This window comes from Apium graveolens, chromosome 4, assembly GCF_009905375.1.
Source record: "Apium graveolens cultivar Ventura chromosome 4, ASM990537v1, whole genome shotgun sequence".
In the NCBI taxonomy this organism is placed as follows: domain Eukaryota; kingdom Viridiplantae; phylum Streptophyta; class Magnoliopsida; order Apiales; family Apiaceae; genus Apium; species Apium graveolens.
In genome coordinates, this window is record NC_133650.1 from 313556763 (window position 1) to 313622672 (window position 65910).

General features: G+C 35.8%; 5 protein-coding genes across 5 annotated transcripts; all 5 read right to left on the minus strand.

The window, feature by feature from the left end:
* Window positions 1-17398: 17398 nt before the first annotated feature.
* On the minus strand, window positions 17399-21254 carry LOC141717359 (uncharacterized). Its single transcript, XM_074519427.1, has 6 exons — window positions 21038-21254; window positions 20669-20795; window positions 20248-20571; window positions 19991-20083; window positions 19187-19684; window positions 17399-17808 (listed from the first exon to the last, which is right to left on the minus strand). Exons 3-6 carry the CDS (start codon window positions 20269-20271, stop codon window positions 17710-17712), a joined length of 714 nt encoding a protein of 237 aa, XP_074375528.1. The 5' UTR covers window positions 20272-20571; window positions 20669-20795; window positions 21038-21254; the 3' UTR covers window positions 17399-17709.
* Window positions 21255-32733: 11479 nt separating this feature from the next.
* On the minus strand, window positions 32734-33203 carry LOC141720212 (putative F-box protein At3g47150). The gene is made up of 2 exons (XM_074522561.1): window positions 32887-33203; window positions 32734-32743 (listed from the first exon to the last, which is right to left on the minus strand). Exons 1-2 carry the CDS (start codon window positions 33201-33203, stop codon window positions 32734-32736), a joined length of 327 nt encoding a protein of 108 aa, XP_074378662.1.
* Window positions 33204-42497: 9294 nt separating this feature from the next.
* On the minus strand, window positions 42498-51586 carry LOC141720213 (F-box/kelch-repeat protein At3g06240-like). The gene is made up of 2 exons (XM_074522562.1): window positions 51375-51586; window positions 42498-43347 (listed from the first exon to the last, which is right to left on the minus strand). The coding sequence occupies exons 1-2, from the start codon at window positions 51584-51586 to the stop codon at window positions 42498-42500; spliced, it is 1062 nt and encodes a 353-aa protein (XP_074378663.1).
* Window positions 51587-57297: 5711 nt separating this feature from the next.
* Window positions 57298-58744, minus strand: LOC141720214 (uncharacterized). The gene is made up of 4 exons (XM_074522563.1): window positions 58466-58744; window positions 57994-58085; window positions 57598-57846; window positions 57298-57508 (listed from the first exon to the last, which is right to left on the minus strand). The coding sequence occupies exons 1-4, from the start codon at window positions 58742-58744 to the stop codon at window positions 57298-57300; spliced, it is 831 nt and encodes a 276-aa protein (XP_074378664.1).
* A 4841-nt stretch (window positions 58745-63585) lies between these two features.
* LOC141720215 (F-box protein CPR1-like) lies at window positions 63586-64767 on the minus strand. Its single transcript, XM_074522564.1, has one exon. The coding sequence runs from the start codon at window positions 64765-64767 to the stop codon at window positions 63586-63588; it is 1182 nt and encodes a 393-aa protein (XP_074378665.1).
* Window positions 64768-65910: the final 1143 nt, after the last annotated feature.

Consider the following 65910-nt stretch of genomic DNA (forward strand, 5'->3'; position numbering starts at 1 on the left):
CTACTTAAGAATTGAGAATCTCTATTATTTTGTTTAGTTTCTCCTGCTCAGGTCGCCCTTTTCTTTACTGACTCAATTTTGTATCTCTTTTCAAGTCTCTTAAATTCAACATATTGATTATCTAACTCTTTCAAGGTAAGCTCATATTGAAGTAACCAACGTTCGTGACAACAAATATAAATTTCCTAGTAGTATTCATCACGTTCATGTTTAAGAAAACAAATATTATCTTTGACAATATCAATTTGACGCTTGAAGCGAGCCAGCATGCTTAAATAAGGATTAAAAGGACTGATCATAATGAGGTCTCGAGTTTAAAGAACTGAAACATCAAAGTCTAGAAGTAAGAAGGACTAAAATGTCAAAAATCAAAAATTGTTGGGGTTAAATTATGAAATTCTGAAGGTATGGGGCATGATTTGAAGAACCTGTGAATTTCAGGAACCGTTTTGTATTTTCTGGAACTTATATGGTCAGATTTATAATTTTCAGAAAATCAACTGACCAGATTTGAAATTTCATTAAGTATGAGGTATAGAACTGTAATTTCTTCGGATGTTAACCACCAGCATCCGGTATGAATAGGCCTATTTAAAGTTGAAGTGGGATGTTGACTGAAATTTTAAAACAGAACAATATTCATAGAATTATAGCTACGATAACATCCTTGTTAGCATTGCAACAACCCCGAATTTGTTTTCAATCAATAGTAATTCTGATTTGAATAGTGCTTCGGCATGAACAGTGCTCCGATAAGAACATTGCTCATGTATGAACAGTACTTTTCTGGTTGTACATAGTAGTCGTGTGGCGCCCTCCAAACCCGGGTCAGAAGTTTGGGGTCAACAACACAACACAATATATCAACCTGTATATGAAATATTAATTGCAATGACCCTGCTCTATGTAACCACGGATCGCAACAGGTTTAAGTATGAAAACAAGCCACAACCTTAATTTTTATTACATCGTACCAAATCCCAACTAATTTAACTTACAACTGATAATAAAATTATTCTTACAATCTTACTATCCCACTACCTCCATAAGCTTCTGTTAGCTCGATCCAACTCAATCTGGAATCCTAGCTCGTACATTGAACTGGGAAATCTCGCTATCAACCGTATTCGTTTTTAACTGTAGAATACATAAAAAGATTCGCAAGAGTGAGCTAACTAGCTCAGGAAGTCATAATAACAATAACTGAAGTTAAACAATGATCAGGTGAGATGATTCAGATGAATGAAGTTTCTTTTTAACTAATCATTAGAATTGGATATTCATTTTAAGTTTTAAAAACCAAGGTTAGGCTGTTGATCAGTCACGCACTAACCCCGAGCAAGCACACAACACTTCTCTAATTACTGGATCCAAGGCACACATTGACCTAACTTGACCATTGGTATGGTCTGACCACGAATCTGGTCCACATATATAAAAATTATCCAATCCTAAAGCAGTTCAATATGATAACCATATGATTCAATAAAACAAGATCATAATCGATGATGGTTAAACATTTGCAAAAAAATGTAAGAAAACTCATGGATATCTCAAGGGTATACCAGGGTATGTATAAGAAACGATTTTCAGTTTGTACAAGGGTCAAGTATCAAACCAGTAATGATTTTTCAGGATATGGTTCTTTGATGTTACTAAGAATGATTTGAGTATAAAAGTTTCTGTGTTTTCAAACCATTTTCTTCTGGTGTTTGGTAGTTAAACATTTGGGAAATAGTATCATATTTGTGTGGTTTGGTGTCTGAGGATCAACAAAGGATGGTTTACAAAGAACAAGGTTTACGGCTCAAGATCAAGAAAAATCAAGGATTCAAGGGTAAATAGTTTAATGCACTTGCAATGTAAACAAGAGTTATTTTGAATAATAGCGACATGTTATGAAATAATTCGAAAACATTGGTAATATATCTTGAAGAAAAGTTCAGAAATACTTTCCTCACAGGGCTTTACAACTGTTACTGACCAACTCTGAGCCGATTCTTCCGCTCAGACTTTAACGTCCAACCACTAGACCACATTAGATTTGACTTTGATACTCAAGTCTTTATGTTGAAACTCTACTGATTTCGTCAACTGACCACTAGGTCATCTCTAGTCCATTGGCCACTTTCAGGTTCCCGATTATAACCTACAGGGTCGAAATATCCTACGTTAGACGTCTAGGTACGCTTGACATATCCTCAATACTAATTTTTACCCAACGATATTCAAACCCGACTCGTAATTATTCATATTAGAATAACATAGAAAACAATTAAGGTTCACATTCTTGAAATCGATCCATTGTTTATTTTCAGAAAATACGCACACTCGTCATTTTACGAAATTAGGGTTACTGTGTTTTGGTCAAAACATACAACACAACATACAATCAGGTTCTGTATAAAACAAACGTATATGTATTTACTTATATTCGCTCGACGTCCCGATAATCTTCGGATACGCTCCCGTATTTCCGTAGTTTGATTTTCCCGGAAATCGGGCAGCGTTCCTTTTATTTATCGGACTACCCGTCGAAACATTAATCGACGTAAAACCAGTAATAACCAAATTCACAACTATAATTCCAACCACCAGTTCAATTCAAAAATCAATCCAATCCCAATTCGTCAACTAATTTATGTACTCGATTTTAATATAAAATCAAATTCTCGTTTCAACGATAATCTCACGAACTAATTTATTTATTTTAAAATATTAGGACTCAGAATATAATCATCACGGTCCACCGTCAGCTCACCGATGTTCATCGCTAACAGCGGTAAAATTCGCGGGTACCCGATTAATTTCGGGTTTCCGTCGCGAATTCCACCAATTATAAATTTTGGAACAATCGAACATAAAATTCGAAAATCAAGAATAATTCATTCGAATTTTATCAAGAAATCATCAAGCAAATCAAATAATCCCCGAACAGGACAAATCTAATTTACACGGCCATATACAGAGACCATACCCAGATGAGCATCCCCACGCGCCACCGCCCTCGCCGGAGAATGGAGAGGGGCGGCGGTGGAAAAAGAAGAAAGCAAATCTAACATATGCACATACAATATACATACAACCCGCAGCAAACCCAAAGTATAACCAAAGGAAACGTAGCAACACAAACCGAAGCAACAAGGTCAGGCACGCGACAAATGCATGTGCACGCGCTCAGGGGAGGGAAATCCAGCGACAAAGTCACCGGGAAAGGACAGAAGCGGCAGTAAATACCGGAAAAGAAGGACCCCGACAAACAAATCCCGCAAGACTGCATACATATAAGTGTATTTATTAGTTTTTTTTAAGAAAGAGGGTGAAGATTAGTGAGATTGGAGAGACTGAGACGGGATTGATGCTTTGTAATATAAATAAAATTTGTCACTCTTCTGCTCAGCTAATGCAAAGCCACGTGTCCAAGGATTTACAGGGGTATGACACGTGTCCCGTTTCTGACTGTAGGCCCAATTTTTTTTAATTCGCGTTTCGCAATTTATCGAACCAGGTGGCACATAAAACAATTTCAGAAAATTACGAGAATAGTTATAAAATATTATAAATATCCCGAAGTTAATAAAAATGTAAATTTCGGAATTTTTAAATAAATTTTGAAACGCAACTTATACCTGCATATACAGTTAACGAACCGAGATGCACTTAAAATAAATTCAGAAAATCACGAAAATAGTCTTAAAATGTTAGAAATATCCCGAAATTTATAAAAACGTAACTTTTGAATTTTTAAAACAATTCTTAAAACGCACTTTATACCCGCTTTTATCAATTAAACGAATCGACGCGCGTGTGAAACAAACTCCGAAAATTGCTGAAATAATTTTAAAATTCTCGGAATATTCCCAACTTAAATAAATATGAGTTTCATAATTTTTGAGGAATTCTGGAATTAAATAAAGATTTTACTAGTAAATAAAAACAGAAAATCACACAGGGTTAAATAATTAATGAAATATTGATTTCTAAATTTTATAAAATCCAAAAAATAAATATTGTAATTGTAAAATCAAAAAAACAATTTTAGAGACATTCCAAATATTTATGCAAATAAATTTGCACTAAATTCACTTTTAAAAGTGCAAATAATTCAATATAGTCAATAATTAACTACACGGACCACCTTGTACACCATAAATCACACATAAATAATAATAAAATAACATCGAGCTGACAAAAACTATACACATACTTTATTTATTTAACACTTCCACAATTACATATTTAAATAATTTTAAAAAAAATACACGGGTCGTTATATCCTTCCCCCCTTAAAAACATTTTGTCCTCAGAATCTGGTCTAATTGCACAAGTGAGGATATTTGTCAAGCATATCTGACTCTAGTTTCCAAGTAGATTCTTCTACTTGAGTATTCAAACGTACTTACTATATATATATGCTCATTTGCAAGGACTTGCCTTTAACGATCAAGAGTTTAGATCGATCACTATATACAGAATAAATTTGTACAAGAGGCCCTTTGGCTCCTAATTCATTACTTAATTTGAATCAAATATTTATCACCTTAACCCTGACACACAGACTACATTATATGTATATACTGTTGTAACGGTAATATCAACTCATAAGCAACTCTATCTATATTTATCAATACCTTTGAATGGTTCACTAATTTAGGACTTAACCTGTCCCTTCTTCTCAAACTCATCCATCCTCTTTCAAGGTGAAACTTGTACTAACACTACTTGTCCTATTTCTATACTCATATGTTCTCTCGATACCATTTCGCATTCTTTCTTTGTTTACTCCGAGCTGCTGCAATCAACATCATTACATTCTTGGTGTGCCAATTTAACTTAGAATTTGACAACTTTCTTTCTCCCACTTTATCTTAATAGAAATGGGAACCTACACTTGCGTCCACATGAAGCTTGAAACAGGGGCATTCCAAAGCTGACATTGCTGATAAATGATCGTTCCAGTGTTTCTTTAAAACTTCACCTCTCAACATATCTTACATTTCCTAAATCATTTCCGTACTTTGACTCTCCGCATAAGGATGTTAGACGGTGCTCGTTTTCCACTTGGTTTCTAAATATTTAAGCATCTCTTATCATTTTTCATCAGTTAAGGCTGAAAAGTAGTCTTATATATTCACGTATTATCACCTTTAAGTATTTAAGCTTCAGATTCCACTCTTTCCCATTCATTTATTAACTCCTCGGTAGTCTTAATTACATCCAATCCTTTCTGTTGGCCTAAAACATTCGTTACCATACGGTTTTGCTTAGGTGGTTATTAATGGATTAACTCAGAATCTGTTGTTAACATTAGTCAAAATTTCATTCTTGAAAACTCAACGCAGAGTTGTTTTCCTCCTGATCCTTGGAGAAAAATCCTTGGGCATCCCACGTAGACTTTCTTATTCCTTGAGTAGCTGAGAATGTTATCAATAAATACAGTTTGCTTATCCAAGTACTCCTTATATACCACGTTCCTATATTCCTTATACCCACCTGATACACTCGTCATTCCACATAATATCATCAGAGCTTGTAATGCTCTTAACTCACTTTAATCGTAATCTTTGATACTTTCTCAGGTAGGATCTTAAGTTAATCCTTGAGATATAATATATTGCTTGAATTAGGTCTCGCAGGAAATTAATTCTTTATAGGGGTCACTTATTCTTCTTCGTTGTTTTGCTAAACTCTCACTTCACGATTCGTCTCTTGTAAAGTCACTTCCTGGGTCTGCCTTATCCACTAGGCTTTCTAATACTTCGTCTTAACTCTTTGACATGTCCAACACCTCCTGATCTATCTTGAAATTTCCTTCTTATACTTGGTTATCACTATTTTTCTTTAAATCTCCATATATCTTGACATCTCTTCAATAACTTAAATACTTAATATTGTGAATTCCCTGTGGGATCTCATTTCTTAATTCTTCTACTTGTAGCATCCAAGTGCTGGAAGAAAATCTGGGGACATCGTGATCGTTCTCCTGGGCGCATAAGTTTCCTTTTTCTAACTACTAACATCGTGATTCATTATCTTCCCTTGACATCTTATCTTTCCTTTCCTTTTTGCTTATCGCTTGTCACTAAATTTGCTTTTCCTCGTGAATACATACTTCAACCTCTTATGGCCCGTATAGATCTTACACCTTTCTCCATACATATTATGTTTCCCAAATCTTTCAAAACGAATATTATTACTGTTAATCCCAAATTATGGGTAGGATACTTTTACTCATAAGGTTTCGGTTGTCTGGATGCATATACAATAACTCTATTGTGCTGCATCAACACACATCCTATTCCCTAATGAGAAGCATCACTATAAACTACAAACCTCCTTGATACTTTTAAACAGGTGCTGAAACCATTCTTTCATTTAACTCCGCAAAACTTTCCCTTCATCTTTCTCCATTTTACAAAACTTCTTGCTTTTCCTGGTTAGCTTCGTTCAAGATATGGCAATTTCCAAGAAATCTTGCACAAATTTTCGATAGTAACCGGCTTATGATAACACTTCTTACTTTTGTCGGTGTTTTTGGTTTCTTTTCATTTATAGTAACTTTAATTTCTACTGAATCTCTTTTAATCTTTTCTACATTGACTATTTATACTAAGAAGTATATTTCATACAACTTCTTTCTTCTCCAACTTCCCAGTCATCATTAAATGCTTTGCATGGTCCTCTGTTGACTTTAAGTATCACAACTATAGTTTACTCGGATATTCCTTATAGTTGCTGTCCATCCAGTTCAAATATTACTAGTATATTGGTTAATCCAATTGATGATATGAGAACAGTACTTAGTTCTGAAAATTATCTTTGATATATCCATAAGTTTAATCTTCAGTTGGTGAAATACCAAGTCTTAAATCAATCTCATGATAGTACTTTGCTTCTTTCGTTTGATCAGACAAATCATTGACTTTGTTGAGCTCTCGCTAGTCGATGCACAATCACATACTTCCATCTTTCTTATTAACATTTAATACCGGTGCATCTTATGGGGTACACTAGGTCTAATCGCTTCTTCTTCTAGCATTTCTTGCATTTACTTTGCTAACTCCTTTACTTTAACTGGTGCCATTATGTGCGGGGCCTTGGACACTGGCTTCATTTCAGGTGCTAAGTCAGTCACGAACTCAATTTCTATATCCGAAGGAAATGTTAATAACTCATCCAAAGACATATCTTGAAACTCCATAATTACTATAAAATCTTCAAACTTTATTTGCTTCCAACTTTTATGTATTCCATAATCACCATAATGCTCATATCTTGATCACCGTAATCATCATTAAGAACTTTGTTACCTTCTTTCATCTTCTGAACCTTCTCACCTTCTCATTTGGCATCCTCAGAATTATCTTTTCGTCATGATGGTCTGTCTGGACATCATGCCTTAGTAGTCCATCCATTCCTTAGAATAATATCAAATCCTCTTATCTTCCAGGATATCAATTCTACACAACTTATTGTCAGGAATCTCAATTTCACTATTGGTACTCACTTATTTAACAACTACACGTTCTTGACTTGCTAATCCTTTAATCACAATCTTATTAATTCAATAGGGTAATTCATCTTATCAACAAAACTTTGAGAGATAAACAATTAAGTTTCTCTCACATCTTTTAATACTTTAACGCTTAAGGTATTCACCATAATCATTCACGTCATCGCATACGTATTCTGAATAACCTATTTCACAGATAATTCATAAACTATCGTTCTTGGAGACGTATTCCTTATTGGAGTAGATTCCCTTGAATCTTAGTAGATCCTTGACAGGATTAGTGATTTGTAATCCTCGTCATGTGCCCGTGTTTCCTTTCCATGCATAAGAGGTAGATGAAACTTCGTCCGCTTGACTCAGGATACATTGATTTCTACTTGAAAACCTCTTGCAAAGAACAACAGTACAATGAAACGACTAGAAGGATTCAAAATTCAGAGAAATTAGGGTTGAAAAGAAAGAAGAAGTAAGGATTTGAATATGAATGAAACAACCACATTGGTACTTAAGATGGCCAGTCTTTCGTACCATATGGCACACAGCACATCATTAGGTGGCGTCCAACCCGACTCTTCGTCATTCTGATAAAGTGTCTCACCATAACACTGCTTGTCCCAATCAGAAAGAAAAACTTGAGGAAAATAATTAAATTTGAAAGAAATGGAATATCCTCCTTTTCGATATCATAGAAAAGAGTTTATTTGAGAAAAAAAGTTCATACATTTTTAGGAATTTAGAAGGAATATACGCTGTAATATTGAAAACTAGAACGATACCATTGGTCACCATCCACATTTCACTTGTATTCATCTTTCGAGCTTGTTCGATCACATCCCAATTGTATCATATAGCCACTTTAGAGGGTACACTGAATTGCTTTTACAAATTAAGCATTATGGTAGATTCCTACTTGTCACGTCTTGAGTCTTTAATATCGCACCCACACGGATAATACTTTAACAATTTGATCATAATGGTGTTCCTTACCAGGTAACTTCAAGATTCCTCTTTTAATTTAGAATAACCAAATACCATTCGACATAACGATCCTTTTGTTAATAATACTCTGCTTTTAGGGAGGTCTGGAAAATTTTTCCAATCTTCTGCGATCACGCTCCGGCTACTGCTAAATTAATGAATTCTTCGAACTCTGATAGTCCTAGTAATTGAATGTATAGTTACTCCGTACGCTGATTCTGTTGTAAATTTTCTCAAACAATACTTGCACTTTACTGTTAAAAATAATCAACTTCTTCATAATTATAGGTTACTTCGTTCTCGAAATTAGCAATATTAAGTCTGAAATAGCATCCTTTCAGGTAATCCAGGATTTCTAACAAACAAGAAACTCAAATAGTAACTTGACAACCAATGTTTTAAAAAGAAACATTTTATTCGAAAAGGCCTTTAGAAATTTGTAAAGAAAATTCTTTTTCGAAAACTTGTTTAAAAAGGTTTGGAAAATCACAAACCTGGTTGTTCTTACCATATGAGTTGGTTGTTGTCCTTCCGACCTATAACAAGGTACCATAGTAAAGAAACAATTACATAAAAGTTCGTTCACTCCAACCTACCCTTTTCTCCTTTATCGGGTCCATTTGCCTTCCTTAATTAACGAAAATTTCAATTATCGTTGCATGTTATCTTATTCGTAGCTTCACGTCAAAGCTTCCATACTGGTAATACTCCCGACATTACCGTTGCAGTGGTTATGTAAAATAGGCTATCCAATGGTCAACAAGTCTATTTCATAGAACAAAGTTTGCTCGTATCACATCACATCACTACTTTACATATCGCATTTATCATAGCACCATCACTTAATTCCACCCGAAAAATTCCAGATTTTTTTTACCTTTCTTTCTAACTCTTTCAAAATTCATCTAATTCATCCCGTAATTATTGACGGGTGGCTTAGTCACTAATGACTTCTTTTAACCCGATAACAGCTATCCTTTGAAACACTTAAATCTTCTCTCTAAACTTCTTCTCACCTTTATTTATCTCTAAAGCGCTCCCCATTTACTATAACTCTCGAATCCATCCTCGTAGATACAATCGCTTCATAGGACAAGTTCTAAACTGGGGGTATAGAACAGGATGTAGGGTAAATTGAAGGGATACACTCACATCCGAATGTCCAGTAAGGCAAGAATAAACATATGTAAATTCTTGAATAGGTAATCTCACATCAAGAGGCGGAAAAATTAGCGTAGAATAGCTTGAAGAAGTGCAGCCGCTATAACAGAATATAGTGCCATTAATACTGGTGGAGGAACAAGGTGCAATTAAATCTGAGAGAAGATGACGATCCTCGAACGGAAAGCTCCAAACGATCGAATGACATCAGGAAATCAGGATCTGCTATTGCCGTTGTCTGGAAATCACGTCGCAAGCTGAGGATCCCGAATCGCAATACGAACTGTGTCGGAGACCTACTATACCATCGCAATCAACCTCACAACGTCTTATCTTTCTATCTCCTACTCCTCATCCTAACCCTCTACCCAATCCCGACAATCTAGGCTTGTTTCAGTGACTTATAACCTGTGGCTCTGATACCAACCTGTGGCGCCCTCTAAACCCGGATCAGAAGTTTGGGGTCCACAACACAACACAATATATCAACCTGTATATGAAATATTAATTGCAATGACCCTACTCTATGTAACCATGGATCGCAACAGGTTTAAGTATGAAAACAAGCCACACCCTTAATTTTTATTACATCGTACCAAATCCCAACTAATTTAACTTACAACTGATAATAAAATTATTCTTACAATCTTACTATCCCACTACCTCAATAAGCTTCTGTTAGCTCGATCCAACTCAATCTGGAATCCTAGCTCGTACATTGAACTGGGAAACCTCGCTATCAACCGTATTCTTTTTTAACTGTAGAATACATAAAATGATTCATAAGAGTGAGCTAACTAGCTCAGCAAGTCATAATAACAATAACTGAAGTTAAACAATGATCAGGTGAGATGATTCATATGAATGAAGTTTCTTTTTAACTAATCATTAGAATTGGATATTCATTTTAAGTTTTAAAAACCAAGGTTAGGCTGCTGATCAGTCACGCACTAACCCCGAGCAAGCACACAACACTGCTCTAATTACTGGATCCAAGGCACACATTGGCCTAACTTGACCATTGGTATGGTCTAACCACGAATCTGGTCCACATATATAAAAACTATCCAATCCTAAAGCAGTTCAATATGATAACCATATGATTAAATAAAACAAGATCATAATCGATGATGGTTAAACATTTGCATAAAAACGTAAGAAAACTCATGGATATCTCAAGGGTATACCAGGGTATGTATAAGAAACGGTTTTCAGTTTGTACAAGGGTCAGGTATCAAACCAGTAATGATTTTTCAGGATATGGTTCTTTGATGTTACTAAGAATGATTTGAGTATAAAAGTTTCTGTGTTTTCAAACCATTTTCTTCTGGTATTTGGTGTTTGGTAGTTAAACATTTGGGAAATAGTATCATATTTATGTGGTGTGGTGTCTGAGGATCAACAAAGGATGGTTTACAAAGAACAAGGCTTACGGCTCAAGATCAAGAAAAATCAAGGATTCAAGGGTAAATAGTTTAATGCACTTGCAATGTAAACAAGAGTTATTTTGAATAATAGCGACATGTTATGAAACAATTCGAAAACATTGGTAATATATCTTGAAGAAAAGTTAAGAAATACTTGCCTCACAGGGCTTTACAACTGTTATTGACCAACTCTGAGCCGATTCTGCCGCTCAGGCTTTAACGTCCAACCACTAGACCACATTAGATTTGACTTTGATACTCAAGTCTTTCTGTTGAAACTCTACTGAGTTCGTCAACTGACCACTAGGTCATCTCTAGTCCATTGGCCACTTTCAGGTTCCCGATTATAACCTACAGGGTTGAAATATCCTACGTTAGACGTCTAGGTACGCTTGACATATCCTCAATACTAATTTTTACCCAACAATATTCAAACCCTACTCGTAATTATTCATATTAGAATAACACAGAAAACAATTAAGGTTTACATTCTCGAAATCGATCCAGTGTTTATTTTCAGAAAATACGTACACTCGTCATTTTACGAAATTAGGGTTACTATGTTTTGGTCAAAATATACAACACAACATACAATCAGGTTATGTATAAAACAAACGTATATGTATTTACTTATATTTGCTCGACGTCCCGATAATCTTTGGATACGCTCCCGTATTTCCGTAGTTTGATTTTCTCGGAAATCGGGCAGCGTTCCTTTTGTTTATCGGACTACCCATCGAAACATTAATCGACGTCAAACCAACAATAACCAAATTCACAACTATAATTCCAACCACCAGTTCAATTCAACAATCAATCCAATCCCAATTCGTCAACTAATTTACGTACTCGATTTTAATGTAAAATCAAATTCTCGTTTAAACGATAATCTCACGAACTAATTTATTTATTTTAAAATATTAGGACTCAGAATATAATCATCACGGTCCATCGTCAGCTCATCGATGTTCATCGCTAACGGCGGTAAAATTCGCGGGTACCCGCGAATTCCACCAATTATAAATTTTGGAACAATCGAAAATAAAATTCGAAAATCAAGAATAATTCATTCGAATTTTATCAAGAAATCATCAAGCAAATCAAATAATCCCCAAACAGGACAAATCTAATTTACACGGCCATATACAGAGACCATACCCAGATGAGCATCCCCACGCGCCACCGCCCTCGCCGGAGAATTGAGAGGGGCGGCGGTGGAAAAAGAAGAAAGCAAATAAGGACATATGCACATACAATATACATACAACCCGCAGCAAACCCAAAGTATAACCAAAGGAAACGTAGCAACACAAACCGAAACAACAGGGTCAGGCACCCGACAAATTCATGTGCACGCGCTCAGGGGAGGGAAATTCGACGACAAAGTCACCGGGAAAGGACAGAAGCGACAGTAAATACCGGAAAAGAAGAACCCCGACAAACAAATCCCGCAAGACTGCATACATATACGTGTATTTATCTGTTTTTTTTTTAAGAAAGAGGGTGAAGATTAGTGAGATTGGAGAGACTGAGATGGGATTGATGCTTTGTAATATAAATAAAATTTGTCACTCTTCTGCTCAGCTAATGCAAAGCCACGTGTCCAAGGATTTACAGGGGTGGGACACGTGTCCCGTTTCTGACTGTAGGCCCAATTTTTTTTAATTCGCGTTTCGCAATTTATCGAACCAGGTGGCACATAAAACAATTTCAGAAAATTACGAGAATAGTTATAAAATATTATAAATATCCCGAAGTTAATAAAAATGTAAATTTCAGAATTTTTAAATAAATTTTGAAACGCAACTTATACCTGCATATACAATTAACGAACCGAGATGCACTTAAAATAAATTCAGAAAATCACTGAAACAGTCTTAAAATGTTAGAAATATCCCGAAATTTATAAAAACGTAACTTTTGAATTTTTAAAATAATTCCTAAAATGCACTTTATACCCGCTTTTATCAATTAAAGGAATCGACGCGCGTGTGAAACTAACTCCGAAAATTCCCAAAATAATTTTAAAATTCTCGGAATATTCCCAACTTACATAAATATGAGTTTCATAATTTTTGAGGAATTCTGGAATTAAATAAAGATTTTACAAGTAAATAAAATCAGAAAATCACACAGGGTTAAATAATTAAGGAAATATTGATTTCTAAATTTTATAAAATCCCAAAAATAATATTGTAATTGTAAAATCACAAAAACAATTTTAGAGACATTCCAACTATTTATGCAAATAAATTTACACTAAATTCACTTTTAAAAGTGCAAATAATTCAATATACTCAATAATTAACTACACTGACCACCTTGTACACCATAAATCACACAAAAATAATAATAAAATAACATCGAGCTGACAAAAACTATACACATACTTTATTTATTTAACACTTACACAATTACATATTTAAATAATTTTAAAAAAAAATACACGGGTCGTTATAAGTCGATCAATTTCTTTCCTTCACAAAACCAAGATCTCCCAACAACTAAGAAATTGTTGGAGAAACCTAAACTTTTGATACCAATTAATGCAGGATAGAATATGAAAACAAATTACAAAATAATGATTTATTAAGTAAAAACGATTAGAAAATCTTAAGTGATAAATTATATGATTTCCAAGAATAATAAATCAACATTATTCCCATGAAAGCGTATAATCAAAACTTAGTACTATTTGAAGAATTTCAATGCTTATATAGGAAAATAAAAACCCTAATAAATAATCTAATGGACTACAGCCTGTATAATTAGCCATTATTAAAAACAACCATCTGAAAATAAACTAATAGCCCACATATAAATAAATACCTTATTTATCTTTAAACTTAATAAAGATAAACTATTTAATAACATATATATCAGTTCTTTATCCTCGTTCCTCATTAACATGAGATTAATGTCCTATTAACTTATAAATAAATAAAATGTACCAAAGCTAACATGATGATGAACGAGAGAGAAATTTCAGAATTATAGACCACACAAATAACAACTCATTTTGTACCTTCTCCTTTTGTTTGTATTCTTCTTTTGATTGTCTTTCAATGGTTTCTTCTGCAGGGACTCAACCTCGGTGAGTTGTAAGAGACTCTCGGTGTATAGAAATGAAGATAAATGGATAGGAAGCCAATGAATTTTAAAATTATTAATGTATTGTATTTGGGTATAAGGGATCTCACACATGTAAGAGTAGATCCTTGATATTTGTGGAAAAACATAATAAGTTCATTAGACGTTCGAGTTCTGAGCATTTCCTCTTGCTCCATTGAAAGTGATTTCTACCAAGTACTTTTAATCTCAGGATAGTTCATCAACCACACGTCCATACCAGAATGAGTAGTCGAGAATACAAAGATTTTCTCCTACATCATCTATTAGTCTCCTTCTGAAATTGTCATGGGTCACCTCAATAGGAGGAAAATGGACCTTCTTGAACTGTTGAAGTTCGAGATCGAAGCCAACAATAAAATCCTTGGAATTGATTTTATTCTTAATTTCAATCCAATAGAAAGATCCATTAGCAAATATGCCCATATTTCCAGTAAAACAAATGTTACTTGGAATGTTTTGAATCTGTGTCCAAGCGTTGGTTTTGAAGCCGTAAACAATGACTATTAAGCCACCAAAAATGAGTACAACAGTCTACAATCATGACCAACTTATATTCATCATAACAAAATCCAAATAAGCATATATCATTCCATCTAGACGAACTTGGAAACTCAGGTGGTGCTGAAGCTACCTTTTTGAACTTCCTAAGTACCTGATTCAACACAAAACATCTTTCCCGTTATTTTTCAACACACACATCAAACCATTACAAGCACACACATATTCGGCACCATAGAGAAACGTCTTGAGCGGATCACGTATTTTGACAAAAGCAACAGAATCCTCATCCAAAGAATTGAAACTAGCCAGTTAAAATTTTCTCTCACCACCAAGTTTCATTATCATAAGACCAGCACCAACATTGCGACCACAACTAGTCTTAAGATGTTTCTTGACAAAAGGAGTGCTATCAATAAGAGAGCGCCATTTTTTACACACTTTGACAACAAAGAACATACTTAACGGGTACTCGACAAAATCCCTCATCACTCATCTCGCAAGGAAGGGCTATTTTTAAAAATGTAGCACTAGGGTTTGACAAATGAAAGTTAAGCTAGCAGAGTTGGAAACTAATAAATGATAAAAAAGAATCTGTAATAAGTAGGTAAATAGGTTAAACATACATGAAATTTTCTTATCATATTGGAGACCTTTAGCATTATACGATATATTTTATACAATAAAATCTTTCTAATTTCGATTTAAAAGATATTTAATTATGAAAATGATCAAAAATGATCCATAACCGCATATCCTACAGTACTCATACAATACTTAAAATGATGAACCCCTTCATGCAAAAATATAATACTGGTGTATGATATGATGGTCAACAAATACTGGTCAAGAACAAAAGTAAGATTGTAAAAATATGCAGATCAGACTATCATTTACCTTCACCCTGTCGTAAATTCGAATGATGCCAATCTAACACGGAGTGGATCTTTACTCATTTTTGTATATCAGGTGGATACCTTGTATGAGTCGTAAAGAGTCATAATTAGGCAGATAAAAAAGTTATAAGGTAGACAATTTATCACTAAAAATTGTATATAGGACTATTAGATGCAAAATTAGCTAATTCGTACTGAGCCTGTTCAAACTAAGCTTGTTTTGGAAAAAATAAAAAATAAAATACTATTTTAACATAAATATAATAAATCCAAGACTTCAAACTAAGTATTTTACAGCAAGGGCAGGGTATTTTTTTAGGATTTTTATAATTTTCTTGAGCGTAAATCAAAAACTTTTTAACCCCGACTTCATATTCCAACGAATCCCTCTCTTTTGAAATCCAATCTTTCTCCATATTCGTAGGATAACCTATTTCCTACCTAATTTTCATATCAAATATTTCAAAAAAACAACAACGTACAATTAGTAATATATATGTATTACTATGTATAATTACCGGCAAAGCAGAACACGACACTGATTGATTAAAATGATGAAACGAAACACAGAACAAAGCTGAGCACGCCACTAGACAATAACATAGCAAATTAATATAATTTATAATGAGCAGAATCAACCACCACCCGACGCCGATGCTCATAAAGAATTAGCCTCCATAGGCCACGAAAACTCCATTCACATGCTAACTATCATTTCTCAAACAAGAATCAGAACTTTTAGTGGGTTTATTAAGTACTTGCTCAAAGATTACATTCCCAAACCAACCACTTCTCCTTTTCTAACTCCTCCCAGGTGACCCATCTTCTCTACCAGGTAATTATTTTCTTTATAAGCACCATATGTAGGGGTGTACACGGTTTGGCCAACCCGACCAATCCAAACCGAACCGACCCTATTTCGGCCGAACCAAACCGATTTTTTTCAACCCGATATATAGTTGGGTTGAAAAAATGTCAACCCGATTTAATTGGGTTGGATATGGTTTTCGATAATTTTAAACCAATCCAACCCAACCCGATTAAAATTTATATGTACATGCTAATAAGTTAATCCAAAATTATGTTTAGGCCATTTACATAGATCCATATATCTCTAACTCTAAATGTAACTTAAAACCTCCGTGTTCATAGTTTATTTCGTAACAACCACTACAAGAAAAACGGCTAAATATGACCGAAATTTTCCAGTCATATTTAATCAAATTTGACCGCTGGCGGTCGTATTTAGCTAAATACGACCGAAATGTGTCGGTCTTTTTTAGGCTGGTCAAATTTAGTGAAATCGGTCAAAATTAATTAAATTTGACCGGCCAAATATGACCGCTCAAATATGACCCACTAAATTTGACCGCCTAAAATCGACTTCAATCGGTCAGTTTTATATTTTGACCTTTGACTTCAAAATTTTCGTAAAAATTGAATTTCCCGCCTCTGGTCACAAAATACCACGGGTATCGGTCAAATTTATAAATTTGACCGGGTTATTTTTTGGTCAAAATTGTAAATATGACTCCGTTTGTGTTAGTCGAATTTATAAAAATGACTGATTTTGATCAAATTTAAAGAGCAAATGTGACTAATATTAGTCAGATATAATTATTGTATGAGATATTGGTATGTTAAATGTGACAAAAAGCGGACAAATTTAACATACAATTATTTAAAAAAAAACCGGCCCTGTGAACCAGTATATCCATAACCTGTATATCCCATCCACAATCTCCAAAAATAAACAAAAACTCAAACAATATAAAGATAAGTTTAAATTGTGCCATCCGAATAACTTCCTTAAAACATCCAAAAGGTTATACATGCCAATATATTGTCAAATGTTTGACATCTAATAGCTCAACAAGTTAAGCTAGGCTGGGAGATTGATTGTTCAATCCCAAAAAGTTAACCCAAAAGGAGACATATCACATAAGTTTTTGTCCCAAAAAGTTAGCTACCAAGGAGAAATTAGTTGTTATATCCCAAAATAATTATCTAACAGATGATATTAGTAGATATTTGAAGTTCATTCGACGGCAAAGTCAACCTACTTGTACTAGTTAGAGTACTAGTTAGAGCTGGGAGTGTTACGCTAATGGAGGGAGTAATTCTCAGCATCTTGATCTTCATCATCTTCATCGTTGTCTTGGAAGTGGTTGTCATACAAAGGAGCCTTTTCAATTCTAGTACCCTGCAATACATGGTATACATTATATAAGAACACAACATAAAAGAAATTAGCTTACATTATCACAAAATTTGTATACTGCCAACAAAGGTGTCTTTACTCAGCTGAGGATTTAGAAAAACTTAGTAATATTATTAACACAGGCTATATTATCACCTGCAATAACTTTCAAAAGTCTGTAATAGAAACTTAGTTATAGGTAGTGGTTCATGGACCAAATAAATTTATATTTGTTATTTTTATGCTTCCTACTCACTAAGTGATATTACTTTTAAACCACGTAACAAAAACATGCACAAGGTGTGGTTAGTTATTATCTTACAAATTCAGGCACCATTACAATTATAAAACATACATTCCAGGTGTGTCACACATAAATTCCAGCATACACAAGTTTAGAGACACAGGTAAAAAAGCTATAATTTCCAAACTGTGAAACCCTTCCATCAGCCCAGAATTATAACGATAATCCTGAATAATTGTACACGAGTACCAGAAATTTCAGGCATCACAAATCAATATCATCATATTCTTATTTCCAAAACCTTATCTCTTCACATATAATTATTGTTTAAATCTAAGCTTTTAAAAATGGCTGCCTATACATTTCATAGGCATTGTGTTTGTGTTACCATTCAACTCATCTGTCATTCCCTACTGTCTGAACCACTCTTGAAGAAAAGGCCAAGTTGAGCTATTTGACAAGAAGCTCCTGCTTTAATGCAATCAAATAATTATGTAGACTACAGTTATTTTAGGACAATTTTTCACCTACAAACATACTTGAAATTCAAAACACCCCAGCCTAAACTTGTAAAAAATTAATACACTACTATTTTTTTGTCAATTTTCTCCAACCGACCTTTAGATTTTCTTGTTGTTGTGAAGCCAAATATTGTAGCTAAAATTTGGTTCACTTCCTCAATAATTTAACTCAAACTATCCCCTTTGTTAGAAATAATATCTTCTTGCATAAAACCTAAGTGGGAACTAGCTAGCACTTGTAAATTCATGGAAATTTCCTTTCCTTTATATGGTTTTGCATATTCTGGTCTCTTTTTCTTTTTTTACCAACTTTATTCAAATAATTTAACCACAGTTGACTTTATAACTTTATTGACTATTTATAGAAAAATATGAATAGATTCACTTCACTTGCTTTTCAAGGAAGCAATTTCCTTACTATATGTACTTTATTGTTATAAAATGTTCATAGTACACAGGCACTTTTGGCTCCATATTTGTTTTTGAATAATAGTTTTGAAGAAAATATAATATAACTATAGAATCAAATTTATCTCTATAGTTTAGGTAATGTGTATTACTGTAACTGAAATAAAGATGCCGTAGAAAATTATATAAACTAAGATAAGAAAGGTACCTCCAAAATGACTTTTTTGTTCAATGCCATGGCATCAACAACAAAGGCCGTCCCAAGCCGCATATATTCAGTCCATAACTCCTGCTGCTTCGGGTCATCTCGGTTCGGGAATGCTGCAGTGGCCAAGCTTTGCATTCGATCATTTAGTAATGCACGTGGCACCTCCGTCATCTCCAGGGAATGAACCATTAGGTGTATCTCACCAGAAACCCTGACTATCAAATCCAGATTATCATCAGAAATTGGCTGGGAAGAGGAACGAGAATTCTGTGTACTTTGGAAGCTAGTCAGTTCCGCTGCCTTGTAGCCTCCTATAATTTCAGCTACCGGATGTCGAGGATGAAGGACAGATATTCCCTTTTTCGGGGGCCTCGCTAGGATTGTTAGGCTCAATTCATTTTTCCGATGTATCTTCTTCAAACTAGCTGGTGATGGAGGTGGATCCAAAGTCATCTCTTCCGGTATGGATTGTGAAGCCCGCACCCTTTCCATATCTTCCTGCAACATGTAAAAGACATAAGTCCAAATTTACACAATCAAGCTGAAAATTGTTAAGTAACAAGAACAAAGAATTTAAACTAACTATAATTATATATATACTGCACGGCATTTACTTTTTAATCATGTTTGACGATTTGAATTTGAGAGTGCAGAACAATAACAATAAACCTATGAATAGATATGTTGCACAAAATTCTTTTTTAATTTTTACAGGGACGTTATTGATATCAAAACATTCTCCAAAATGAATGTAAATGTATGATCATATAAATGTAATGCTACTTGAATTATGTGTATGTATACCTTCAACTTTATAGTAGCCGGATTATCAAAGTGGTATACGTGGTCCATAAACTCCATATCAGAAATAGGTGCTTGTTTTTCCTCTTCAAGCCTCTGTAATTAAAAACATCAATTTACTTACAAATGGTTTACTTACAAATCATTTTATAAATTAGACATCTTATAATGTCTAATGAGCGTAAAGATTAAGGTACTTGAATCTGAGTAATCAAAATAAAGAACTAGACAAAAATTATTACTCACTAAAATTCGTATACCTCACGTCTCTCGTCAAAAGGCATTGCCCCGCTATAATGTTGATGTTCCAGCTGTGCTCGAGCGTTCTTGGATTTGATAGACCTCTTCTTAAACAGGTCAGAATCCCAGTACTCATTGAGGCTGTCCCAAGTCCGCGGGCTGAAGTAATGTGGTCTGAAAGAACGTCGAGTAGCCGTGGTCGATCCTCCATTTCTCGCGTCATTAGCATCCCGCTCTGCCCTGGTCTTCTCCTGATAGGGAAGGCTCTTCCAATTTTTCTTCAAATACTCTTTTACCGCTCTATCCCCCTCTTCTTCAACTCCTTCTGGATAAGCATAGTACTTCTACCAAACGAGATACACGTACAAGTATAAAATTAAAAAGGTAAACAACTGCGTATAATTAATATGAAAAAATAAAAGGCATGAAAATTAAAAATACCTTAAATTCCTTAATACAACGGTCATAGAAGGCTTCACGTTCTGCTCCCTTTGATTGATGTGTATATTCATCCCAATTTACTTTAATTATGTAGCTCAAGGTCTTTTTTTTCTTAGCCTCCTTGATACTACAATTATTAGTTACAGTCAGATTTTTTTATAGTATATATAACATACTAGGATAAAATAGTCTTATGCTATTAGACATGTAATTTATACACTAGTATGCATCATAAGGAACAGATTAATCTTAATAATCAAGCAGGTAAAGGTATAAGTTTGTGCACATTCAATTGTATACACACAGTACTACACTTGTATCAAACCCGTATATATGTATAAGCAATATGTAGTAGGAAATAGAAATTACTTTCTTCCTTCGATAAAATGGACAATCTGCCTATCCGCATCTGTGGCAGGTCTCTTATTGTAGTCACCAACACAGCAGCTACGTTTAGCTCTCTGGAATGTTATATGCGGTACAATACGACTTTCCTGTCCTTCATCACCATTCTCCTCATCATTGCCATCATTATCGCCACCTTCCTCCCTATCTCCTTCATTTTCCGTTCCACTGCCATTCCCTCTACCAGTACCCCTTCCCTTTCCACCCCTTCCCTGTCCACCTCTTCCCTGTCCACCTCCCCCTCTTCCGCGTCCACCTCTTCCCCGTCCACCTCTTCCCCCTCTACTACCACCATTCCAGCTGCTACTAGACCCCAACGCCATAAGAATCACAAACAGAATCAACAAAAAACTACACCTACCAACCTGGATATATTAAAAAAAACAACAAATATCAAAACTAATTTATAGAACATGTTAAGATAAAAAAAATTAGACACAAATACATAAATTCAATCTTAAGCTCAAATTAAGAAAAGAGACAGAGTACTGCTTAGTATCTACATAACAGCTGATAAAAAAGACTAAATTTTAGTTTGTTTATAACCAAACATAATAAGATAACACAAACATTAACAGAAAATACAAATTTAAGGGTGGAAAATAGAGATTCAAACTTTAAACCCACACATACAAAAGTGATGAAAATATCAAAGAAACACAATTAAATCATCAATAGAACAAAATAATTATCCAAAAAGGAGAATAGACAACCGTAATCAAATGTTAATCACCAAAATACCCAAAATATACAAAACCCTAAATGGATAATAGTTTCTCAAAACATTACCACCGTGATTGCTAAGTTTCGCTTCATTTGAATGAGCTTTTTGGCTTCGTTGGCTAAGTTTTTGGAGAATTTGAAGTCTGAGAGATAAAACCCTAGTATTTCTGTGCGGCGCTGTTTAGGGAGATAATGGATGGTGAAGTCAACAAAATGTTATAAAAAAAATTTATATACAGGCTTAATATGACCGCGTCGAGTGAATTTTTCCCGTGTCATTTAATTTTGACCGAACCCGGTCATATAATTTGAGGCTTCAGTTTAACTTCCAGTAGCTACTGCCCAATTTTTCCTGTTTCCAAAATAATACAATTTAAACATTACAAAGTTCTAAATATGAATAAAAATCATGAAATATAGTAAATTTAATTAAAATAAGTAAATATCAAATTTACGGAATGTATTAAAATTCATGAAAAATGTCCTACTAATATCCGCATTGGTACAAATTAACTAGAAAACAATTGAACTATGTCAAATCATCGTTATCACTTCCATCATCAATGTTCATGTCTTCATTTTGATTTTCTTTATTTCTCGCATTTTGTTCTTCTTCATAGTCATCCACGAAATGATTATTTTCAAACATTGTCAAGTCAATAAAGAAATTTATCGGATCATCAACGACCACTCTTTCCACATGTGAAGATGAAGCATTTGATTCTTCATTTTGAAAAGCATCATCATTGAATATATTTTCTTCTCTAGATGTCACGCTTTCATCGACTTGCCGGCTCTTTGTTGTTAGGATAGTATACCATGATGACTTTGGATTTGCAATATTTGGGGCATAATATACTTGATGAGCTTGGCTAGCCAACACAAACACATCTTCGACATTTAGCTTCGATTTAACATCTACGGTTGTCATCCGATTTCTATCAATTTTTACATGTCTTGTATGATCAAACCAATGACATTTGAAGACGACAATTTCATGTCCATTGCGATATCGAAGCTTTAGAACTTCTTGTAGTCTCCCGTAATTATTTCCATGACTTTCTTTGTAAGAAGTCCCTACAATTTAAAATGTGTCAAAATTGGATTTATACATAATGAAGACCAAATTCAACCTAAATTTTATGATTATATAAAATTTCTCACCAATTACAACTACACCGGAATTTGATGATGTGAGCTCATTAGAATTTGCACAAGCAAATTTATAACCATTGCACTTGCATGTTTTATAAGATTCAACTTTATAAATAGGACCTCTTATTAAATCTATAAATTTGTCCTTGAGCTCTCCATCATCTTGTACCTAAAATATTGTACATAACAAAAATTACACAAGTACATGAATAAACTTGTGTGTATATGTATATATATATATATATATTTGCACACATAAAAATATACACACATTTATATATTTAAAATTTACCCTTCTTTCGAACCAATCCAAAAAATTATCTTTTTGAAATTGATCTTTTTCGGCATCATTGTAGTGCGGGTATTGTTTTTGCACCAACCTATGAAATCCACTAAACATTAAATTAGATTAGTAAATTGAATAAGAAAGTTATCATTATTGTATAAAGATGGTCAAAATAAATATCTTACCGCAAATATTTTCCAACCTCGGGTGAGTTGATAAGAACATAGTACGTTACAAGTCTATGTTCATCATCACTCAAGATTCTATCTCTATTCCGTAGACCGGGTAGCGTTGGATATGTGTAAACTTCCAACAAATTGGGATCATGAGATTGTCGGGGTGCCTCATTTCGACGAAGTCGATTATGCTTGGTTGCAATTTTAGAATCAAAGTATAATGAGCAAAAGTGTACACCCTCCTCCTCAATATATCGTTCGGCTATTGAACCCTCGACTCGAGCTTTGTTTCTAACTTTCAACTTCAAAATGTGCAAATATCTTTCAACAAAATACATCCATCGAAAATTACACGGGCCACCCAATTTACAATCTGTAGCCAAATGTAGTGGCAAATGCTCCATCGGATCAAAAAAACTTGGAGTGTACATGACATCAAGTTTTGACATGATTCTCGCTATGTCCTTCTCCATTTTTTCCAAATCACCGTACTTTAGAGTTGAAGAACATAAATCTTGGAAGAAGTTAGATAACTCAATAAGAACATCCGCTACATGCCTAGGTAGTAAGTCACGACAAATCATAGGCAACAATTTTTGCATAAAAATATGACAATCATGCGACTTCATTCCGTGAATAGATTTTGTTTCAAAATTAACACACCTGGATATATTAGAGGCGTACCCATCAGGAAGCTGAAGTGTGTAAATCCATCTAAACAACTTAAGAAGTTGATCCCTGGAAAGCACATATGGGGCATTTGGCATTGTACCATCATCTTGAATCCACAATTCACGATGCACACCTAGTTCTTTACAATCTTCTCTTGCTTTTCTATTGTCTTTCGTTTTCTTAGTGTCACCAATCATTGTAAAAAATATGTTCTCAAAAACATTTTTTTCGGTATGCATGACATCAATGTTGTGACGAAGAGTGAGTGTCTCCCAATATGGAAGCTCAAAAAATGGAGAAAAGTGAGTCCAATTATGTGTCATACCATAGTCCCTCGGTTTTCTCCAAGATGTCTTTCCTGAAGGAGGAAACTGCATATCCTCACAAAGACTCCTTACTAGTGATCCTGGATAACGATATGTAACTGAATGTGCTTCAGTTCTTCCAAACTTTGTAAACCTTCTCAACGGGTCATCCGGTTCTAAGAAATATCGAGCAGTTCCATAAAAACTAGGCTTACCACCATGCTTTAGTTGATTGGCTTTTACTTGTCCCATACAAATATGACATGCCAACTTCCCCTTTGTGGACCACCCACTAAGCATTCCAAGTGCAGGAAAGTCACTGATTGTCCACATTAATGCCGCCTTCATCATAAAATTTGTACAAGAAAACCTATCATAAGTTTCTGCTCCGGTGCGCCATAATATTTTCAATTCATCAATCAATGGTCGGAGGTAAACATGAAGATCTTTTGTTGGATCATTCGGCCCAGGAATCAGAAGAGGCATAAACATGTAGGGAGCTTTCGTGCACATAGATGGAGGAAGGTTGTAAACTACTACAACCACAGGCCAAACAGTATATTCCCTAGCGTGTGAATCACGGAAAGGGTCAAATCCATCACTAGAGAGGCCAAGTCTGACATTCCGAATCTCTTTTGAAAAGTTTGGAAATCTACGATCAAATTGTTTCCACTCATCTCCATCCGCCGGATGACATAATTGACCATCAACTTTGACCCTATTGTGGTGCCACCTCATATCTTCTGCAGTCTTCTTATTCATGAATAAACGCTGCAACCTTTGGGTAAGAGGAAAGTATCGCAAGATCTTTCGTGGGATTTTATTTTTCTTTGGATCCTTTTGCTCCTTGTATCGACTTGTAGTGCATATATCACAATGTGTCTTGTTTCTATTTTCTTTGTAAAACAACATGCAATCATTCTCGCAAGCATCAATTTTTTCATATTCCATATGCAATCCTCTTATCATCTTTCGCACGTCATAGTAGTTCCGAGGCAATTTATGATCAACGGGCAATACCGATCCAATAAGGTGAATCAACTCATCAAAGCCACTATTAGTACAATTATGCTTGTGTTTCCAATGAAGTAGCTTGTTAACAAATGACAATGTTGTGAAATTCGGATTGTTTGCATATATTGGCTCAGAAGCATTCTCCACCATCTCGTAAAATTCTTTTGCTTTTGCATTTGGTTCTTCTACAAAATTCTCAAAATGTCGATTTGCATCTGCAAAATCTCTTAGCATATCACGAGCATCATACATATCCTCATCATTATAATGAATATTATGAGAACTTGTATTGGTATCACCTCGAGGCATATCCCTTTCCCCATGCAAATCCCATCTAGTATACCATTCCATAATACCATTAAGGTATAAATCAACTTTCACCGCACTAGGATCCTTGAAGTACTTATTTACACAATCGTTACATGGACATCTTATTAGCCCTCCATCTCTAGGATCAAGATGATCACATGCAAATTTAATAAAATCATCCACGCCATTTTTGTACTCTTCTGTTAAATACTTCAAATCGTTGTACCGATTATGACCAACCCAACTACGATCAGATGTCATCTACAAATTATACATACGTGATGTGAGTTAAATGCAAATTAACATAAATATAAATAGATCATAAATAATCAATTTATATTAAACAAATCGATAAATTGGCTACCATTATAATTTACATTAATACTCACCATAAAAGTTCAATTAACTATAATCATGGTTCACAGCTAATAACAACACTAATTTCATCAACAAATTAGGAATCCCCAAAAATACATACACATGTGTACAACCAAATAATAGCTCCATACTATGTTAAGAAAGTAAAATTAATTAAATGCAAAAGTTAAGGAATGAAACTTACTTGATGATTAATTAGATCTCATGAAAAATGAGGACAAAGGGTGGAGTTATGGTGTACAAAGGGTGGAGTTATGGTGGAAGAAGAAGGCAAAATGAGAGGAGAAAGTTTAGTAAAGAAAGGAAAGTTTAGAAAAGAAGCAGAAGGTATCAGATCTAAAACGGGTAAATTTGACCGAGGGCGGTCATAATTATAAATATGACCGCAGTCGGTCATATTTATAAATACGACCAAAGCAACGGTAAGGCAGTCAAATTTAATAAATTATTAAAATTTGTCTAAAAAATAGTTAATAACAAAATTGACCGATGATAGTCAAACTTAGTTATGACCGACTTCAGTCAAATTTGGTTCCTGATAATTTCTCTTAGTTTTGGCGGGAATTTTGGCGCCATTTTTTTTATGGCCAAGCATAAATATGACCGACCTCGGTCATATTTGTTCCGCTCAATTTTGGCCGCCATGGCGGGAAATTTCCCTCCAATTTTTGGCAATGTTAAAAACTAAATATGACCGATTAAATGTGACCGATAATAAAATTGACTTTCATCGGTCATATTTAATTCTTGACCAGGTTTAGAATGCTGGTTGACATTAAATTTGACCGCCGGCAGTCAAATTTAAGTATGACCAATTATATATGTAAGTTGACCATAAATATGACCAGCGTCGGTCAAATTTAGCCGCAGTCATATTTATCCGGTCAAATTTACCCTTGTTTTCTTGTAGTGAACAATAGATGTTTGATTAGTGTTATATTTTTTGCATTTATGATTCATTCCAATATATAAAGCATAAGCAATATTATTAGTACTTTTGATGTTGAAAATTAGATGTTTAAGACTATTCAATATGGGGGATTGTAATATTGTTTTGAACTATTTTCAAGTGTTTTAAACTTTAAAACCTTATGTTTTATTATAATTTTTTATATTAATTTTGTATATTTAATAAACCGATCAAACCGATCCAAACCGAACCAAACCGAAGTATACAAATTGGTTTGGGTTACAAATTTAAACGGTTTGGGTTGGGTTGAAATTTTAAAAACCCGAATTAATTGGGTTGGGTTGCTAAATTCTCCCAACCCGCCCAACCCGATCCGTGTACACCCCTAACCATATGTATGTGTTAGTGAAGTGTTCTTTTATAAATTTTTTTATTCCAAGTATGACATCAAAAATCAAAGTTGATTTTTATTACTGAAAAGGTAATGTCATTATCCTTTTCAGTAATCTGCTTGTATCGATTTGGTAGTACAAGACAGGGCATGCATTTTAATGTTTACATTATACTATCAATAGATGAAAGATGTTTACATTATACTATAAATTCTACACAGAACCATCTTCCTGTCATTTTATATGTAAAATATATGGTGTAACAACACATACAGAACAAAAAGCGAATTTCATCTATCATCCCCTTACTATAAAATAATGTTTACATTATTTAACTGAAAATAACATGCATTTCCTAGAGAAAACAGAGATGGTGTATGATATGATGGTCTCTTAGCACCATAAGAAGTACACAATACCGAGTAAATTATCACAATTTCATGTGTATAACTCTGATGTTACTGAACAGCTAGGGAAATTATACAAAATTTATAAGTAGTCTCTACAATGCCTAATACTATATGTTAGCACATAAGATTAATGTACCAGCCAACATAATTTACAAATGAACAAAATGTACTAATGCTAAAAAATTATTAATGTGAGAGAAAGCCAGAACTATAAACCATACAAATAACAGAATATTTTGTACCTATCTTTTTTCTTTTAATTCTTATTTTTCTTGTCTATTGATGGCTTGTGTTCCAGCGGCTCATCCTCAGTGAGCGGTAAGAGACTCTCAGTGTATCGAAACTGTAAAAAATTAACAGGTAACCCGCGAATCTTGATATTCTTCACTGTCCTCTGGTCAAGATTATACCACACAAGTTTTGTGTTATAGTCGTCCCGCTCCAGTATGAGTAGATCCTCGTCACTTCTGGAAAATGCAACAAGTTTGGTCAACCTATACGCTCCAATCACTTCATGAGTCTCTCTAGAAAGTGCTTTGTACCAGGTCCCTCCAGCCCCGCGATAGTTCATCACCCACACATCTATTTGAGTATCGGTGCAGTTAAGAATAGAAATGTATTCTTCTAAATCATCCAAAATTCTTTCACTGGACTTGGCACTGGTCGCCTCAAGAGAAGGAAAAGGGATGTCCTTGAACTGTTGACGTTCCAGATCAAATCCAACAATGACCTCTTTCCCATTAATTTGATCCTCACTTGCCATCCAATGCAAACATCCGCTTGCAAAAAAAACCGTAATATTAATGAAACGAGTGTTACTAAGAACATCCTGAATCCGTGTCCAAGCATTACTTTTAAGGTTGCAGACCATGGCTATTACGCCACGAAACTAAACATAACATTCTACAATCAAGACCATCTTAAACTCATCATTAACCTCATCATATCTGAATCCACATATGAGCTTCTCATTAGTACTAAACAAACTCGGAAACTCACTTGGCAAACCGGCTATCTTCCTAAACTTCCTAGTTGTCGGATTTAACAGAAAAACATCCTTCCTCTGATTCTTAAACACACACATTAAACCATTACAACCACCCATAATCTGAGCACCACGTAGAAAAGTCTTGAGTGGATCATCTATTTCCACAAGAGCAGCAGACTCATCATCTAGAGAATCAACACCTCGTGCATGTCAAATATCTCAAACTATAGAGTATGTCGAGCCTCGTGCATGTCAAATATCTCAAACTTCCCACAAGACTTTTGAAATATGTAGGATCCACCTTCTCACATTCTTCAAATTTCGACAACTTTGTTCCACATTCAATGGGGGTGCTTACGGCTTGACAATTTTCCATCTTGAATTTCTTCAAAATCTCCCTTGTATAGCTTCCTTGTGATATTAATATTCCATCATCCATTTGCTTTACTTCAATGCCAAGATAATATTACATAAGCCCAATATCGGTCATCTCAAATTCTCTTATCATGTCTTGTTTAAATTTCTCAAACATACTTGGACTATTTCCCGTGAATATTAAATCATCCACATACAAGCACGCAAGAAGAAATTCTCCATTTTTAGCAACCTTGGCATATAGAGCATGTTCATGAGGACACTTGTAAAATCCTTGAGCTTAAAAGTATTTGTCAAGTCTAATATTCCAAGCCCTCGGTGCCTGTTTCAATCCGTACAAGGCCTTCTTTAACTTTAACATTTTTCCTTCTTGTCCTTTTACGATGTATCCCAATGGTTGCTCCACATACACGGTTTCTTCAAGAACACCATTCAAGAAAGCGGACTTCACATCCATTTGACGAATTTTCAATCCATTTTGAGCCGCTAATGAGATGATTAGCCTTATAGTCTCCATTCTTGCAACCGGGGAAAAAACTTCATCATAATCAACTCCATGTCTTTGATTGTAGCCTTTGGCCACCAATCTTGCCTTATATTTTTCCACCTTACCTTGGCCATTCTTCTTCACCTTATAAATCCACTTTACACCAATAGCTTTTTGTTCTTTTGGAAGTGTTGCTAACTCCCATGTGTCATTCTTCTTTATAGACTCAATCTCGTCATCCATTGATTTCTTCCACCTTTCATCTTGCACGGCTTCTTTGAAGCTTGTTGGTTCGGTTTACGCTAGAAGACAAAGAAGTGTTAAGTCGGAAATAGCGGGAACCTCTTCCGTTTCATCGTATATTTCTACAAGACTTCTATAACGTCTTGGTGCTGTCTCATCATCATCACTTGAAGAAGATAAAAGAGTTTGTCCATAACTTGTTGCTCGTGTTGATGTGGGAGGAATGATATTTTCTTCACTTTCTTCATCAACAAATGGGAAAAAATTATAATCTTCTTGTGTGTTGCTCCAATCCCATGAGCTCTCTTCGTCAAATATAACATCTCGACTAATAACAATCTTTCCATTGATGGGGTTGTAAACTTTGTACGCCTTTGCTTTTGCATCATAGCCAACAAACACATACTTTTCACTCTTATAATCCAACTTTGTTCTTAGCTCATCATCGACGTGTGCATAAGCTATGCTTCCAAAAACTCTTAAGTGAGCAATAGATGGTCTCTTTCCTTTTCATGCTTATTGCGGAGTTATGTCTTTAACACTTCTCGTGGGACATCTATTTGACAAATAGACGGCACAATCTACCGCTTCGGCCCAAAATTCGTTAGGCATATTCTTGCTCTTTAGCATGCTTCCATCCATGTTAAGAATGCTCCTATTTTTTCTTTCGGCGACTACATTTTGTTGTGGTGATCTTGGAACCGTTGCGGATCGTCTAATACCATGAGCTTCACAAAATTGCAAGAACTCCTTTGAATTGAATTCACCTCCTCGATCTGAACGAATGGCTTTTATTTGATACTTGGTCTCTTTTTCAACTTGGGCTTTGAACTTTTTGAAACATTCAAAAACTTGAGACTTCTCTTTAAGAAAGTACACCCATGTCTTGCGGCTAAAATCATCAATGAATAACAAGAAATAGCGATTCTTACTAAAAGATGGAGGATTAAAAGGCCCACATACATCGGAGTGAATGAGTTCAAGTAGCTCATTTGCTCTTGACATAGATTCCTTTGGAAAGCTCTTTCTTAATTGTTTTCCGAAAAGACATCCTTCACAAAATTGGTTTGGATGGTTGATGTGAGGCAATCCATTTACCATATGCTTCTTTAATAGTGAATTGAGTCCATCAAAGTTCAAGTGCCCAAACCTAATATGCCAAAGCCAAGAAGAATCTCCAACACAAGCCTTAAGACATTTTGCAACATCATTTTGAATTTTGAGAATAAACATACGATTCTTGGTCATAGGCACCTTTGCAATAAAAATTATCATTAGAATCTCTCAAATTGAGAAATCCATCTTTCATGGTGATGGTATAGCCTTTCTCCATTAGTTGCCCCAAACTCAAGATATTATTTTTCATGCTAGGCACATAATAAACACTTGAAATAAATTTATGATCTCCATTTTTCAAGCGAATTAAGATGTTACCTTTTCCTTTGATGGGCACTCCCGAAGAGTGTCCAAAAGTGACTTTTCCATTCACTTTCTCATTAAGATCCATGAACAAATTTTTATTGCCACACATATGATAACTTGCGCCGCTATCAAGATACCACAAATTATCTTCACAATTTACTTCTCCTTTATGTGCTAGAAGCAAAGTGGGCTCATCAACATTGCCTTTATCTTCAACAAAATTAGCTTTCTCCTCCACTTGATTTTTTGAAGCGTGACACTCGGAAGCATAGTGACCAAATTTTTGACAATTATAGCATTTAACATTTGACTTGCCATACCTTGGTGTAACTCTTCCTCTTCCACGACCTCTTGAATTTCTTGTCTCGTACAATCTTTCATACTTTTGACTTTCCTCCCTTTGTTGGCCACGATCTCTTCCTTGTCCATATAGAAATCCTCTTCCACGTCCTTGTCCAAGACCTCTTTGGCTCCTCATATACCTTCCATTATTATCTTTAAAAGATAACTTTGATTGTAAGGCTTGTTCAATTGGCTCCTTCTTTAACATTTTTTCTTCATGGGATTGTAATGATCCCATAAGCTCATCAATAGTCATTTCATCTATATCTTTAGCCTCCTCAATTGCCACAACTTTGTAATCAAATTTAGAGTCAAGTGAACGAAGAACTTTTTCAATAACACGAACATCATTTACCTCTTCTCCATTGCTTTTCATTTGATTGACAACGGTAAAGACCCTTGAAAAATAATCCGAGATTGATTCGGATTCCTTCATTCGCAAAGCCTCAAACTTGCCACGAAGTGTTTGTAGCCGAACTCTCTTTACTTTAGCATCACCACTAAAAGAAGATTTGAGAGTATCCCAAACTTTCTTTGACGTTGTTGCGCAAGCCAGTTTTTGTAACATAGAATTATCCAAACATTGATGAATGATCATGATCGCCTTTGATCCTTCTTTCTTTGGGCTTGAAGTTGATCTTTTTGAACTTGATTCAAATTTGCTTCATTTTTGGGCACCTCCAATCCTTTCTCCACAATTTCCCACACATCATTTGCTCCAAGGATCGCCTTCATACGAATGCACCAATTCTCAAAATTATCTTTGGTGAACTTTGGCATTTACCATTGAGACATTCCATTTGCCATGATCTCCTTCTTCTTTACACCACACAAGCCTTCTTTGAAGACAAGTAGAAGTAGAACCTTTGGCTCTTGATACCACTTTGTTGGAAGAAAGGATCTCACTCAAACTCACACAACTCAAAATATTTAGGAGAAAAAATGTATTACTTGAAAAATTACTTGATTACAAATGACTTTGTACAAGGCTTTATATAGGACTCCATAGAAAGATCTAGATAACTTTTAGACTCCAATATACATCACTTGACCTAGATACATGTATCTAGAGATTACATGTACCTACACTAATACATTGAACATAGAAAAATACTAATACATGTACCAAGATTATTCTAGAGACTCCCATACAATTCTATTATTTTAATAGTCAAAAATATATTATTTATTTTTAAAAATCCTTCCTCTGATTCTTAAACACACACATTAAACCATTACAACAACCCATAATCTGAGCACCACGAAGAAAAATCTTGAGTGGATCATCTATTTCCACAAGAGCAGCAGCCTCATCATCTAGAGAATCGAAACCCGCAAAAGAGAACTTTCTATCATCACCAAAAGTCACTATCAGAAGACAGGAACCAGCATTACAAGTAATGGCAGTCTTAAGCTGTTTCTTGGCAAAAGCATTATTATCAATAAGAGAGCACCATCCTTTCGACACACATCGAAATCGAAGAAGAGGCTTTACAGGTAATCGACAAAGGACCTCATTAATCAAATCAGCAGGAAGAGCCATAGGGTTTGGTTAATGAAAGCTTAGCTAGACACAGTTCAAATAAAAATGATAATTAAATTATTATCAATATTAATGTAGCTATTTTATGATCTCCGTCTCAAATTACTTGTCGATTTATTTTAAATTTTATTTTATAATAAATTAATCTAAAAATAGTATTACATCGTCAATGTACTTTAAAATACGCGTAAAAGTCGAAATGCATATGCAAAGTAATACAGGACTAAAAGAGTAATAAATTTCATACATTATGTCAAAATTCAGACAGCAATGGTTACCTTGGTTGGTGGCTTGGTGCCCTAATTCAGACACAGCACTGCTTGTTTGGTGTGTTTTTCTTATTTTTTAACCAGCAGTCATTATTTGGGCTCAAGTTCCGGGTTTTCAAGTAGAGGTCCAGTTTCATTTCATCAGGTACATGTATTCTTTTTTTCCTTATTTTTTGACACGTCGCATAATTAAAATTATTTATTTTATAATTAATTTTTAGATAATATAATTATATGATTTGTTAAAATAGAAGTTTGTTAGAATATTTTTAACTGTGTAAGCAAGGTAATTTAAAATGTGCGTGGAAAAAATTTAAATGGAAGTTGAAAACGAAACGAATAAGTAGTTTGTGCATCCTGAGATTGTGTATAAAATTCGGTTCTTTATCTATTACCTAAAGCCTAAAGCCCTTTAAAATTATTGATAAAAGAGTATGAAAATTGAAAATATAGGCAAACCGGAGACGGACGACCTCGGTCCATATTAAAGAATTGAAGCTAGTACTAAAGGCGCAAAACCAAAACAAGAGATAGAGCTAGGCTTGGAAAAATCCCCATAGCCTTTTCCTGAAAGCCCGTCAGGCTTTCTCCCATTGCGAAAAATTCCTCACTGCTAGACTTTGACCGAACACTATTGATGAACTGCCCCTATCTTCCGAGATCACTAGTTTGCACTTTTGCGATACATAAAAAATAATGGATTTGAAAGGACTACAAGAAAATAAATGTCACAATATTTTTTTATACATATCTCAACTGGGTATGTATATTTCTAGGCTTTCACAATTTTGGTTTATATATTCATAATGATACCCATAGGCAGCTGAGAAAGTGTATTATTGATGAAATTTAATTTTACATAATAAACCTAAACTAAAACTGAAATCAATGATAAATGAAGCGAAGTTTACGGACACCCTTCCTCATCTCTGGGTGCCTAGATATCCACCGTAAGCCTTTCCTCGTTTGAACCCCGCCCTTAACTTTAAGGCTATGCCATCCTAAGGTGCTGCTAAATGGATGGATCTTATCAGCAAATAAGGCATATCTTGTCTAGGAAGAGATTAAAAGGATTAAATCATTTTAAGAAACGTGTCTCAGCCCTAGTGTGGCTGATCATCCTCTCGGACTAGCTACTGATCATCGCCTTGGTAAGCTATTGCCTTACCAACTAGCTAATCAGACGTGAGCCGTTCCATCCTAATAGCGTATATTTGGAGCTCCAAGTGGATTTCCCATGGTATGAAAAGTATGATTTGAATCTCCAGGCAACTTCAACTAGAAAAGCAGCATAAATCGAAACATAAAAGGGATACCTTTTGAAAACGGCATTCTCCCTTGACTCTAGAAATATACAAAAATATTTCAAATGAAAAACTAGGTTCACTATAAGAGTCCGTCCGACTGCTCTTGCTGAAATTGCCGAAACTATGTGGTATGGTTGAACAACTACCCCGATCGAATTATTTGGGCCTACTCTTTATATTTATCGATTACTCCTTTTACAAATTCTGGAAGATTTTCTATTCTTCATTACACAACTTCGATTAGGCTGTCATAAATGACTTTCTAGACTCCTAGATTTATCGACATTAAAACTGACTAATCATTGAATTTACGGGCAAAAGATTTTTTGAGTCCGAGTGGCGGCATACCTTATTTGAAAAGAGATCCAATATATTATAAATTCTAATATGAATTCAATTCCTGACTTATATTTAAAGATTCCTCCTTTTTAAATTTTTAAAAATTAACAGTTTGAAAAGCTGTTCCTAAAGGTCCCAAGAAATTTCTTCAGGCAGATAAAGCAGCTATAAAAGCTTTGCTTGCCCTTTCGAACACTTTGTCTCAAAAGGCTAGATTAGTATCGAGGACAAGGCCTTAATTGCTCGGTTATACTCGATTAACACCTCCGCTAGTAGTCCTTGGAAGAACTTCCTGGATTCTCAAGAAGAGATGAGATATTTATTAATCGTGTGGCTAAACAAACTTATTTTTTTCATGAATCCTCCGAGTCGAATTCCATATGAATTTTCTTTTCAGTATTATAACGAGAACCACCCCTTTTCTCGATCCATCTCACATCAATAACTCAACCCCTACCGCCTATAGGTAGTTTTAGACAAGTTTCTTTTGAAGTAGATACCTAAATGCCAAGTACTTTTTCTTCTAGAATCTTCTTCCTAAGAGCTAAGAGTCCGGAGAAGAGGAGAGATTCAGAAAAGAGAGATTCCCTCTCAACCGAGCAACTATTAGCCATTACTAATAGATATCTCGAGATATCTATTTAGTGATAGTTTGCTCCTAAATGGGGAGGACCCTATAAGGTAGTAGAAGCAAGCCGAGCTGCCGGACCTAAATCTGTGCTCAAGAGATAGTTGTCCATACACCGCGTATCCAATCACGATCTTATAATAAGAACAAAAGATCTTTCTCGATCAATCCCTTTGCCCCTCATTCTTCGAGAATCAGAAAGATCATTTTCAAGTTTGAATTTGTTTAGTATTGTACACAATATGAATGATTTTTAGATGCACATATTCCTCCGGGGGACGACTGGGATGTGGGCATAAGGGTCTTTATGATACAATCAACAATTCCCTTCATTTCCAATTAGACCTTGCTTTAGCCTCGTTAGGGGTTATTACTTTCTTGGTAGCTCATTTCTGATTCTCGAAGAATGAGGGGCAAAGGGATTGATCGAGAAAAATCTCTTATTCTTATTATAAGATCGTGATTGGATACGCCGAACAATTAGATCTTGCCTCATCGCATGAAGAAGCCTGCGGTACGGGATATAACTGCATGTTAGTTTTTAAATATTCGAATTGCTATTTGAGATAATAGTTTTCGAATATTTGAATTGTTATACGAGAAATGTTATAGTACTCAAAATCGTAATCAAATATTGATGCGTGAGGTTCCAATTTGATAATTTTTTTGTTAATGAGATGAGACATGCGTGCATAGATATACGCTCATAAATTAAAACTTGACAAATATCAGGTAACATAATCCAATGTAAATTTGCATTAATTCAACAAACTGAGTTTGGGGTGGTTAAACATGAGTTCTTTCTCCCTGTCTTTTATGTTTTCAATTTTCAACTAACAAGGTAGTTAGGATTATTATTTTTATGCAATTCATAGTGCACAGAGTGCTTATTAAGTAGCATAACCAAGATCAACAGCCAAAGTGCTCTTTGTAGATAAATCATTTGCAGCTATCTAGCTAAATAAAACATGTATATTAATGAAAATATTCATTTCACTTGAACAAACTAAAAAAAATAGTAAACAGAACCAACATCTGAGTTACAGCATCTGCTGCATTATAGTACTTGTTTAACCGAAACACTGAACTAAAATTTAACAAACAAAATACAGGGTGCAGTAGACGATAAAAAGAATAATATATCTACTGTTCTAGTAAATTACTCTCTTCAGTTCCGGGCACAATCTGGAAAATTGAACTCTACTGATCTCCCATCACTGGGAGCATTCCTGTAACACAAAGTTACAGGCAAACAATCTTGTCATGTATCGAGATAACAGTTATGGTACAAGGTCCTGCAATTGTTATTAGTGTAAAAGTGAATAAGGCATAAACTACTCCATGTTCTATTCGGTAATAGGAAAACTTTACTGATATGCTACGTGCAGAAGTGAATACTGTGCAAAAAATGGTTCCAACACATAAACAAAAGACTCAAACTAAACATAAGAAAAAACTACCTTGTCATACTGCTTTTTTTCATAGTTCAAACATCTTAGATCCTCGAACTGGATCCTGCGGACAGAAATTTACACCTACAAGAAATAGGGTAGTAATTAGCAAATATATTAGTTAATGTATTTTCCAAAATATGAAATATCAGTTAAAAGCAATCTAGCAAAAGATGGCTCAACTCGGTAAGCAGTATCGCAATTAAGAAAGAAAATGGCATGTGTTTATGATAATGATGAATGGAGACAGATACAGAATTATAGACCACACAAATAACAACTCATTTTGTACCTTCTCCTTTTTTTTGTATTATTCTTTTGTTTGTCTTTTGATTGTTTCTGCTGCAAGGGCTCATCCTCGGTGAGTTGTAAGAGACTCTCGGTGTATAGAAACGAACAGAAATGGAAAGGAAGCCCATGAATCCCAACATTTGTTATTGTCCCCTTGTTAAGTTTATACCATGCAAGTGTTGTGCCGAAGGGATTGTAAACCTGTAAGAGTAGATCCTTGCCACTTCTGGAAAAAGCAATAAGTTTATTAGAGGTGTTGGAATATTAATTTAATCTAAATATGATTAATTCTGTTTTAATAATAAATCAGTTGTGTATACGTGGTTGTATGCAGTTAGAATAGGTCTTAGTAGTTGAGTCTATCTAGGAGAGTAATGGAGATAAATCAGGTATTTAGTTCCTGGTTTATAGTTGTTAGTTTCTCTTGTTTTAAACATTCAGCATGTATTCATTTTAGTCAGCTCTTCAATTATTATCCATTCAGAAATATTAGTCAAGCACGTTTGCTGATTGTGAGTCTATATTACTATATCTACACTTATATCTGGTATCAGAGCTTGATACATACAATCTGTCTGTACACTCATGGAAACTAACAAGGGAAAGGAGGGCTCATTTGGTTTAAGTTTTCCGATGCTCAACAAAATGAACTACACAGATGGTCACTAAAAATGAAGGTTTTCATGCAAGCCCACGGCGTGTGGGATGCTATAGAACCTAAAGAAGATACAGCAGTTGTCGAGGATAAGGTAGATAAATGTGCAATGGCCATAATCTACCAGGGAATTGCTGAGGACCTGTTGTTGTCAATTGCAGATAAGAAAACCTCAAAGGAGGCGTGGGATGCCATCAAGACAGTACATCTGGGTGCAGATAAAGTAAAAAAGGCGAAGGTTCAGACTCTTAAATCAGAGTTTGAAGCCCTCACTATGAAGGACACTGAGCAACTTGACGATTTCTACATGAGGCTGAACGGCTTAGTAGCCAATATACGTACGTTGGGAGAGGAGATTGAAGAAGAATACGTGGTCAAGAAAATTCTGCGAGCTGTACCCACCAGATTCTTACAGATAGCTTCAGCTATTGAGCAGTTCGGGAACCTGGAGCAAATGTCTGTTGAGGAGACAGTGGGCTCTCTTAAGGCCCATGAAGAAAGAGTACGTGGGAAAAATGAGAGCAGTGATCAACAGCTACTTCTCACCGAAAAAGAATGGGTGAAAAGGGAGAATAAGGAAGGCCAACTATTACTCACTCGGGATGAGTGGGTGAAGCGAGCGAACAGAGGTAGCTCACGGGGAAGAGATGTAACAAAGGGAAGAGACTTCTCTAGAGGTGGTCGTGACAGAAACAACATACGCTGTTTTAATTGCAGTGCTTACGGACACTATGCTGCGGAGTGTCGTAAACCCAGGAGAGAAAAGGAGCAAAATCATGAGGCAAATTTGGCCTATGTAAATGATGATGAACCCACTCTTTTGCTGGCAGAATGTCATGGTGTCAAGGATGAGATGATTTTGCTCCATGAAGGAGGAGTAAGTCCAAAATTGAACAAAGCTGGATTCGAAGGACAAAGGGACACAAGTGTGTGGTATCTCGATAATGGGGCTAGTAACCACATGACCGGTTACCGTCACAAGTTCACTAAACTGGATGAAGGAGTGAGAGGTAGAGTCAAGTTTGGAGATGGATCCACAGTTGAAATACATGGGAAAGGATCAATCAATCTTACAACTCAGGATGGCAAGGAATGTACTCTCAAAGAGGTATACTTTATTCCAAGTCTATGCAATAATATAATTTCATTGGGCCAATTGTCTGAAGGTGGTAGTAAAGTGATTATTAAGGGAGAATTTTTGTGGATTTATAATGAGAAAAATACCATGATAATGAAAGTGAAGCGTGCATCAAATAGATTATACAAGGTTTTAATAAAGGATACTAGTGGAATGTGTTTGTTAACAAAAGCAGATGATTTGACCTTGCTTTGGCATGCACGGCTTGGTCATGTGAATTTTAACTCTATGAATCTGATGTCCAAGAATCGAATGGTACATGGTTTGCCCACTTTTACACACCCAAAGGAAGTGTGTAAGGTATGCTTGATGTCTAAACAAGCGAGACGCCCGTTTCCCACACAGTCTGTCTTTAGTGCCAAGGAACGGCTGGAACTCATCCATGGAGACATCTGTGGCCCTATCTCTCCATCAACACCAGCTGGTAACAAGTATTTTCTATTGTTTGTTGACGATTTTAGTCGTGCAATGTGGGTTTATATGCTCAGGACAAAGGATGAAGCACTGACATATTTTAAGATTTTTAAAGTATTAGTGAAAAAGGAATCAAACCAGACTATTAAAGTTCTTCGCACTGATAGAGGAGGAGAATTCTGCTCGAAGGCCTTTGCAAGTTTTTGTAACGATATGGGTATTGCTCGCCACTTTACAGCTCCATACACTCCACAACAGAACGGAGTTGTGGAGTGACGCAACAGAACTGTGGTTGCCATGGGGAGGAGTCTACTGAAAGAAAGAAACATGCCTATGTATATGTGGGGAGAAGCAATAAGGCACGCCGTTTATTTGTTAAACTGAGTGCCAACTCGAGCAGTTGAAGGTGCAACGCCTTATGAGTCATGGTCAGAGAAAAAGCCACAGGTGGAATATCTCAAGGTCTTTGGCTGCATTGCTTATATGAAAGTACCAAGTGTGCATACAACTAAATTGGATGACAGAAGTGTTCGTGTTGTTCATCTTGGACGAGAAGCAGGTACAAAGGCTTACCGTTTGTTCAATCCCGACACTGGGCGTGTGCACATTAGTCGGGACGTCGTGTTCGATGAAGCAAAGGGATGAAATTGGAACAATGCAACTAAAGATGATACACAGGTGTCGACATCGTTCACTGTGGCAGGGGTATTCGGTGAAGAAACTCAGGACGAAGAAATATCGAGTGATCAAGGCACTCCTCGAGTGGAAAATATGGGAGATGAAAAATGGTCAAACAATCATTCTTCTGAATCAGGTGAAGCAGAGTCACCTCAGTCACATACCTCACAGACTCCTCAGTCTCATTACAGCACCACAGAAACTCTAAATGAAGATGCCTATGATGGTAGTGAGTCACCTCATCGTTACAGGCTACTTCAGGACATATACAACGAAACTGAGCAGCAGGAACTGAACGATGACTTAGCTGACGAGTTGTTGTTAGCTGGGATTGATGAACCAGTACATTTTGCAGAAGCAGTAAAAGAAAGTTGCCGGAGACAGGCCATGGACTGTGAAATTGAAGCTATAGAGAGAAACAGAACCTGGGAATTGACAAACTTGCCACCTGGTCACAAGTCGATTGCTTTGAAGTGGGTTTACAAAGTAAAAAAAGACACCGATGGGAAGATTTTGAAGCATAAGGCAAGACTCGTCGCCAAGGGATATGTACAGAAATGTGGTATTGATTTCGAACAAGCTTTTGCCCCAGTAACAAGGATGGAAACAGTACGATTACTTCTAGCATTGGAAGCCCAAAATTCTTGGGAAGTTCATCATTTGGACGTTAAATCAGCGTTCTTAAATGGTCAACTATATGAGGAGGTATATGTCCAGCAACCAGAAGGTTATGAGAAGCAAGGGGAAGAGCAAAAGGTCTACAGGTTGTTTAAAGCACTGTACGGGCTTCGACAAGCTCCTCGAGCTTGGTACAATCAACTGAATAAGTGTCTGGAAAAACTTGGGTTTATCAAATGCCCGTTGGAACATGCTGTGTATACTAAAAAGGAGGATGATGAAACTTTGATTATAGGTGTATATGTAGACGACTTGATCATCACGGGCACGAATGTAACCAATATTGTTCAGTTCAAGGCACAGATGAGTAAAGAATTCGAGATGTCAGATCTTGGACAACTGAGTTATTATCTTGGCATTGAAGTAAAACAAGGAGCAGGGCATATCGAGTTAAAACAGACGGCGTACGCTAGAAAAGTGTTGGAGAAGGCTGGCTTAACAGATTGCAACTCAGCCAAGTACCCGATGGAACCAAAGATTCAACTACACAAGGATGAGAAAGGTGAAGCTGTAAATTCTACGGATTTTAAGAGTATGGTGGGTGGTTTGAGGTACTTGGTGCATACGCGCCCTGACATTGCGTATGCAGTAGGCTTGGTGAGTAGATTCATGGAGAGACCTACTGTGTTGCACCTGAATGCTGTAAAAAGAATTATGAGGTACGTGAAAGGGACGTTAAACTATGGACTGGTGTATGCTCGAGGTCGTGGTGACTATATGCTTTCTGGCTTCTCTGATAGTGATCTTGCAGGCGACATTGTGGACAGGAAATCAACAGGAGGTATGGCTTTTTATCTTGATGAAGCATTGATCACATGGGTATCTCAAAAACAACGATGTGTGGCGTTGTCATCGTGTGAAGCTGAGTTTATGGCAGCCACGGCTGCGGCCTGTCAAGGGATTTGGTTACACAGTTTGTTAAGTCAGATTATGAACATCAAAGCTGGACCAGTTGTGCTTTACATTGATAATAGGTCTGCTATAGACCTTGCTAAAAATCCAGTGTTCCACGGACGTAGTAAACACATAGATGTGCGCTACCACTTCATCCGAGAATGTGTAGAGAAAGGTTCCATAGTTATCAGACATGTGAACACAGAGGCACAGCGAGCAGATATTCTTACAAAGCCCATGTCAATTGTTAAGTTTGAAAGGATGCGCCAGCTGCTGGGAGTGAAGGACCTTAATCAATTTTAGATTAAGGGGGAGTTTGTTGGAATATTAATTTAATCTAAATATGATTAATTCTGTTTTAATAATAAATCAGCTGTGTATACGTGGTTGTATGCAGTTAGAATAGGTCTTAGTAGTTGAGTCTATCTAGGAGAGTAATGGAGATAAATCAGGTATTTAGTTCCTGGTTTATAGTTGTTAGTTTCTCTTGTTTTAAACATTCAGCATGTATTCATTTTAGTCAGCTCTTCAATTATTATCCATTCAGAAATATTAGTCAAGCACGTTTGCTGATTGTGAGTCTATATTACTATATCTACACTTATAAGAGGTACCATTTATTCTGAGCATTTCCTCTTGCTCCGTAGAAAGTGCTTTGTACCAAGTACTTTCAGCCCCAGGATAGTTCATCAACCACACATCCATACGAGAATTGGAGCAGTCAATAATACAAAGATTTTCTCCTACACCATCCAGAAATATCGTTTTGGAACTGTCATCCTCAATAGGAGGTGAAGGGACCTCCTTGAACTGTTGAAGTTCAAGATCGAAGCCAACAATTATATCCTCGGAATCGATTTCATTCTTAATTGCAGTCCAATGGAGAGATCCACTTGCAAATATGCCCCAAATTCCAGTAAAACTAATGTTATTTGGAACGTTTTGAATCCGTGTCCAAGCATTGGTTTTGAAGCTGTAAACAAAGACTAATAAGCCACCAAAATGAACACAACAGTCTGCAATCATGACCACCTTATAATCATCATTGACCACATCATAACCAAATCCAAATGAGAATCTTTCATCCCATTTAAACGAACTTGGAAACTCAGGTGGCGCGGAAGCTACCTTTTTGAACTTCCTAAGTACAGGATTCAACAAATATACATCTCTCAAATTTTTCAGCACACACATCAAACCATTACAAGCACACACATATTCAGCACCACGGAGTAATGTCTTGAGCGGATCACATATTTTGACAACAGAAGCAGAATCCTCATACGAAGAATCGAGACTAGCTAAATAAAACATCTGATCAGCACAAACTTTTATTATCATAAGACCATCACCAGCATTGCGATCACGGCTAGTCTTAAGATGTTTCTTGACAAAAGCAGTGCTATCAATAAGAGAGCACCAGTCTTTACACACACTTCGACAACGAAGAACATACTTAACGGGTACTCAACAAAGTACCTCATCGATCATCTCGCAAGGAAGTGCCATTTTACAAATGTAGTACTATAGGGTTTGGAAAATGAAAGTTCAGCTAGCAGAGTAGGAAACCAAATGATGAATAAGAATCTGCAATAAGTAGCTAAATAGCTTAAAAATAGATGAGACAGTAAATATATATTTTATACAAGAAAACCTTCCTAAATTTATAATTTTTTTCCGTACCAACCATTACAATGAAATAAGTAAATATGTCTGATTTTAAAGATATTCAATTATGGAAAATGGCCAAAAAAAACAATTCCTAACAGCATACCACACACTACTTAAGATCCTTTCAGGCAAAAATATTAACGGCTTAATGGTAATGACGGTTAGTTACTTGAAATGATGGACAATTTCGCATACTGAAAAATAAAAATTATACTTATGTATGATATACTGCTCTAAGCTAGACCTTTTCAATAATTGGACAACCATAAACTTTACAACAGAGATATAGCAATGAAGAGAAAGGAAGGTTACCGGTCTCAGGTGCACAGGCTTAATTTTACTTCTGGGCTACTCTTTACACCAATGTTATTTTGGACAAGCCGTTCACTTGATTTTCAAGCTCTTACCAGTGTTCATATATTTGAATGAATATTTAATTTAGATTTCACAAGATAAAGATTTTAAATGGATTATATAATTAAACTCTATTGATATTTGATTTAGATTCTAGATTTGATGAAAAGTTTTTCCATATTTAAAGTATGAGTAAGGATAGGGGTAGAAGATGAAGCACAAAAATATTAGTACAAAACGTGGTGTGAATGAAATGTCGTTTTTTTATTGATTGACATATATGTGAATATAAATGGACCCATTAATTTGGTAAAATTGACCGGTCATAAAACCGAGACGTGTCATTTTATTTTCAATTTTGTATCTCTACATATTTAATTAAAATGTTAAAATTTTTAATATATTAGTCATTAATGATTTATTAAAATCTCGGTTAAATTAACAGAAAATACGATTATATTATTCTTACTTTGGACCCATAGTTTAATTTAGATTTCTCAAGTTATTTTCAGAGTTTAAAAGGATTGTATAAATTTATATTAAATTCTATTGATATTTGATTTAGATTCTAAATTTCGTGGAAAGTTTATCCAAATTTAGAATACGAGTAATGATAGAGATGCATGATTTACAAATTTTATTAGAAAATGATGTGGTATGAATGACTTGACATTTTCTTATTGGTTGATAACGATATTGATGAGAATATATATGGGGCCATTAATTTGGTCAAAACCGACACGTCTTATTTCGTATCCAATTTTGTATTTCTAGCATTTTTTTTTAAAAAAATAAATTCTAAATATATGTTATTATTGATTTCTAAAAATCTCGTTTAAATCCACAGAAAATACGATTATAGGATTATTACTGTGGACCTATAGTCATTTTTTGGGCTCCATAGTTGGATTTTAACTTCTCTATATCTCATTTGATTTTTGGTCTGTCAAGTAGAGATTCGGTTTTGTCCGGTAAATAGTATTTCCTTTGTATATTTTCTTGACAAGGATTTTTAAATTTATTATTAAAATTATTATTTTTAAATATACTACATAAATAATAATTAAATTGTTTTTAATAATAATTGACTCAATTGTTTAAAAAGCGGATAACTATCTTCTTGGTCAGAGGATCGAATCCCAAGAAAAGAGAATTTATGATTATGCCTCCTGAGTCAGAGTTTGTCGCTTAAATGTGGTTTACCTTGTTTCACGTGGTTTGCAGGCTATTGCGTGAGCCCGTAGGGTTTAACCAGTGTGCACCCGAAGGGTAGCGGCCGTAGATTACCTACGAATTTTATTTTACACGAGTGTCAAAAAATGAAACGACCTATCTATATTTTAAAATATAAATTTATCCAAGGAGATTACATATAAAATGAGATTATATATAAAAATCCGTCCTTTAATAATTACCTGAAACTAAGCAAATTTGCCCTTTAATTTTTGAATAAACATTTATAAAATAGAGATAATTGCATATTAATTTTCAAATTTTCGAATTATTAGACATCCCGAAATGCAGAACTAAAGACATGATTGTGTTAAACTTTAATGAAAAATAGCATAAATACAAAAATAAATTGAGTTAAAAAAGGTATATCAACATAGGTTCGTCATGTTTAGAACCTTATACAGTTTTACTTATCTCCTGATGAAAGAAATTCAAACAAAATAAATTATTATTACTAAATTTAAGCATTCAAACATAACAAGATAAAGAATCCAGGTTATGTACAATGAAACACACTGTTTTGGTAATTTTTTGTGCAATTCGTTTGTCTACTTCAGTTAGTGCACGGACTGTTTATTCAGTAGCATAAACATGAGCAACAATCAAAAAACTTTTTCCAACATCTGAACTATACCATCTGTTGCCAAACTTACGGAACTTGTTTTTCCGAAACACGGAACTTGGAACCTCTATATATTCAACTTGGTTAACTTCGTTAATTGGATCTTTTGTAACCTCTTCAACTGAATCTTCTATAGTTGTTTCTTCATTGTACTTAACTTTATTTATCACTTTAACCTTTTTCTCTTTCTCCAAATGCATAAGACATTCAACTTAAAATTTGAGAAATTTTGTTCCTTAATTAGGAAATGACTAACACACAGAGGGGGGGTGAATGTGTTTTACTATTTTTAGGCTTTTCTTGAATGTTTTTGGTTGAACAAAGTAAATTAATTCTTGTAGTGAAATGTGTTCATGCAAAATTTAAGCTTGCAGAAAATAAAGAACACAGATCTTCAAAACTCACTTAATTTTATATTCAAATCAAGACTATTTTGCTACAAAATTTCTAGGCTCTTTGTTGATAAAGAGCTTAGCTTCTTCTTGAGAGTGTTACAAGAGATTTGATCTAAATTGTTGCTACTGACTAAAGGACCAGTGTTAACTTTATAACTTAATTAACTGCTGGTTTACACAGTGGATAATAAGACATGCTATTAGCTTTTCTAAACTGTCACTTGTCATTTCTATTTATAGAAAAGTAGATCTTCCAATTCTAGCTTAGCATATCTTTAGCATCCCGTGTTCACTTTGATCTTCCTCTGTTAGTTAATCTTCATTATTGATATTGCACATTCTTCAAACTGCTTTTTGTAGACTTGTCAATCCATCTGTTGGATTGTTTGTTGATTGTTTATCTTGGATATTGAACTGATCTGCAACTTTGAACTTTGAGATTGGACATCGAGATCTCCGGTTTAGGTCTATAGAACACTTGACATCTCGATAAGTATATTGGCTTATCGAGATCTCTAGTACTCTATATTGGGTTTGGCTTGTAGAAGTCTTCAGTTCTCTGTAAGAGATTTTAGGCTTGTCGATATCTCTAGTCTTCACATCTTCACTTTGACTTATCGATAAATCTTAGTTCTCTAGTGGTTGACATCCCAGAGTTCTCTAGTCATATTTACCTTGTCGATATCCCAGAGTACTTTAGTGAATTTTAACTTGTCGATATCTCTGATTTCTCTAGTGAATTTTAACTTATAGATATCTCTGAGTTCTCTAGTGGAACTTGACTTATCGATAACTCAGAGTTCTCTACTGAATGTAGACTTGTCGATAACTCTGAGTTCTCTAGTGAAGGAATGACTTGTCGATATCTCCAAGCTTCAGTTCTTCAATTTGGCTTGTCGATATCTTTCTGAGTTCTCTAGTAGCTTTCCATACTTCTCGATAAGCCATTCTGGAGTTCTCGAATGACTTCTCTATAACATTAAATTTGTGACTTGTAGAGATCTTGACTTGAAGTATTTTTCTCCAAATAGATTTATTCAACTCCAAGCTTCTTCAAAATTCTTCTAAGGCATGATCTTCTTCCAGATAGAATCCTTAGGCTTGATACTGTTTTAGGAAAAAGACTCTAGTCTGCTCCTTTGCATTTTTACAGACTTTAAGTGTTACAAGTACAAAATACAAATTAAGATAACAATACAACTTACTTAGGGTTGATAAAATGTCTTAGTCTAGTTAAAGTACAGGCATGTCTTTTACAACAATCTCCCCCAATTTGTGAGAAGATTGCTTAACACAAATTCATGCCTGTTAACAAGACTAACCCCAAGTTTAAAATGATGGAAGATGAAATTCATACATAGAGCTTGATAGAATTATAACGTGTACAACCTAAGATTCACAAGGTTCAATGATTACAAGACTTAGGTAAAGACAGTTTTTACATCTGCTTCTTCTCTAAGTTTATCCTTCAAATGGTCAAGAATTTCAAGTTCTTCTATGATAAGTGTTCCACTTAGAACTTCTACAAGTTTTTGTCTTTCTGCCTTAGGATAACCATTGTCCAGAACCTCTAGGCAGAATCTTGAGAATCCACCAGCTCTGATGTTTAGAAATCTCCCATCTTTAGAAATTCTGCTCATTCCTTTTGCTTTCAACTCTTCTGATTTTTTTATGAACATGTCTATTTCTTCATCATGCCTCCTATTTCTTTCTTCAGCTTCAACCTCTTCTTTTTTCTTTATTTCCTCCCTTTCAATCAACCATTCAGCTAGAGATGATCTTCATGCCCTTGTAGCAGTATCCTTGCCTTTTAACAAACTTATCACTCTCTTAATTTCTGTAGGAGCCAAAGAATCCATTAAGCTTTTGTTAAGAAGAGTGAATGTACCATCCTCAAAATAAATTATGACTTCTCTCAATGATGTTGGGAACCACGGACTTGGGGAGTTACTACGTTTTACGATAAAGATTACGAAAAGAAGATTACCTTGTTAATGGTTGATTCCACGCTCTTCTATTGTATTCCCAAATTCCCTTGAGCGAAGTGTGGCCTCCGTCTTCTCAAGTTATCCTCTCTTCTTGCTCCTTGGTGGCTACAATATGTTTTCACACCATTTCCAAGCAAGAAGAGAATAAGAATATATATATAGGCTATAATAGGGACCATGGATAATTAGGTTTGGCCTTCTAATTACATCTTGAGTCTAGCCCAATATAATTAAATATTAATTCAATCCACTAAAGAATTAATATTTGCACTACCTTTCCTAATACCGTAATTTAATTAATTCGGTTCCAATATTATTTGCTTATTAAATTCCCCATGTTTAAAATATCATATGTCCATTAATTAAATAAATTACTGATAATTTATTTAATTAATATCTTTTATCCTTGATCATCCACTCAACCTTTATTTAATTATGCCAGAATAAATTCCACCTGCAGGGTTTCACATAATTAAATCTTTTTGAGCTTTCAAGGGGACATCATTAACCCGAATATTATCAGGACATGGATTCCTTCAATAAATAATATCCACCATGTATATAATTCCATCACCCAAAATATAATGATATAATTCAAAAGAATTATTTCATATATAAATCAAAGCATGTAAATAATATACACGTGTCAATTACTATTTCCGGATTAAGAACCTAAGCATTAATAATAACATAGAATCTTAGTTCTCCTTCTTAATCAGTATTAAGGGAACGATTCTAAATTTGATCCTGTTCAATATACACAAAGTATACTAGCATTATTTATTAGTCAATATAAACTAATCTAAATAATACTACAGCCATACCAGTGGATTGTCCAACACCACCTGTGCTGTGAACCTTATTATATTATATAACCGTATTTAACAATCTAATATTCTGTATCCCATTTGATACTAGATTATTCACAATATATAACATTAGACAACATGTAAACATTCAAATGATTCTCAATTAAACTGGCCAGAAATAAATGTATATACTTTAAATAAATATTTTCAGTATACACTAACAAATGATACAATCCAAACTCTAACAATTTCCTCAGCTAGATATTGGAAATGGTCTTTATCTGAGGTGCACCAATTTAGAGGTAGAAAGTCAGATTCCTTAAAGCAATTGCAGATGGCCCTTTCAGTGACTTCTCTTTTATTTGTAAGCTTGACTTTCTTAGGTTTTCTCCCAACAGATTGGAGCTTGAATTTTAGTGAAGGATTGGCCAAAGGTAGGGTTGTCATTTTCTTGAGATTGGTGTGGCTTGAGGTGATTGGAATTTTTAGGAAAGAGTTGGTTGTTTGTTTGTATAGAAATTTTAGATTAGATGTTTGGGAAGGTTTGATGTTCAAGATAGTTGATGTTGTAGGTTGAGCTGAGGTTTGAGTTGGTTGTGTTTGAATTTTTAGGGTTGTTTAAGTTTCTGAATCATCATGAGGCCTTCTACTCTTCCTCTCACCTATTCTATTCTTTTCTTCATCTTTCTTGTCATCTTCCTTCTTCTTCTCTCCACCCTTGCTCCCGGATGGCTTACTGGACTGACTAGGATTTGATCCAGAAGGATTTTGATCATTCTTCTTCTACCCATCATCATCCAAGTCATCCTTGTTGAACTGTGTTTTGGGCAAGTTGGCTTCTGCATATTCAGATATCTCCCCAGTAGCTTTATTATTTCCATATCATCGTTGTTCTTGTTTTTCTTAGCTCGTAAGCTAGTTCCTAGGATCATGATAAGCTTCTTGTTTCCCATGACACAGTGTTTGGGGATATTGAAATATCTGAATTGTCTGGTGGTTGGACAGATGTATGCTATACCCTTACTTGGTTGTAGATATACTTCAAGGAAGGCGGCTACTTAGGCATCTCTCAGTGTAGTTAATAGCATGGTATCTTCACGAGTTATAACTCTAACTTTGCTGATAAAGATATCTAACTCAGATGCCCTCCTTGAGACAAGGCAATTGAGGGACACCTGCATACACCTGTCTGTTCCTGAGTCATTTGCATTAACCACTATCTTCTCTTCCAGAAAGTTTTCCTTATTGACCTTGGTCACTCTTATGAAATTGATTGTCTTGTCCATGGCCTTTTTATATGTGAAGTGATTGTTGTTGAGAGAAGCTTTTAAGGCTTTGAGTAGTTCTTCAAACTCTCTGCTCAGACTAGGTTCTTCAGCAGACCTAATAAGTCTCTCCATGTCAAGATTAATTTCTTTCGATTTCTTTTCATCACCCTGGACTTGCTGTTAGGATTACCTTGATGTTGAGTATACAACAACGAAAGCAAAACCCAAAGCGAATAAACAAGAACAAGAAAATAAACGACAATCACACAGGACAAAGATTTACGTGGTTTAAAAATTACTACTCCACAAGCCGCACTAATTTTGTATTGATCTCTCACAATTTGTTGTGTTATGATTTTACAATTACATGATTATTTATAAGAGAAGAAACTAGGCCTAAATCAAAATTACAGTCCAAATCTGAAAAGTAGAGTAATCCATAAATTAATCTGAATCTGAATATTCTATTTTCATGGGCTTAATTAAAAGACTCCTCAAAACACAACAATCTCCCACTTGGAGTCTGGCCAATCTTCACTTCACTCTTGTAAGTCTAGTAAAATCAATTCTTCAATCAATAACTCTAACTAGTGCAGCTCCTTCTCATCAATCAATTCTGAAGGCCAGTTGAAGCTACGCAAAGCTTCAACTTTTTATTCGTAACCACCTTAGTCAACATATCTGCAGGATTCTTTGAACCAAGGATTTTCTTCAAGGACAAAGTACCATTGCTTATCAACTCTCTTGTAAAGTGATATCTCAGCTGAATATGCTTCGTCCTAGCATGAAACACGGGATTCTTCGCAAGATGAATAGCACTCTGACTGTCGCTATACAAAGCACTGTCCTCCTGTTTCTTGCCCAACTCCTCAAGAAAATTCTTCAACCAAATCATCACCTTTCTACCTTCAGAGATAGCCATATATTCTGCTTCTTTGGTTGAAAGAGCAACACTCTTTTGAAGTCGAAACATCTAACTAACTGCGGTGCTACCCAAAGTGAAAATACAACCCGTTGTACTTTTTCTTGTATCCAAACATCCACCCAAATCTGCATCAGAGAACCCTTCCAAGATAACATATTTCTTACTGAAACATAATCCAACCCTTGGATGTGCCTTTCAAGTAGTGTAACAACCACTTGACTACTTCCCAATGCTCTCTTCCTGGATTAGACATAAATCTGCTGACAACTCCCACTGCATGAGCAATGTCTGGCCTTGTACACACCATAGCATACATTAAACTGCAAACTGCAGATGCATAACGAACTTTAGCCATATCTTTCTTGCCATCATCCATTTTAGGTGATTGCTTCTTTGTGAGATTAAAGTGACTCGCTAACGGTGTACTTCTGGTCTTCGCATCCTGGACACTGAATTTCTACAACATTTTCTCAACATACTTCTCTTGATATAATTTTATAGTACCTTCAGCTCTATCCCTTATGATGCTCATACCAAGTATTTGTTTTGCTGCACTAATATCCTTCATCTCAAACTACTCAGACATCTGTCTCTTTAACCTGTTAATTTCCCTCATGTTTGATCCTGCTATCAACATGTCATCAACATACAACAACAATATGATATAAGATGAATCAAACTGTTTAAAGTAACAACAATGATCCATAGCACTCCTCGTGTATCCATTCTTCATCACAAAACTGTCAAACTTCAAGTACCATTGTCTCGGTGCTTGCTTTAAACCATACAAATATTTTATAAGCTAGCAAACAAGGCTTTCTTTCCCAGCTACCTGAAATCCCTCTGGCTGAACCATGTAGATATTTTCCTCAAGATCACCATGTAAGAACGCGGCCTTAACATCTAGTTGCTCTAGATGTAACTCCTCTGCAGCCACAATACTTAGCACAATTCTAACTGTAGTCATCTTAACAACGGGAGAAAATATATCGGTATAGTCAATACCCTTTTTCTGTTGATAACCCTTGACTACTAACCTTGCCTTGTATCTCTTGTTGTCATCATGTTCTTCTTTGATCCTGAACACCCACTTATTCTGTAAAGCCTTCTTTCCTGCTGGTAACTCTGTTAAAGACCAAGTCTCATACTTCTCAAGAGAACTCATCTCCTCATCCATGGCTGATTTCCATTGAACTGAATCATCCACTTGTACTGCCTCTGAATAACACTGAGGCTCCCCATCCTTGGTCAATAACATATAATATGCTGAAGGAGAATATCTTTATGGTGTCCTCACACTTCTGCTAGATTTTCTTACCTCAGTCTGTGGAGTTACTGGAACCCTGTCAGCAACATTCTCCGAACTCCCACTATTTCTTGCAAGATCTATTTCTGTAATATCTTCAAGCACTGCTTCCTATTTCTCAATTTGTTCCTTTGTAAACTCAAAATCGACTACAAGCTTATCCTTATACACTGCATTCTCATTAAAAGTAACATCTCTACTTCTAACGACCTTCTTAGTCAGTTCATCCCAGAAACGGTAACCCATATCATCTGAGCCATAACCAATGAAGATACACTTCTTTGCTTTTGGATCAAGCTTGTACCTGTCGGAATCTTTAACACGCATATAAGAAACACAACCAAAAACTCGCAAGTGTGAAAGATTTACCTCTTTTTCCTGCCACTCTTCTTCAGGAATCTTGAACCCCAAAGGACTTGAAGGTCCTCTATTTATGAGATACGCAGCTGTGCTAACTGCATCAGCCCAAAACATCTTTGGCAACCCTGCATGTAATCTCATACTCTTGGCCCTCTCATTCATGGTTCTATTGATGCGCTCTGCAACACCATTATGTTGTGGTGCCTCTGGAATAGTTTTAATCATTCTAATCCCAAATTCCGTGCAATAACTTTTAAACTCATCACTACTGTATTCACCTTCATTATCTGACATCAAACTCTTCACTTTTAAACCGGTCTGATTTTCAACTTCAGTCTGCCACTTCTTGAAAGTAGCAAACACATCTGATTTATTCTTCAAAAAATGAACCCATACCTTTCTAGTGGAATCATCAATGAAAGTGATATAGTAGCGAGATTCACCCAATGACGCAACTGTTGTTGGACCATATACATCTGTATGAACTAGCTCTAACTTCTTAGCTTTGGGGGTCCTCCCTGATTTTGCAAAAGTAACATGTTTCTGCTTTCCAAGAACACATGGCTTACAGAATCCAACTTCCACATTCTTCAACTCTGGAATTTTCCCTTTTGAAGTTAACAGCTTCATATCTTTTTCACTCATATGACCAAGCCTTTGGTGCCCCAAAGTTGAAGACTCAATCTCATCAGCAACTATATTTGCTTCATAGCTAGATTGTTCAATAATGTATAGAGTCCCCTTTTTCTCTCCACGAGCAATGACTAGATTCCCCTTTATAACCTTCCATTGTCCATCTCCGAAAGTAACTCGATACCCTTCCTTATCTAACTGACCAACAGATAACAACATCTTCTTCAGTCCAGGAATGTACCTTACATCTTTCAACGCCCAGCTAGTTCCCAAAGAGGTTCTGAAAATAATATCTCCCATGCACGCAATATCCAAAGTCTCATCATCAGCCAGACGAACTTTACCAAAATTTTCAACTCTGAAATTTAAGATTAAATCCTTGCAAGGGGTAGCATGGAATGATGCATCAGAATCCATAACCCATGATTCAACCGAACATTCAACACAACAAATCAAAGCATCTTCATCCTCCACTACTTCAACTACATTAGCTGAATTATCCTCTTTACTCTTTCCTTTTGGAGCCGCGGGAGCGGTGCACTGATTCCTGAAGTGACCCTTCTTCTGACAATTCCAACAAACAATATCCTTGTGATCTTTGGATTATCCTCTCTTCTGTGATTTCGATTTGCTACGCCCCTTATTCTGCCCCTTTTTGAACTTTCTGCCTCTACTCTCAGCACTCAACAAGGAACCTGACGACTCTCCTGAGTTTCTCCTACAAATATCTTCTCCAAGAATCGAATCTCGAACTCCATTAAAAGTCATCTTACCGCTTCTAGATGAATTACTTATAGCAGTGAAAAATCTCGACCGTCTGGTATTGAGGATGCCAACAACAAGGCTTATACTTCATCATCAAATTTAATATCCACCGATGTCAATCTTGCTAGGATGGAATTAAATTCGTTCACATGATCAGCAACACAATCACCTTCATTCAATCTAGTGCCAACTAACAAGCGAATCAAATACACCTTATTTGAAGCAGACGAATTCTCATACATATTTGACAAAGCCTTGATCAAACTATAAGTTTTCCTTTCCTTGACGATATTGTAAGCAAAAAGTCAACCTGACAACCCCCAGAGCCTGCCTGTCCAAAAGCTTTCAGTCTTCATCCTTCATTGTAGTTGGTTTCTTCTCTTCCAGCGGTTCATGTAGTTTTTTCTGATACAAATAATCCTCAATTTGCATCTTCCAAAACCCATAATCTTTGCCATCAAATTTGTTGATCTTTACCTTCCCGTCTTCTGTCATCGCTCCCACTCACCTGAAAACCTAGGCTCTTGATACCAGTTGTTGAGTATACAACAACGAAAGTAAAACCCAAAGCGAATAAACAAGAACAAGAAAATAAATGACAATCACACAAGACAAAGATTTACATGGTTCAGAAATTCCTACTCCACAAGCCGCACTAATTTTGTATTGATCTCTCATAATTTGTTGTGTTATGATTTTACAATTACATGAGTATTTATAAGAGAAGAAAGTAGGCCTAAATCAAAATTACAGTCCAAATCTGAAAAGTAGACTAATCCATAAACTAATCTGAATCTGAATAGTCTATTTTCATGGGCTTAATTAAAAGACTCCACAAAACCCAACACTTGATCGTGTCAACCTAGCCTCTATCTCCCCCTTAATCTTGTTGATAGGCATTAGAAGGGGATTAGGAATTTCAGGCCTTACTTGTTCAGGCAGAGAAGGTAGTGGTATGTTGAGTTTACCCATGATGGCTCCCAAAGCTATAGAATTCTGCATTTGAAGATGCTTATGGGAGTCCACCAGGGTTTGGATATCTGTTTGTTGGCTCTTGACAAGAGATGTAAAAGCCTGAACTTGTGTAGTGAGAGAAAAGTTAGAGTCTTGCAATGCTGTGATTTGACCTTGTAGAGACTGAATTTGCAGATTTGTTGAAGTGGATCTAGGCTGATAAGAGATGCTAGATGTGCCAAAGTGTTCTTCTACAGCCTGTTTAATCCCTTCCATTAGCAAAGCTGAAGGCTTATATCTGCTCTGGTGAAGTTGATCCAGCTGGACTTTGGTCTCATTTGAGTGAGTAATTTATTGTTGGATCACTATATGGAGATTGGGGAAAGATAGTTTGAGGTTTTTGACTTCCATCTCAATAGAGGCAAGATCCATCCTAGCCATTTGCTCAGTAAAATGCTTGAATTTCTTAGAGATCTACCCTTGAGATGGTATGATCTTGTCCATCTTCTCATTCACCAATTTTCTTATTCTGTCTTCATGGCTAGTAAGCTTGATTTCAAGAGCTTTACCAAACATATAAAATGCTTTGAGCTGAGCTTTGTATACATCTGTAATGGCATCATAGACAGCTTCTGGACTCAAGTCTTTTACATTGCTGCACATAATAGTAACACACTCTTCTCTAAATCTGGCCAGAACTTGATTCATCTTCAAGGCAAAATCATCAGACAGCCATGCATCTATAATTCCATCTTGCTCAGCATCATTAACAATTTTCTCCTTTTGCTCTTCAACCTCTTCATTGTATGCAAGCATGATAGCTTTTCTGGTTGCTCATATTTGAAGTCAGGAGATGTTGTGAGATGTTGGCCAGTCCAGATATCTGCTCTACTAGTAGATCATCTATAAAAGTTGGTTGAGAAGCAGATTCTTGTAGCCACTGAGAGAGTATGTGAGGTTGTGAGGTTGATGGGTCATCAAAAACACCTGTAACTGGGGTCACAGTTTGACTCACAGATTGCTCTATGGTTTTGACAGTGTGTTGTCCTCCACTTGTAGTGGAAACCTCCAATTGATTTGGAGGGGATTTGACTGGGTTACTGTCATGTACACCAGCCTCAAACCCTTGTGTGTCTTGCAACACACTGGCACTTGAATGTGCTATGCTTGCCTCCCCTATGACAGGATCATGGGCAATTTTACTCCCAGCTTCAACTCCTTGCCTCCCTTTTTTGCTTTGCTTCACCTCGACTCCAAGAAAGTATGACATCTGACCAATATCTGTCATCTCAAATTCGTTAGTCATAACTTTCTTAAAATCATCAAACATACCAGGGTTATTTCCTATAAAGATTATGTCATCCACGTACAAGCACACGATCATAATATTTCCTCATGAATTTGTCTTCGTATATAGGGCATGCTCGTATGGACTCTTCATGCAGCCATTTCTCTGTAAATATTCATCAACCCTTATATTCCATGCTCGCGGAGCTTGCTTCAAACCATATAAGGCTTTCTTCAGTCTGTGGACTTTGTTTTCCCGGCCTTTCTGAACATATCCGGGAGGCTGCTCAATATAGACTTCTTCTTCAAGATAACCGTTCAGAAATGCTGACTTGACATCCATCTGAAATATTTTCCACTGATTATGAGCTGCAATTGCTGTCAGAAGTCGCATGGTATCAACTCTTGCAATTGGATCAAATACCTCGTCATAGTCAATGCCATATATTTGCTTGCAGCCTTTAGCTACCAACCTCGTCTTGTATTTCTCCACTTCTCCATCTTGATTCGTCTTAGTTTTATAGACCCACTTGATACCAATTGCTTTGTGTCCTTCTTCTCGATTGCGCTAATTTCTTCGTCAATGGCTTTATTCCATTTGCTTTCTTCAGAAGCTTCTTCAAATGTAACTAGATCACATTCAGCCATTAAACAAAATAGAGAATAATCAAAGATTGTTTGTACAGGACTTGTTGCTTCATAAATATTATCAGACTCCACATCTTTCGTGGTGCTCCCCCTGAACTGCTGCTTTCTTCCATGGATGGTGTCGATCCAGGAGTTTATTGATTTGGACTTGGTGGAGGAGTTTGATCATCATATCCGTCATCTTCAATGTTCTGGTTATCACCATCATCATCATCACCATTGAAAATGAACAGGCGATTCTTTGACATCTCCACATCTGCAATTAATTCTCGAACCTGATTTTTGATGATGAGAGAATTATCCTGCATCTGAATATTATATCCTTTCTCCACAAGTTGGCCATGACTAATGATATTATTTTTCAAAGCAGATATATAATAAATATCATTTATATACTTTTTCTCATCATTCTTTGACATAATCTTAATTGTAACTTTTTTTTGACCGAAATTTTTGAAGAATCACCGAAAGTGACTTCTGCTGTGACTGTCTCGTCTATCTCCGTAAATAAATCTTTATGGCCGGACATGTGATTGCTCGCACCAGAATCAAGATACCAAATATTCTTCTTGCCTTCGTCGTCTCCTTTGTAAGTGAGGAACATAGAAGAACCAACATCTTTTTCTTCTTTTGCTACTGCAAAATGACTCCTTTCTTTCACTTTTGGTGCTCTACACTCGTAACTGAAGTGACCAAATTTATTACAATTATAACATTGAAATTGAGATTTGTCACCTCGTTGAAATCCACCTCTTCCTCGGCCTCTAAAATTCTGACCATGACCAGATGGTTGATAACCTTCAGAATTCTGGCCTCTTTTGAAAGACTACCTTCCACGTCCTCGTCCACCTCGGTAGCCACCTCTAAAGCCACCTCTACCACGTACAGAACTGTTACTCCCATAACTATCACCAATGGACACCTTACTTTAGAACGCCTTTTCCAAGTGGCTTGCATCATCATATTGGTTAATTCGCTGCTCATGCACTTGAAGTAAACCAACCAGCTCGTCAATCGAAATTGTTGACAAATCCTTTGACTCCTCAATAGAAGTAACCACGTAATCAAATTTTCTGGTCAGCGAAGGAGAAGTTTTTCCATGACACGAACATCGTCGAGACTTTCGCCATTTCTTTTTATCTCATTTGTCATGGCTTTCAAACACGTAACAAATTCACCAATATTTTCTGAATTCTTCATCTTTAAATTTTCGAACTCCCCACGTAGCACCTGGAACCACACCTTTTTGACTTTTTCGACTCCTTGGAATGATTTTTGCAGAATCTCATACTCTTATTTCACCATTTTTGTATCTAAAATTTTTTCAAAGGTTGATTCATCAACACCTTGAATAATTGTATATAAGGCCTTTTTATCCTTTTTTCGGGTCTCTTTCAAAATCATCTTCTCCGCATTTGTAAGGGCTGCTTCAGCGGTTGTATCTGTGGGCTCGTCATACCCGATTTCAACAATATCCCAATTGTCATAGGAACCGAGTAACACCTTCATTTGTATGCTCCAGTTCCCGTAATTTATTGCCGCCAATTTCGGGATTTGTGGTTGCGCCATCATATTTGCCATCTTTTCTCGAACGGAACCTTGGCTCAGATACCACTTGTTGGAAACGTGTATGGACTTTTCTATTTCGCGAACTTGAAACACAGGATGTATGTTTAATATTGTTTGGATAATAAAACACACACTCATCAAACTATGTATATATATTAAAGCACACAACAAACTTTTTATTTCACAAATATAAGCTACAGCTTATTTTGTAAATTTGGATACAACTCTTCTTTTATGACTCAGTGAGCTTCTACTCTCTATTATAATCACTATATTTTTCACTTCGATGTGTTCTACACTCTATGAGCTTCTGCTCTTTCTCTCTGTAAATTTCACTTTGGTGTACAATATTACATGCACAACAATAGCCTTTTATAGGCTTCAAGTTTACAACCTTACATCACTGCATACCTCATATTTTTATCGTTATACATATCAATAGCCTACATTATTTTAAGGTTCAAATTTGACTCTTGTAATTAATCAACAGTTGTTGCCACCTTCTTGATTATATGTTTTCTTCTGTACACAATTGAGCCGTGTATTGCTATTTGTGTAGCCACCGTTTTTCAAGGTAGATATCGGGAAGTTTTGACATCTAGCATAAACGTTATCTGCATGTTTATTCACTTTCCAAAGTACACCTGTTCATGCATTTATTATAAAACTGTTATTTTAAAGAGGGTTTGAATTATAACAGACTCAAGCTTACGACATTAAAGATAAATATGATTGCTATACATATTCCTAGCAAGAGCATTAGATTTTAAAAAAACAGTTTACCATGTCATACTACTTGTGTCTGTCTCTTATAGCCTTTAACTGAATCCTCTGGACAGGAATTCATCCCTACAAGAGATAAGAGAAAAATTAGTAGCACATGCCCAATATATAAACAAGAGGCCCAACAAGAAGGGCCCATGATCCATCTGTCAGTGACCATGGACGACCCCAGGACAAGTGGTATTATCACCACCGTTCAGGTACTCTGGATCCAGAAGGTTCCGACGGCCCGGATTCGGTAGTACATCAGCAAATCAGGGCCGTCCTTACGTCCTACAGTCCAAAATTCCTACCTACGGTCCAGATCAACAGGTTTAACCCATAAACCCTAGTGTGAAGCCTATAAAAGGCAGAACAAAAGGAATGTTAGGGGTTACTTCATCTCTCATATATATACACCTATACACACACACACACCACTATTTAGATAATTCCAGTTCTACCCCTTTCTCTCCCAAAACCCAGTCTCACTCTCACACCGGAGGTGCCGCGGGGACGCCACCCCCCTCCTTCTAGCGCCAATGATAAAGCCAATTCACTAGGGGTCCTCTTCATCTCCGTCCCGGACTCGAGCTCCTTTTCCACGGAAATGTGGTATTTCTGTAGGTGGGAGAGAAAGGGGTAGAACTGGAATTATCTAAATAGCGGTGTGTGTGTATAGGTGTATATATATGAGAGATGAAGTAACCCGTAACGTTCCTTTTGTTCTGCCTTCTATAGGCTTTACACTAGGGTTTAGGGGTTTAAACCTGTTGATCTGGACCGTAGGTAGGTATTTTGGACTATAGGATGTAAGGACGACCCTGATTTGCTGATGTACTACCGAATCCGGGCCGTCGAAACCTTCTGGATCCAGGGTACCTGGACGGTGGTGATATTGTCACGTGTCCTGGGGGTCCTCCATGGTCATTGACAGATGGATCCTGGGCCCTTCTTGTTGGGCCTCTTGTTTATATAACAGGGCCTGTGCTATTATAGGCTATCACCATCCCAATAGCGTATATTTGGAGCTCCGAGTAGATTTCCCATGGTATGAAAAGTATGACTTGAATCTCCAGGCAAATTCAACTAGAAAAGCAGCATAAACCGAAACATATGAGGGACACCTTTTGATAACAGCATTCTCCCTTGACTCTAAAAACATACAAAAACATTTCAAATGAAAACTAGGCTCACTATAAGAGTCCGTTCGACTGCTCTTGCTGTAATTGCCAGAACTATGTGGTATGGTTAAACAACTACCTTGATCGAATTATTTGGGCCTACTCGTTATATTTATCGATTACTTTTACAAGTTCTGGAAGATTTTCTATTTTTTATTACACAACTTCGATTAGGCTGTCAGAAATGACTTTCTAGACTCCCGGATTTATCGACATTAAAACTGACTAATAATTGAATTTACGGGCAAAAAATTTGTCGAGTCTGATTAGCGGCAGGCCTTCTTCGAAAAGAGATACAAAATATTATAAATTCTAGAATGAATTCAACTCCTGACTTATATTTAAAGATTCATCCTTTTTAAATTTTTAAAAATTAACAGTTTGTAAGGCTGTTCCTAAAAGGCCTTAATTGCTTGGCTATACTCGATTAATACCTCCGCTAGTAGTTCTTGGAAGAACTTCCTGGATTCTGAAGAAGAGATGAGATATTTATCTAATCGTGTAGCTAAATAAACTTATTTTTTTCATGAATCTTCCGAGTCGAATTCCATATGCATTTTCTTTTATGGATTATAACTAGAACCTCCCCTTTTCTGGATCCATCTCACATCAATAATTCGACCTCTACCGCCTATAGGTAATTTTACACAAGTTTCTTTTGAAGTAGATACCTAAATGCCAAGTACTTTTTCTTCTAAAATCTTCTTTCTAAGAGCTAAGAGTTCGGAGAAGAGGAGAGATTCAGAAAAGAGAGAGTCCCTATCACCCGAGAAGCTACTAGCCATTACTAATAGATATCTCGAGATATCTATTTAGTGATAGTTTGCTCCTAACTGGGGAGGACCCTAGCAGGTAGTAGAAGCAAGCCGAGTTGTTGAACCTAAACAAGTGCTCGAGAGATAGTTGTCCATACATTGCGTATCCAATCACAATCTTATAATAAGAACAAGAGATCTTTCTCGATCAATCCCTTTACCCCTCATTTTTTGAGAATCAGAAAGATCATTTTCAAGTTTGAATTTGTTTAGTATTGTACACAATATGAAAGATTTTTAGATGCACGTATTCCTCCGGGGGATGATTGGGACGTGGGCATAAGGGTATTTATGACATAATCAATGATTCCCTTCATTTTCAGTTAGACCTTACTTTAGCTTCATTAGGGGTTATTACTTCCTTGGTAGCTCATTTCTGATTCTCGAAGAATGAGGGGTAAAGGGATTGATCGAGAAAAATCTCTTGTTCTTATTATAAGATCGTGCTCGGATACGCCGGACAATTATATCTTGCCTCATCTCATGAAGAAGCCTGCGGTACGGGATATAACTGCATGTTAGTTTTTAAATATTCGAATTGCTACGTGAGATAATAGTTTTTGAATATTTGAATTGTTATACGAGAAATGTTATAGTACTCAAAATCGTTATCAAATAATGATGCATGGGGTTCATATTTGATAATTTTTTTGTTAATAAGATGAGACATGCATGAATAGATATACGCTCATAAATTAAAACTTGATAAATATCGGGTAACATAATCCAATGTAAATTTGCATAAATTCAACAAATCGAGTCTGGGGTGGTTAAACATGAGTTCTTTCCCCTTGTCTTCTATGTTTTCAATCTTCAACTCCTGATGAATGAAAAGCAAACCTAATGAACTTAAAATATAGCAAATTTAAGCATTCAAGCACGATGACAAACTAACAAGTTAGGTAGGATTATTATTTTCATGCAATTCGTAGTGCACAGAGTGCTTATTCAGTACCATAACCAAGATCAACAGAAAACGTGCTCTTTGTAGATAAATCATGTGCAGCTATCCAGCTAAATAAAACATGTATATTAATAAAAATATTCATTTTACTTGAACAAACTAAAAAAAATAGTAAACCGAACCAACATCTGAGTTACAGCATCTGCTGCATTACAGTACTTGTTTAACCGAAACACTGAACTAAAATTTAACAAACAAAACACAGGGTGCAGTAGACGATAAAAAGAACAATATATCTACTGTTCTAGTAAATTACTCTCTTCTGTTCCGGGCACAATCTGGAAAATTGAACTCTACTGATCTCCCATCACTTGGAGCATTCCTGCAACACAAAGTTATTGGCAAACAATCTTGTCAGGTATCGAGATAACAGTTATGGTACAAGATCCTGCAATTGTTATTAGTGTAGAAGTGAATAAGGCATGAACCACTCCATGTTCTATTCGGTAATAGGAAAACTTTACTGATATGCTACGTGCAGAAGTGAATACTGTGCAGAAAATGGTTCCAACACATAAACAAAAGACTCAAACTAATAACAGTGAAGATAAACATAAGAAAAAACTACCTTGTCATACTACTTTGTTTCGTAGTTCAAATATCTTAGATCCTCGAACTGGATCCTGCAGACAGAAATTTACCCCTACAAGAGATAAGCCAGTAATTAGCAAATATATTAGTAAACGCATTTTCCCAAATATGAAATATCAGTTAAAAGCAATCTAGCAAAAGATGGCTCAACTCGGTAAGCAGTATCACAATTAAGAAAGAAAATGGCATGTGTTTAGCAAGTACTGTAATCACTCCTCTTCATAACAATAGATATACACCAATATTAATGATAATGATTCAACAAGATACAAAAATGGTGCTCAGTTGAAAGTTCAGGACTCAGAAACAGCAAGCAAACAAATTCACCAAAAAAAAAGGGATTGCAAGAAAAAAACCAAAACAATGCAAACACTTGAATTATACTACAACACATGGTTGAGCTTTTTATACCATGTTTTAGAATAGTCCTCACAATAAATTGATACGTTAGCACATGAGATTAATGTCCCATTAATTTGTAAATAAAATAAACTGTACCGAAAACTAACATAATGATGAATGGAGACAGATACAGAATTATAGACCACACAAATAACAACTCATTTTGTACCTTCTCCTTTTTTTTGTATTCTTCTTTTGTTTGTCTTTTGATGGTTTCTGCTGCAAGGGCTCATCCTCGGTGAGTTGTAAGAGACTCTCAGTGTATAGAAACGAACAGAAATGGAAAGGAAGCCCACAAATCCCAACAATTGTTACTGTCCCCTGGTTGAGGTTATACCATGCAAGTGTTGTGCCGAAGGGATTGTAAACCTGTAAGAGTAGATCCTTGCCACTTCTGGAAAAAGCAATAAGTTTATTAGAGGTACCAGTTCTGAGCATTTCCTCTTGCTCCGTAGAAAGTGCTTTGTACCATGTACTTTCAGCCCCAGGATAGTTCATCAACCACACATCCATACGAGAATTTGAGCAGTCGATAATACAAAGATTTTCTCCTAGACCATCCAGAAATATCATTTTGGAACTGTCATCCTCAATAGTAGGGTAAGGGACCTCCTTGAACTGTTGAAGTTCAAGATCGAAGCTAACAATTATATCCTTGGAATTGATTTCATTCTTAATTGCAGTCCAATGGAGAGATCCATTTGCAAATATGCCCCAAATTCCAGTAAAACTAAAGTTATTTGGAATGTCTTGAATCCGTGTCCAGGCATTGGTTTTGAAGCTGTAAACAAAGCCTATTAAGCCACTAAAATGAACGCAACAGTCTTCAATCATGACCACCTTATAATCATCATTAACCTCATCATAACCAAATCCAAATGAGAATCTTTCATCCCATTTAGACGAACTTGGAAACTCAGGTGGCGCGGAAGCTACCTTTTTGAACTTCCTAAGTACCGGATTCAACAAATATACATCTCTCAAATTTTTCAGCACACACATCAAACCATTACAAGAACACACATATTTAGCACCACGGAGTAACGTCTTGAGCGGATCACGTATTTTGACAACAGAAGCAGAATCCTCATCCAAAGAATCGAGACTAGCCAAATAAAACATTTGATCAGCACAAACTTTTATTATCATAAGACCAGCACCAGCATTGCGATCGCGGCTAGTCTTAAGATGTTTCTTGACAAAAGCAGTGCTATCAATAAGAGAGCACCAGTCTTTACACACACTTCGACAACGAAGAACATACTTAACGGGTACTCGACAAAGTATCTCATCGATCATCTCGCAAGGAAGTGCCATTTTACAAATGTAGTCTTGAATATAAGAATGCCCTCCTGATATATATGTAAAGCTAACAGTAAGTTTGAAACGAGAAAAACAAAGTGCAGCTAAGTTCTTGATCTTTTATTTCACTGCAGCATCACTAATATATATCGAATACAGAGATAAAACTAGATGCAAGAAAGAAGGAACTACTTTCCTATAACTACTCCACTATCTACTATTATTCAAAGAGACTCCTAATATGACTCCACAACTACATGACCAAGTCATAACTAGCTGTTAATACAAAACAAACTAACGTAAACATAAACAAGCTTATTCAGACAAGCTTATGATTAAAGTCAACAATCTCCCCCATAATCTAAGCTTGTTGAGTTAACTCTTTCACTCCCAACAGCTTCCTCATGCGTTCAAACTTCACTGTCGTGAGCGCCTTGGTTAGAATGTCAGCCTTCTGGTTTTCTGTTGCCACATGCTTCACCACTATTTCACCGCGATCAACACACTCTCGTATAAAGTGATAACGTATATCGATATGTTTGCTACGACCATGAAACATCGGATTCTTAGCCAAGTCTATGGCTGATTTATTATCGATATACAACGTGACTGGACCAACCTTCTCATCAGTAATCTGACTCAGCAAATTCCGTAACCAAATTCCCTGACATGCTGCTGCTGTCGCAGCCATGAACTCGGCTTCACACGAAGATAGAGCCACACATTTCTGTTTCTGAGACATCCAGGTAATTAGACTATCGTTCAGATAAAAAGCCACTCCACCAGTGCTTTTCCGATCTTCTATATTACCCGCCAAATCACTATCAGAATATCCTGTCAAAACATTATTGCTATTCTCTCTTGAGTATACCAATCCATAATCTAACGTTCCCTTAATGTACCTGAGAACTCGTTTTGCTGCATTCATATGCATTACAGTGGGATGCTCCATAAATCGACTGATAATGCCTACAGCAAAAGCTATGTCCGGTCGAGTATGTACTAAGTATCTCAAACCTCTGATCATGCTTTTAAATTGAGTCACATCGACCAATTTACCACCTTCATCCTTCGTGATTTGTTCTTTAGGATCTAGAGGATACTTTGTAGGATTGCAATCCGACAACCCCGCCTTTTCAAGAATTTTATGAGCATAAG

Excerpts from the sequence above, each read along its gene's own strand:
- LOC141717359 (XM_074519427.1), bottom strand. The coding sequence starts at position 20,271 with ATGCCTTTTGACGAGAGACGTGAG. Across the intron at positions 19,685-19,990 it reads CGGCTACTATAAAGTTGAAG|GAAGATATGGAAAGGGTGCG; the intron begins GTATACATACAC and ends TACATGTTGCAG. Across the intron at positions 17,809-19,186 it reads ACAAAAAAGTCATTTTGGAG|GGTACTAGAATTGAAAAGGC; the intron begins GTACCTTTCTTA and ends CATGTATTGCAG.
- LOC141720212 (XM_074522561.1), bottom strand. The coding sequence starts at position 33,203 with ATGGCTCTTCCTGCTGATTTGATTAATGAGGTCCTTTGTCGATTACCT.
- LOC141720213 (XM_074522562.1), bottom strand. The coding sequence starts at position 51,586 with ATGGATGATGGCAAGAAAGATATGGCTAAAGTTCGTTATGCATCTGCA. Across the intron at positions 43,348-51,374 it reads AAGGGTTGGATTATGTTTCA|CACTGCTTTTGTCAAGAAAC; the intron begins GTAAGAAATATG and ends TCTTATTGATAG.
- LOC141720214 (XM_074522563.1), bottom strand. The coding sequence starts at position 58,744 with ATGGCAAATATGATGGCGCAACCACAAATCCCGAAATTGGCGGCAATA. Across the intron at positions 57,847-57,993 it reads GGTGGACGAGGACGTGGAAG|TTACGAGTGTAGAGCACCAA; the intron begins GTAGTCTTTCAA and ends TGGTCACTTCAG. Across the intron at positions 57,509-57,597 it reads AAAATTTCGGTCAAAAAAAA|TCATGGCCAACTTGTGGAGA; the intron begins GTTACAATTAAG and ends TAATATCATTAG.
- LOC141720215 (XM_074522564.1), bottom strand. The coding sequence starts at position 64,767 with ATGGCACTTCCTTGCGAGATGATCGATGAGATACTTTGTCGAGTACCC.